At 37.3% G+C, this 72,089-nt stretch overlaps 1 protein-coding gene across 7 annotated transcripts; it reads right to left on the reverse strand.

The window, feature by feature from the left end:
- Window positions 1-1,992: 1,992 nt before the first annotated feature.
- On the reverse strand, window positions 1,993-41,440 carry ralgapb (Ral GTPase activating protein non-catalytic subunit beta). 7 transcript variants are annotated; one of them, XM_065272485.1, is made up of 31 exons: window positions 41,269-41,440; window positions 39,115-39,322; window positions 28,675-28,877; window positions 28,352-28,518; window positions 27,845-28,031; window positions 27,393-27,524; window positions 27,120-27,298; window positions 21,552-21,703; window positions 21,148-21,352; window positions 19,517-19,552; window positions 17,710-17,914; window positions 17,047-17,214; window positions 16,664-16,778; window positions 16,436-16,583; window positions 16,220-16,284; window positions 15,987-16,116; window positions 13,791-13,912; window positions 12,670-12,852; window positions 12,420-12,571; window positions 12,157-12,344; window positions 11,814-11,917; window positions 11,553-11,705; window positions 11,218-11,427; window positions 10,540-10,698; window positions 10,198-10,360; window positions 9,973-10,095; window positions 9,643-9,779; window positions 7,181-7,286; window positions 7,014-7,089; window positions 3,912-4,060; window positions 1,993-3,820 (listed from the first exon to the last, which is right to left on the reverse strand). In XM_065272485.1, the coding sequence occupies exons 2-31, from the start codon at window positions 39,289-39,291 to the stop codon at window positions 3,627-3,629; spliced, it is 4,488 nt and encodes a 1,495-aa protein (XP_065128557.1). In that variant the 5' UTR covers window positions 39,292-39,322; window positions 41,269-41,440; the 3' UTR covers window positions 1,993-3,626. The 7 variants fall into 7 exon arrangements, with proteins under 7 accessions (XP_065128557.1, XP_065128556.1, XP_065128555.1 ...); XM_065272484.1 differs by having other exon boundaries at window positions 11,553-11,708; XM_065272483.1 differs by having other exon boundaries at window positions 13,791-13,924.
- Between the last annotated feature and the right edge of the window lie 30,649 nt (window positions 41,441-72,089).

Raw genomic sequence — 72,089 nt, forward strand, 5'->3', positions numbered from 1 at the left:
TGGTCTTTGTACACTTTAAAAAGTGAAAGTTGGATCTACCTAAAACAAATACATCAACTGGTAACACTTAAAGAACGTAAGCTTAAATTTCTTTAGGTTATTTTTTTTTTTTTAAAGTTAATCCAACTTTCAGTTTTAATATTATAGTGAGGATCTACTTTAGGAGTTTCTGATTGCTAATGCACATACTGCTGATTCCTGGGATCCTTATCATTTAAAAGTCATCTGGTTTAAAAGTTATAACAAGAAATTAACAAACGGGTCATTCTACGGAAATGTCCATTTTTCTGTCTCTAGCCTTTACAGAAATATTACACTTTAAAAACACTTTAGGGTTACAATGTTTTTATATTTTAAAATGAAACAATATTTTATTTGAACAATTACACCTTCTTGAGCCATCAATGTGACAATATTTGATTTTTATTAATTAATTAGAAATCCAAGCACCACAGAAGTGCTCGTCCCCAAAGTCATGTACAGAGGGAAAATGCTTAATTTTGTTTTCTTCCATTTAAAATACAATAATGTGTCCATAACTATCAAATATATGATGTAAATTACATTAAAAGACAAAATGCTATTAAATATTATAAAATATATAATGAAAGTAGTCCCCTGGAGTTGTGTCACTGGTGATACTGTTGAACAAAAAAGCTCTTATTTTTAAATCAAAATCACAATGATGACATCACTTGAATTCCTTCTTTCAATTTCCTGGAGATCTTTGAAGAGACGCCCATATAAGTCCACTGTCTCTTTTCAGTTATCAGAAATCTTCTCATTTATCTCATGATTTCATATGAAGCTTTCAGTTTAAGTCACTGCTATGACCTCCTTTATTGTTTGGGAATTACAAAAAAGTATGGATTAAATAGATTAAAATACTTAATTTAGTGAATATACAATGATTGACAACATGTGGTTTGATACTTTGCAGCAGTAATTTTGTAAAATGCAGTTTTCATGAAAATGTTCACTGGTGTTACAGCAGTAAAGATCAGTAACACCAGTGAAGATCAGTAACACCAGTGAAGATCAGAAACACCAGTGACTGGTGATTTGTTGTGTTACTGGTGTTTCTCTGTTTTTTTTTCTTTCACATTAAATAAAATCTTTCACATGTGACATGGTGATACATTTTAATTCATTGAATTCTGCTACACTTAAGAATTAAGCTTTAAAGCTGAAAAATGATAAATAACACCTTTAATATTGCTAAAGAAGTAAGGTAACACCAGTGACAAAAAAGGTCTATGCAGTCTTGAAGTACATACACAACAAATAAAAAAATCATTAAGCTGTCATTTATGTGTACTCATAAAGTCAAAGAGTAATCTAATAATGTGGTCTAAGTTTAAATGTTAGAAAAAGAAATCAATTTGAAGACATCTTGCCATGCCAAAGGTGGACATTTCTGTAGAATGACCAAACATGGAATAAATCAAATTAGTATATTATTAAATGTAACTTGTGGTTACATTTTCATGAAATATTAATATCATTGCAATGTGTTGCCAAACTTCCACTGTAAATCAAAGGGCATGGATTTGTTTTTACAAAAAAAGTTTCAAATATTACCTTGCATTAAACCTCCAAAACAATCTATTAACATGGACGATCATGAATCTGCACTTAACCTACCTTGTAAGATGATTGTGTTGGTAAATACTACACTCTTAGACATTGTGTTGTGTTATGCTATTTAAGACATTGTGTGTTATTTAGCACATTGTGAATGTTTTGATTTTGTGTTCAAATAAATAAAAGAGTCAACATTAAATGTGTTGTCTTAAACTATTGCTTTTAACAGCGAGATGTTGGACAGAGACATTAATATTACAAATAATTTCACATTAAATGAACATAAAATTAAGTTAAAATGAAAACATAATTTAAGTAAATTTAAATTGTCTGGGTTTATAGTGCAGAACTGGAAAAAACAGACTGACAACAATGAAAACTCACAAAATCTACAAAGCAACTTTATGATAAGAATTTAATTAAAATCTTTATTTCATTAAATGTGTTACATTCAATATTCAATGTTTCTTTTGGACACATATATGAGGCATAAATACAAACAAGCTTTTGTTTCCTCTGTGCTGTCTCTATTCAATAGTAAAGAGATGAGTGAGCTGAACTTCACACCCCGCATATTTACATAGAAAGTCCAACTTTATACAAAGTCCATGCCGCCAATATTTACACACGGATAGAGGAAAGACACGCCCCCGACCAATCACATGAACATCCTCTAGGCTGCATGTAGATCTTTACACAGTTTTGTTCTTAAAAAGCAAAGAAATGTTGTTTTAATAGAGAATGATTCAAGTTTTCTCATGATGAATAACCAAATCAAAACTGGGAAAGTGTCTTTTATGACACAAGACGTGCTGTATGGAAAGGCATAATAATAACATGGAAAACTTAACAAATAATAAAAACAGTGGACCGGGAACAGTGACAGTCATATCTATAGGGTTAAAAAACCTGCAAATGAATATCTTTAAAGCATATAAATCTCCAACACACAACAGCTGAGCAGGTCAAGGTGTCAGTTCAGATGAATTCAGTGTCATTTGAGTCTAAAAACCCAAACAAATAAAAAAGAAAGAAATGAAAATACAGAAAAACTAAATGTGTGTAACAGTGTTTTTGACATCCAGCAGAAACTTGTATAAAAACAAAACTTTATATATATATATATATTAAACACAAAACTACAGATCCAATAAATGACAAGCCCTTATAATGTTATTCAAATGAAAGGTGAAAAACCAGAAGCACTTCTAAAAAACGCTGTATTTAGTTTGTCTGTTTATAGCAAAAGCCCTGTGAAGAGCTCACGATGATTGAGATGTGAGACATTAATGCTCATCTCAGTTTATTTCTCAGATAAAGAACGAATGTGAATCTCAGAGCATCACATGACGTGAAGATGTGTTTTAAGAAACACGTGCATAACCTCTGTGTGTGTTTGGAGAAAGGACGGAAGCTACTGGCATCGGATCATTTTTGTTGACGACGACATTGATTTTAGTGTTCATTTGTAATAGTGCTTTATATGGATGAGCTTACACTTCCAGTTACTGACGCATCCGATAAAACATGAGGAAAATAATCATTGTGAGGTACAGCAATGAATCCTCAACCACATGCCCAGGTCATATTTCACCCGTTCCCCCAAAACAAAACAAACTCATATTTTGCATATAGAAAATAAAATCTATTTTATGACGCTATTAAGATTTTTATACTGTGAGCCTGTGACAACAAGATATTGTCAAATATTTATGAAGCATTTGTTGCACATCCCTAATGTTATGCTGATGTTAATAAATAAAAGAAACATCACATTAAAAAAACTGCTATATTACAACAAAGAGGTAAAACATTACAGTAATGACCTTAAAACAGGCTTTATTATCTATACGCAAAATATCTTAATGTTTCATCTCAGAGAAATGAGGGCAGGACATGTTTATATGAGATTCACCCAGTGAAAAGAAAAAATTAAGATGCATCTTGTCAAGTTTAGTGAGAATTCAGCAAGTATTTGGCCTAGCGACATGAAAAATGCAACTCATCCATCGTCACAGGTGCTGATAAACTCATCGGTGTGTTTATGGATTGAGGCTCTTCTCACCGACCTCCATAAACAGCGAGGTGTAAAACTCCGGCTCCAGCTGTTTGTTACGATAACGGTTCACTATTTCAGCTATTTTCTGTTTCCGTCGCACATGAGGAGGACTGTAAGAGTCGCTTTCAAGGCGCTTCCTTCGACACGCGTTTATAACAGTCTGTCGCACCAGGAACCCTACAGAAGCACAGGAGAGAACCACAAACGTTCATGACTCTAGGATTTATTTTTATCCATGAATCGCACACAAGCACACATATGAACTTACCGAGTGATCTTCTGCTGACGACCATGTTGTCCACCAGAGGAATGACCATGTTAAATTTACCCACAGCGCCGTGTAGTTTGACTCGAAACAGGCCGGTCTTCAGCGGGTGGATGAAGATTATAGGAACATCTTTCTCTGAAGAGCTGGACCTTTGAGAAATCAGTGAGAGAGAGTGAGATAAACAGAGCCCATCTTTTAACCGGTTACCCGTAGGCAGGGCACCTATTTACTATTTATGTACATTTATATCTAATCATGACAAACTATATATCATTGGAAAGGTCTAGAATACATATTTAAACAGTGTTTTATAAAATAAGTAATTGATTCATTTACAAAAAGAGTGTGCCTCAAAACCTGCTAAATGTCACTGTCCCGCCAGTGTTCTGCACGTCAATTCTTATCTAATCATGACAAACAATATATCGTTTGAAAGCTTTAAAAATGTAGTTTTTACTTTTTATCCCCATTTTTGGAAAATAATGACATAGTGAGAGTCATTTTCTAAAATGTTGCGGGCCCACGGGTGGGCCCAATTGGATTTTACATATTTATAACATTAATACCTATTAATTATAAACCTAAACAATCTCAGTGTTTCCCACAGATCTGAAATGTACTTGTGGTGGTAGCTGGTGAAAAGGGCGATCATTATTATCCACCGACAAAAAATGGTCTACTATACATGTAACAAAGAACTAATAATGTGTGACACAACACAATACTTTGATTTATAAAACATTCATATTAATTTCACATTATAGTTCATTAATCTTTTTTTGCCATAAACAAAGCTGACACTGTTTGTCAAAGCACCACGAAAACACTTTATGTTTTTGCACTGATATATGAAGCAATTTGATGACCCCTTTTATCAAACTCAATTATATACAATACTATGTACAGTATATTAATAGACGGTGCAGGTCTATAGATTATAAATGTGACTGATGTTATAATGTTAATAACTTCTATATAGGCACTTTTACTGCTTCTGCTTTCTATTTCTCTTTTGCCAATTAAAAAAAGCTTAATCCACTAATTATTTCAGATTTAAAAGTCTACTTGCTGTCCCGATGACAGACTTTACATAACAGCTTTGTGTTTTTTATATCCTGAGTCAGCTAGAGCTTTGCTCATTCAGTATTAGCACTGCTTTTTGCTACAATCTCTGTGCTAACTGTTTAGATTTTAGTAAAGATATTGTCTATTAATAGTAAGATTAAAAAATGGGATAAAGAAAATGAAGCGGCGCGTGGTCGTGACAAGAGCCAGTTGCTATCGCCATAGAAACCGGAGGCACGCTAAAACAGCACTCGAGCTTTAGCACGGTAGCGCTCACGGCCGTTCTCCGATCGATTCGGGTTTTACACACAATATTAATCAGACTTGGGACCCGAAGTAATGAACTAGGACCGACCCGGACCCATCTGACCATTTAAAATATAAACCCGGAACCGCACGGGTCCCGCGTCCTCAGTGAAGAAAGACCTCTAATGGTAAAACTCTGCTCAAGTTCAGAAACATGAAAGGATACAATGTGACACTGAGGTTGCTTCGCGTCGCGCCCAATTCATTGAGAAACAGAGAGCACGTGAACGGACACTCAACCGGAGAGACACAACGTGCTTGCACGCAACATGAAGCCAACTTAGATGCTATAAACACATATGCACATAAGCATATGCGACCATTTTGGTCGCAGTGTGTTCCCTGGCTGCTCCGTATGTGCTGCTGCAGTTGATCCAGTTTGCCGCGCTGGATGATGAGTTTATGACGCGTGCATCATCTTCACGGTCACCCGACCCCCACCTCTCTCTCGCGCTCTCTCTCTCGCGCTCTCTCTCTCGCGCTCTCTCTCTCCAAAACACGGGTCATCCAGTCGAGTTCAGAAAATACGGAAATTCGTAAAGTGATTTTTTTTACCTGGGCGGGTCGCAATTTACCTGGGCGCAGCGCCCAAGTAGAGCCTATGTATGGGAAACACTGAATCTTGACAAAATAAATATTGTTGGAAAGCTCTAAGTGTGTAGTTTTCATTTTGTTAAGGCCATCTAATAGAAAGGATGTGACAGTCATTTTGTTACATGACAAGCAATGCATATTAATTATTATATATTCTTATTACACGGCTCTCTGGAATGCTTGATTCTGATTGGTCAGTTGAGACATTTGCAGGTTCGTTCTTTTCAAATAATAACCGATTCAAAGTAATAACGCATAGCCGGTACTACTTGTACGAGTAAAATCGCTCCGCGCCAATAAAGATCAATAAAGATTACTGTTTAGCGCCGTCTTGTGACAAACACTGGACAACCACGACAAGACACAGAGAGCTTACTGACACTGAACTTGACAAAATAGAGCATGACAGCTACGAAGCCAACACACAAAAAAATACAGAATGGGCATTAAAACTTCTCAAAGACTGGCTAAAAGAGAAAAAAATGGAGACAGACAAGTATGAAGCAGAGGATCTTAATAAGGTATTACGATCATTTTATGCATCTGTGCAAAGTTTCGCGGAAGGATAAAAATGTTAATTTAAAACAAATATGCCAATAAAATGTTTCAAAATCATATTCATGTCCAGTTTTTTTCTTATGTGACAAGTAGCCGTGTGATAAGCGGGATAATGTAGAGGCAGCCGGTAGTTATCGGGAAATAAGCCCCTTCAGTGTGATACAAGACCCTCCGCTTCGCGTCGGGTCCTGATCACACTGTCGGGGCTTATTTCCCAATAACTACCGGCTGCCTCTACATTATCCCTTAAATAACACTATATCCTATAATAAATCTGCAAAAATGTTGGCAAACTATATATCAGTGTAAATGTCTAAAAACATACCGGTCATATTTCAAAACTTTTATCAATAGTAATAATGTGGTAAGAGTAATTTATTACTTTGTGACCAGAGTATGCAACAAAACATTGACACCTAGTGGCCTTTGTTGGTAAACCACTTACCTCATTTTTTGTGATTTTAACTTGAAATTCGGATCACAGCTAGTTTAGACACTCTTTAATTTTGTAGCATTTCTTGCGTGAAACATTTTCATTTTTTTATTTTACGTACACAATGTATATTTGATGCATATTACCTGGACGCAGTGCTGTTGGCTGTGGTTTCCACACCTGTGCTCGTCTCTGCCAGTAATTCTGATACAGGGAAGTTTTCTGTAGGACCAAAAGCAGATGGATATTTAAGCATCTCTTGATGCTGTAGAATCAGTACAGTACACACACATAAACAGGATTCACATTTCACCTATGTCATCATATCGCTCAACCCACACCACCAACACTTTGGTGTCTGGTCCTAATGGAGGTATTGTCCTCCCCACCGGTAACTTCCTGCTCTTCGCTGTAGGGGACTGAAGGAAACAACACACATTATAGTACATACATACACATACACACAGACGGCTGTAATAGTAGTCAAGGTCAAACATGAAAGTGAAATTTACAGTTAGTTTGCAGTTTTTATGAGGACTCAATACACCACACATGATATACAGTATGTGACCCTGGACCACAAAACTAGTCGTAAGTCAAAATTAGCCATTTAAAAAAAAATCATAAATATATTATGTTAAGATCATGATCCATTAAGATGTCCTACCATAAATATTTCTATAACTTTGCTGTAAATGGATGCAGCAAAATTGTCCAGAAACTCGCCTGTATACTTTGCTTTGCTCTCCGTTCCTTATTCAAGTTTGATTTATGTAAAAGTTTGTAATTTTCCCCATTCAGTCAACAAGGTCATTATAGCGATAAGCCAGTAGAAAGCACTAAAACCAAGCTGTTCATTAATATGCGTGGTAAGGACTTTAAATGCAATTTTCTCAATATTTTTGCACTCTCAAATTCCAGATTTCAAATCATTGTATCTCGGCCAAATATTGTCCTACCCTACAAACTATACATCAACGAAAAGCTTATTTATTTAGATTTTTTTTATTGACCTTTACGGTTTTGTGGTCCAGGGTCACCTATCAGCCGACATTTCACCATTTAACAGCAACTACTGTGTATTGCATGGGTCGTCTCAAATCCGCAGGTAACAAATTGTCACTTTCTTTGCAGGGAGGTCATTAAAAACAAAATAAAAAAAAAACATGCATGTTGCGTGCCATTCCCTATAGCCTATATTAAATATTTGTGTATATTTTTTCATATTTTATTAGGTTCTTTAATATTGTTAAAATACGTAGGCCTGGGTAAAAGCGTACTGTATGTTGTTGCCAGTTTACAGGGCGATGAAATCTAATGGCTGTTTCCAAGAAAACAGGCTTTATTTCAGCCTAAAAATTACATTACAATGCCTAGTATGCCTATTTAATGGTGGCAGGTGCGGGGCGGGATGTAAAAATAGATACGGTGGTGTGGGGTGGGGCCAAATAATTTCATTAAAGCATGGACCAGCATCACTACTGTGTATATCACAGCACACACATTTGTATTATGTCGTTTCTTAGACAGCTTTATTAAAGCAATCATTTGATATATTGTGAATAAAAATTATTTTTGTGGGTCCTGATAATGCCAAATTCCTGATTTTACCAGTAAAAATGACCAACATCATTTATATGTAGACAGTGAGAGAGTAAAAGCTAATGTGTCTTATGTATTTTTTTCTTCAGAATAATATATTTATTAGAAATGCACCAATCGACACGCCAGAGACTTTTATGCAAGATTGGTCAGTCTCACAACAATTCGATTCTGAGCCGGTCCTTTTGTTGCCAGTGGCCCAAGCAATAACATCACAGGCACACGGACACTCGCAGTGGAAGCAGCACTCGACCCGTAATCCAACAACAGCATTCATTTAGTTGAGTACATAAAGACATAAAGACCGCGACTCGAACCGCCCCACAAATCGTGCCATAGTTACACTTAGACAATATGGTTTCAAAGGGAAGCAAGATGCACAGCGCCGTCAAAAGTTCATCTCCTATTAAAACCTCAAATGTCAAGAGATACCAGAGAGCCATCCAAACATAACATCTTGACTGAGAAGAGGTGAGAGCACGACACAGCTAATCACTAAAATAATAGCAGAAGACTTAACATAACTTAGTTTAAATCTTGCATGTTGTGCAAATAGCTGCACGTTGTATAATATTTTTATGTTGTATCAATTCAAGACTGATATGTGAGGTGTGGAGCGTTGTGCGGACTTTTCCTCTGTTTGCTTTCAATCATGGTACTTATGTCATACGTCGTTTGGTCTGCGCAGCGCAACATGATGTCAAACACGCCTCTGGTCTTTAATGTGGACCACAGGAGCTTATAACGCTAACCAGTCAGACCTCCAAATGATGACATAACCAACAAAATAAATAAATAAACAAAGCCACAAAGAATTTTTGGTTGAACTATCCATTTAAAGAAAAGTGGATTTTTGTTAGTTCTTAAAAAAGAAAATTGGAATAAGATAAATCAAGAAAAATCTCGGTCAAGAAAAATGCAATCTGTGCATCTCTAATATTTATTCTTGTAACACCTGAGCTATGTGTTCAAGTTCAATCCTATTTAAAGATTTATACCAAATGTAGCATTTTAATCAACAGTACATTTTATGTTGTGATATGTATTGTAGCGTGAGTGCAGTACCCAGATACTATCGCACTGTGACATAAGTGTGTACCGTTACACCCATAATACCCTTCTTCCGCATGAGAGACACACACAGAATGAGAGAGAGAGAGAGAGAGGCGTTACCCGTTGTGTCGGTCCCATGTTGTCCGAGTGGTTGGGATAGAGCTCGAGTGTGAGGCTGTGTTGTTTAAGTAAACTGGGTAACAGCTCCATCTGTGAATCTGAGTCTGCGGTGGGGAAACTGCTCTCTGATGACTCGGCTGCACACATTTGTCATATTAATGAAATCAATGGGAATTCATGAAATGGATTGAACACATTACGACAGAAATTGATCCACAGCACTCTGCAGTGTGTTATCAGATGCTTTTCACCTTGAATTAAATTTCTGTTCAGGCATTAACAGGAAAAAAACAAACACAAGCAGCACAAATACAAACTGAGGTGACGTACCAGACGAGTCGCTCAGTGACGGTACGACGAACGCGATTTCTGTCAGTCCATCGGCGTAATACAGCACATGCTTTTCTCCATTAAAAACGCTGCCGCCCGTGTCGTTCAGCGTCACACAGTCATCTGTGCAAACACATCATGATCAATAATAATAATTTTGGATCAAAGATACTTAAGCAGATTTCCATTGGTTTCTTTGTACCCATCCAGTATGTGTGTGTGTACCTGGTGTTTCTGCAGGTTCTGTTGGCGTGTTAATGGTCCAGCTGGTGTACACGCTCCCCGTCCATCCAGGATGCTGCCCGACCTCAACTGGCCAGCCAAGAGACAACAACAGCTCCAGAAAATGAGGCTGAACGCTAGCCGAGGAGTCAACGTTCCTCAGGATCTACATGCACATAAAGACAAACCCTTAAGATGAAGATCCTACACTATTATATAATAAATCTTCTTTTAGTCATAAGGTCAGCTTTATAAAACAGATATTTTATCTATACATTCACATTACAGAGATTTTACCACAGTTATGGTTTCTCAAACTAAAATCTTTTACAACTGCACAATCACCTCTTGGCTGCTCTTCTGTCCGGCTTTCATGTAAAAGATAAAAACGGTGTCGCACGGCCGGGATGGCAACAGGTCCAGGTAACCGATGTCGTCAAAAAATCCAGAAACGGACGAGTCGAGAGCGATGAGGTGAGGAGGCAGACGGCTGTTGCCAGGCTCCTGAGAAAAAACACCGCAGTTACAACCAAAGATTCTCGGAAAAAACCTGCTTTGTACTTTACAAAAGATTCTGACTTCATTTAATGCATTTATTGTATTTCAAGGTTCACTGTGACAGTTAAAGGTGCAGTGTGTAAATTTTAGTGGCATCTAGTGGTGAGGTTGCAAATTGCAACCAACGGCTCAGTCCACTGCTCACCTCTTGTTTTGAAATGGATAGACAAGCTACGGTAGTCGCCACTGGAAAAACATGTCATCGTCGGAGACAACGCAGTGAAAAGTTTGTCCGTTAAGGGCTTCTGTAGAAACAAGCCGGCACAAAATGGCAACTTCCACGTAAGGGGACCCTCGTGTATATTGATAAAAACGTCTCATTTTAAGGTAATAAAAACATAATGGTTCATTATAAAAAGGTCTTTATACACCCCTGATCATATAGTTTTAGATCCAAATTACACACTGCAGCTTTAATGAAGTATTATTTATGTTTGTTTTGATGTGTGGTCTCTGTTCAGACACCTTGAGCGCCTCCAATGACAGAAAGCCAAAGTGTGAAAGGAAGAGGCGAGCGGTCTGAAACTCCTGAGCAGGAGGAGGAGGTTTACAGTCCGTCAGAGGATCAGGATAGGGTTTGTTTCTCCACAGATCCTCCGTGTGATGCTCCAGCTTCGTCTCATAGTCCATCTGCTTACCCATCACAACTCGTAGCTTATCATGCTGCTGCCCCAGCTGAAACGCGCACACACACGTATACACATGCTGACATTATATGTGTGTGCTATTATCCTTCACATGTTAATGTGTAACTGTGACATTATTTTATAAACTCAATAACACACATAAAATGTTTTCACCTCATCATTCACAATTTCATGCAGGTCTGGGATACTCAGGTCGGCCTTCACGAACGGAATCTTATCCACTTCCTCCGGGAACGGTCTGTGCTTGACGTTAAATCGAATTCCTACATCATTTTTAGGAGTGGGACGACTTTCAGGAACAAACACCTGCTGTAGATGAAAGTGTAAAACGTCATAGTGAGGTGGTTTGAATGGCTTCTGCTTGACCCCTAATGTAAATCTCTGTTGTGATTGGTAACTGAGGATGTGTCTTACCTTCTGATTGGCTCTTGCTCCTCTGGGCTGATGGAAGAGCTGCATTGTCCACGCGTGACGACCGGACATGCCTCTGATTAACATAGTGACTGATGGACAGGGGTCTGTTGACACAAACACACGAGTAGGTTTGTCTCAATCTATACAATTTACTATCTCTATACGGGTTAATCATGTTAACATTACCATGATTGCTCTTCTGTTATTGTAAAATCAAATAAGATTTAAATATTCATCCTTTAACAACCGCTCATCTGGGTATAAGAAGGCATGTAATTGCATATCCAGATGGTTGTTATTGCATTTAAATGATAAATACAGGAAGACTTTGTGTTTTTCTCACTCTGCTCATTTCCGAGTGGCTGCTCCAGCATCGCCAGGATGACCGAGTTATCCAGGACGAAGTATCTGAAGTTACTGTGAGATGAAGAAGTGAGTCGGGAATATTTAATCAGCGTGTCTTCATTCAGCAGACTGCAGGGGGAGGCGGGGCCGCTAGGAGACGGGAATGCCCCCAGTACCTGCATTATACTGGAAAACAGAAAACATCATCAGAGCCGTGCATTTGTGCTCGAAGGGAAAATATGTCTCATTCGTCTCGCTCACCATGATAACGTGGCCTCTGCGGCGTCTTTCACCCTCATGGACGCGGGGTTGTGCTCTTTGTCTCCTTTATACTTCACTTCCTGTTCACCCGTTTTGGATTTACTGCCTGAGATGCCGAGCTCTACGATTTCCAACACTTCGATCAGACAGTCCTAAGACACGACGAAAGAGAATGCGTATTAGAGATTCAAGTACACCAGCAAGTATTGAAACTGCCCAATATGTGAACTGTAAATAATGCGGGCGATACCTTCTCGTTGAGCATGTCGGGGTGTTCGGTAAGCCACACACACAGGCAGTGGAAAGCAGCGACGATCATCGAGTGCAGATCTCTGGAGTGAAGCGGAGCCGGCCGACTGCACTGATACACGATGTAGCTGCACACAGAGCTGACGGCCCGTTTCCGATCAGACGACTCCACGCTCACCTTTACCTGACGAAGAGAAGTGCCTCATCTGTTATCATGTATCAGTTCAGCTTACAAAGTCTTAAAAACTTTTAGCATAGCTTAGCATAATCCATTGAATCTGATTAGACCATTAGCATCACGCCTATAAAATAACCAAAAACGGCCCAAAAATAGTCCCCTGCTATTGAAAAATACTAAGGGGACTGTTTCAGGCACTGAGTAATATCATTGCGCCACCTGCAGCCATGTTACAGCAGCAAAGTCCTTGATTATTACGCCAGAATGAGAGTATAGTTCCTAATCATATCTGCCTATCTGTCTACCGGGATGGTTTTGGGAATCTGGCAACCCCGGCTTTGCGTTAGAGCAGATGTTTGGTTTGGATTATAAAGAATAAAATGTTAGTTTACATGTACAATCAAATTGCGATGTTTAGGGCACATGTAAACGTTATTGTCGTAACCTGCAATCGGATTAAATTAAGTCGAATTGACAAAATTTTGTGCATGTAAACATAGCCAATGACAACAGAAGGAGGGGGGGGGGGGGGTCGCACACCAGACGAGAAGCACCACGCTGCGCAATGTATGTAAAAATCGAACACATTATTTTTTATGAATGTATACACACCAGCGGCACCTGACAGCGGCTGTCTGCTGCCTAAATCCCTGCCGTGCCATATAATGCCAAATCACATGGTTTGACATTAAATAGCATCAGATTTTATATTCCAAAATTGTTAATGATTAACATAGGCTACTAACACAAATTTGCATCTGTACGTAGACTCTGTCTGACTAAGCTCATGCTATTAAAAGTGCACGTCCGGTGTGCGATACCTGCGAGTTGTCCTACAAGTGACACAACGGTATCCGACCTCATTTATAGTGGTAAAAATGAAAAGGTGCATGTAGGTAAATATACAAACACACGGGGTCATGAGTGGGATTTTGTGTGGGTACCTTTGCGAGGCCGGCGAGAAGTTCAAGAGCAGCCAATGAGATGCTCATGTCGAGTCTCCATTGAGAGTTTAGTCTCTGAGTGAGCAGGTGAATACTGCGGATCAGCAGTCCGGCCGCCGTGTCTGTGTGAAGAGCTGGGATATGACACACAGCACGCCATAGGCAGCGGGTTAGTAATACACACAAACACACACAACGCAAGCCAAGCACACAAACACAGTGGTCATCGGCCGTGCAAAACATATTACACTAAAATACAAACAAGCATTTAAACAGAACAGCTTAAAGAGAAACTAGACAAGCAGCATTCAGCTACATTTAAGATCATGCTTTAAAACTAAATATTCAGATCAAATCTGGTTTTGAGTAAACAGTTCTGCAAGACCTAGCTGACAGTAAATGCCATATTTCATTTGACACAATGAGGCAGGGATGGAGAAATACAGTCTGTTTGAACGCAAGACAGCTTTACGATTTATCAAAAGTTAAGTTCCAGAAGAAAGAAAACTCAGAACGGGTTCCTCAGTTCAGTAATGACCTCAAACAAGTAGTGTACTGATTATTAATATTATAAATATTTGACTCTGGGACTGTATTTTACACCTCACAGCCTCACAGTTAATGTTCAGATGACATTATACATGGCATCTACACTGACATCAGTCTATATCAGACACATATGTTTACAGTCAGGCATTTATTTGACAAACTATTAAACACAAGCAGTTGAAAATGTGCATGCATTACAGCGCATTCTTCGGTATCTTTGAAGAACAGCAGACAAAATACACACATAAATCAACACCATAGTTCAATCACAATGTCATTATCCACTAACCATCACATCAAAAGCTATATAATCTCTTAAATTTGGCTTTAAAAGACTCATAGTGTAGTGCATGAGAAGACCATATCAATGGACCCTGTTGTTTTATAGATGGAAACAGCTGGGACACAGTGATAAATCTATTGTGATCCAAACTGAACTTATCTACACTCCTAAAGGAAAACATCATGAACCAACATGAGACTGATTTAAGGATTTAAGCTACACTGATTCTGCGTTGATGTGCACAAATAAGCAGATATCAATCAAAAATCTGCTTATTACAGAAACATGTTTTCATGCATTTCCATGAATATAAATAAACCTGCTATGCAGAAAACTGTATTAAGGGGGCATCTACACCAAAGCGTTTAAACGCAGCTTTGTGCATTGGTTGCTGTGATACTTCTGCTTTGTATATTTGTCGTTGAGCAGCAGTTGGTTGTTGTGATATTTCTCCCCGCCCCTTCTCCACTGTGATTGGACGCTGAGTGACATTGCCGAGCTGAGCATTTCACGAACATTTTATAACTGGGCGCTCAGCACTAATTGTGGAAAAACGTCAGCTGCTGGTGTTTTTTAAAAACGTGGCGCTTCCATTGGAAACAATCTAAAATATACATCGGCCGCTGGCATAACCGCTTTGGTGTACACGCCCCCTTACACAGGACTTTGAGATTTGACAGGTTTCTCTCAGGAAATGACTTTATTGCCTATAGTCCACAAGAGAGTGCGACGTACGAGACGTGGCGTACGAGACGTGGTGGTGTAGTACTGAATGCAGAAGAACAGAGAGCAAAACAACCAATCAGGAAATAGACATCTAAAATGGAGATTTAAAAGAAAATGTCGGAAGATTTTTATATTAGACGAGGTTATTGAGATTTTTTGCCTGCACTTCCACATTCGTCTTTGTGCCACTACATCTCGTACGCTACAACATACGCTAGAAATGCACTCTCTTGTGAACATGCGTTGGTCATTACTGGATGCTAGTTATTTTAGTTTGTAAAGTTTTAAATATTTATATCACATCAATTGACCTCAGAAAGTCTTTATTAACCCTCTGAAGCTGTGTGGATTACATCTATAAAGGATGGATGCACTCTTTCGGGCTTTAAATCAAAAGCACCTTTTACTACCATTATAAAGCTTGGAACAGCAAGGATGTTTTATTTTATATAAGTATACGATTGTGTCTGTCTGAATAAACAATCATATACATCGACGATGGCTTGAGCGCAAGTAAATCATAGGGTAATTTTAATTTTTGGGTGAGCTATCCCTTTATGGATTAAGAGTGAAACAGTGCTGTTCTATGTGTTGTGGTTGATTGTGTTGAGTTTTGTCAGTATTGGATGTAAATGTACCGTAGTCTCTGAGCAGGGCCTGTGCGGGTCGTTCACTGTCTGGGGTTGTGGCCTCTGAGCTGCCTGCGCTCGTGTTACTGTTATTGCGACTGTGGCTCTTGGCAAGAGAATGGCTTCCATCCACGCTGGCCTGATGAGAAACACATTCATACATAAACAGATTATTCTCTCACGTGAGTGTTTACATCAAACTGCTTTAAATTTGCTAAAATATAAAAGAGAAATGCTTGTACCACTTCAGCCTGAGAGTCAACAGACTCCAGAAGCGCAGAGTCCTGAACGATATTGAGCATCGCCGCTGTTAACAGAATGACATACAAAAACACAACTGAGTCGTTTACAGTACTTTCATTACAAAAGTAGACATAAGATGAACTGATTTCAGAGCCAGAACAATCCATTTCAACAGACAAACCCAGTTATCTGATATAGTAAACCAAGAGCCCTACCTAGAATCATCTGTGTATTGATCGAGTCTGTCTCGGTTTGTAGGGCGCCAATCAAAATATTGACCAATCGCAGCTTGAGGGAGAGAAAGGTGACTGGCTTGTCGTGCGTGGAATTATCATCATTACTGAATTTCCCCTCCAGAAGAACCTGCCAATGAAATAAGAAACCACGGCCAAATTTAACCCGGAAAAAAAAATATGATTTAAATAATAAAGACGAAGGCACACCTCTGATTTGATGTTGCCAAAATGGTGAGGAAGAGGAAGCATGGAGAGGAGGATGTGCATGGATGCTCTCCTCAGCTCGGTGGGATTCACGTATGACTTAAACTTGCTCAACTCTCTGTTCAGACAAACACAGAAGGAAAGCTCAGTGAACATGAATTAAACACAATGCGATACATGTTAAGATAAAAAACCCAGAATACATCACTTTTATTTTTAAAATGATGTTTTATAGAATAGTTCCCAGTCAAAGAAAATAGGATTTAATTGCTTTAAATAAAAATGAATTTTTTTCTAGTCTTGGGAGAAACAAAATGATCTATTTTATAAAACAGAAATACATAAGTTATATCAATACTAAAACACCATTGATAGGTTTTTCTCACCGATCAGGTAGTATGGTTTCCAGTGCAGATATGAAGTATGGAACAACAACATTGATGCCTTTGAGATCGGCGCAGAAGAGAGCCGAGGAGTTCAGGATAATGCTGGCCAGAACCGGTCTGCAGATAAAGTCTGATATCTGAAGACCCTGGATGAGAACCATGTAGAACCTGACAGAACAACAACAGAACTGAATTTCAGTCATTTAGTACCACATCGCTATCCCATGCCAAAAATATGGCCTTAATGATAACAACGTTTGCACATAAGACAATATACAATAAAAGCAACAAGACCTTGACGTACAGTACATATGAGACTTGAAATGTGTTTTATGCATCTGTGGTTCTCTGCAGTCATTGCTGCGATCAAGGAGAGATTATTCAATAGTTCATCGATGGCAGACGGTGTCATTTTCTCAGATGGATAAAACCATCTAAATAAGTAATGCATAAATATACTTGGACAGTTATTAATACAACTGTGAGGCTCGCCTAAGTAATGTCTGTGTGTGGGAATCACTGAGGTAGTTTTAAAAGTTGACATGGTCTTCAGCAAGTCAGTTTAACAAGGTTTAGTTGACACCTTACATTAAATCAACACTTTAACCTAAAAAAAAGAAACAACGCATAACTGGGAGACAGCACGAGGACACCAGCGTTTACCTGGAGAGGTAGACGGGAAGAATCTCCTCTCCTGTCTTCTTACTGCAGAAGATCCTGCAGAGCGTCCCGCATGCTTCAGCTCGACCAGACTCATAATTGTCAGGAAACTCATTGGCATCAAACATGGGGTTAATGGAAACCATGGATTCTGTGGACAACTGAGAACCTTTACGTCTCAGTTCAACTCCAGCTTGAGTCGCCATGGCTGAGACAGACAGACAGATAGAGAGACAGATGCAAACACAAAGACTAAATGATACTTCATACGTCTTCAGCAGGAAGCCATAACAGGGATTACCGACAAAGAGATTTACTAATCATTTTATTTGATAAATGCTGAAAATTTTGTGGGTTTTTTTTGTATTTGAAACATTAATGATAAAAGGATGAGAAAGAAAGGACATTACGCACTACGCCTTAAAGGTGCCATAAAATGCATTTAAATAATCTGTTAAATTCTGCATAGAAGGTTTTTGTGTATTAAGTAAAAAGATGATCCGAGGACAGTTTTACATCCCCATTTACGACCCTTAAAATGAAATGGTCTATTATTACCTCATTTGAAAGAGTCATGAATAATAATGTTGAGCTCTGCTCTGATTGGCTGTTTCTCATAGCAGCTTCTTCAGTAGCTCTGTGTGTTAATGGAGATTGTTAATGGACGTTTCTGAGTGGTAAGTTTGTGTTTTTTTCAGTATGGACATGCAAAATATAACTTTAACATCAATAGTAGAACTTCAGCCTAAACGCTAGCATATAGCATTAACTAGCATATAGCGCTAACTTAGCAGTCACAACTTTGTTTTTAGCATTGTAACAACATTGAAATCAATTTAATGTGTAATTTAATGTTGGGGTGTACATCACGACTGTAACGTCACAGTTGATGTTATGTTGAGATTCTGATTGGCTGAGAAATGTTCCGTGGGCATGCATTGATTTCTGATAACCGCACACCTAACTTGTCAAATGTCTTTAAAATAGGAACCAAAGCAATGTTTGTGGTAACCGTGGTATAAGAGGAATAATTGACGACGGGCCATTGAATTATAAGAAAATAATGCACACCCAAGGTGCAATGCGGCACGACGCAGAGCGGATATTTGCTATAACAGACACTGGATTGTTTGGATCTCACTAAACCAGATTGTAATGCACATTTCATTCTGTTAATCTCCTGGTCAGTCTCCCTGTTATCGTAGCATGTCAGCAAAACTTCATTTCACACAAATGTTGATTAAACTTCAATTTCTATTTGTTCAGCATCCTACAGTAACGACAATAAGGCACAATATGGCTGAAACAAACTGCACCAACAATCACGACATGCAGATATATCCATACAAAACAAAAGAAACAAATGAGAACTGAAGAAATTAATCAAATGCTAACGCAACAAAAAAAGCTGTCCGATGAATGTTGGGCATAAACTCAAAGTAATACTGGTTGGTGTGTTTCTTTGGAGAAGATCAGTTAGTAGAGGTCCTTCAGGAGATGGTATGGGTAAGAACTAGTAAGTTTAAATGATGACGGGTAAATTGAGGGATCAAGCGCGGCAGATATTCTCAATGATATTCTCAATGCAGAATATGTGTTGCGGTTGAGCCGATGAGATTTTGGGCAGCAGTCATTAATCAAACCCCTAACGGACCCCTGACTCAAGCAGCTTATGTGAAGATCTCTTGCCCCAAGAAAACAAGTACTGCAACAATGAAAGAGTGGAAGTCAAAACAAACCAAAAGAGATTAAAAGGAAACAAACGGAAAATGAAATAACTGCAACTGGAAAAGCTTGCGTTCCTACTTACAAGATTTATAAGAAAGAAGAATTTGGAAAAATGTTGCTGCAAGATAACAGAGATAAAATGGAAAGAAATCAAAGAACAGCAGTAGAGTTCATGAGACCGTTCAGAAGATCAAAATGTTTTCATTGCTTCTCGTCGTGATTTTATCTCAACATTAAATAAAAGAGCTTCAGTTTCTCCATCATGCAAAAAGAAATCAAGTCAAGAAACCAAAGAATTCATAGTGATGTATACACTACTAACAGTTCGATCTGGATTTCCTAGTTTACTTTAAAACTTCAATGAACCTACATCATTAAATAAACTAATTTGAGCCAAATCTATCGCTTAAATCAAATAAAGTAACTGCTAAACACTTTGGTTAGGCCAGACTGAAAAATAAAGAAGAGATACAGATTATTAGTTAATAATGACATTAGTGTATGTAGTTAAATTGTTTATCTGTTTAATGTCTATGAAATCTAAAGCTTCTCACATCATTACACAAACATTCACAATGTTTAACTTCAATGTGAACTAATTATATTTCTATAAGGTAACATACTTCTAAAAAAAAACAAAGATTAAATAAAAATATGAAATACTAAAAACACATTTTTTTGATAGTAGATTTGCTAAAAGTTTTTGATATAAAATGTGCAAGAAGTTTCATGTGTCTAGGAAAAAACCTCAAGTCTGAATTTGCATTTATGTATTATGATAATATATATAGTTTGTTAATCTAGTATTACTTTTGTCTCTGCATGTGGACAGTTAGTGTAAGTTATATTAAACATGCACTTCACTGATGCGCTATCCTCACGACTAACCCAACAACCGATGCTAGTCTAAAGTGCCTTTCCACTGTACACAACAAACGATGGCCAATAAACCGCAAGTCATTCATTCCCTATGGAGAATCGCAAAGGGGCTACATGAGGTGACGACCATCAGCGGATGCGTACTTTTTGGATGTGTTTTGAGCGTATCCATTAAAAAAGTTGAACTTGTGCGACCACACCACATGTGATATGCATAATATAAAAATTAGAATACTTTATTTCTTAAAAATTAGCCCTTGAATCCTTTAAAAACAATTTATTACTGATAAGTAACAAATGATACATTTTATATTTACACTTTTTTATCTTGTCTCGATATGCTCTCTCCAAAAAAACTGGCGGTCTTTGTCATATATGCATATGTGTTTATTGTTTCATTCCACTATAGTGAATATTCATAGATTTAAGGCTCTAGTGTTGGAATGAGCTTCTCTCCCATGTTGGCAAGGATTTGCGATTCAACAAATATTTTATGACGACTGCCACTAGGAGGTGACTGCCACTAACAGTCCGAAATGTCCGAATGTCGAGTACAGTGGAAAGGCAGCTTAATTTCTGAATATCTGCGTAATTGATGAGAACTTCAGCTTCATAAACATATCATTGAAAGAATAGTTTTACAACATAAGAGACTACACTAACATCACTAGACACAAAACCTGAATACCATACAATCTTGCATGTAGGAATGAGTGAAAGAAAAGGAAATTAAAACACCCTAAAGAAGTAAAAAGAAAAGGATATAAAATGATAAACAAAAACAAAACGAGTGACGATTGATTGAATAAGATGGATGAGAAGTGCCAATCTTACCGGTCATACTGCTGTCTCTGCTCAGACCAGAGTGAAGTTTACAGTGGACCAGCGCAGCATCAAACAGCCATTGGCCGAACAGATTCAGCACGCTATTGACTTTAGGTCGGGTAGGCGCGGGTAACGGTCGAGGCTCTGAGCTCGTCTGGTTTGGGCTGGAGAGAGGTGACGTAGACGGCTGTTGTGACACTTTGGTTTGGCCAGTCTGAAGAGTAAATGAGAGGCGTTTGGTTGTCAGTTTGAAACGATACATGTCTTAAAGGTCTTAGTTTACTAACTATTTGCATGCCAAATGCATAAAAAACTTTTTTCATGCACACAAATATCACAAATGTGAATTAAAGATATAAATATAGTCAGTTTTAACATCATATTTTATTGAATCAGTGTTGGCATGGTCATACCGATGAAGCTTTGCTGGTCGTCTTGACAACAGCAGTAGGGCGGTGCCTGCGGTTGTGAGGGGGTGTAGTGTTGGTTGTGGTCGGGGGCGGCGGCATACTGAGCCTGTTAACAGGGGTGGGCGGAGCACTGTCTGACCGTGGACGAGATATACCTGAGACAGATGAAATAAGAGACAAAATACAAAAAAATTAATAACCAACACTCCGTTTTTTATCAGTTTAATGGAGAAATGAAACATAACATCAGTTTAATTTTTGCATTGAGATTAAATTATATTTACGTTCACATAAATACATTTTGCAGATGCTTTGATACAAAGGAACTTAATGTGAATTCAATTGATATATTTTTTTATTCAGTTTGTGTAAACCATAAGCTTTGTGATGCTAATGCAATGATCTATCAATTGAAATCATAAACAGGAATATTTCGCAATAAAGCCCCTGTCAACATGCCCAACATTTAATGAACTGCAAAATGCCAGCATGTTCATTTCAGATGAGAAATAAATGTTCTGTCATAATTGTTGGGTTGGAAAATTCTAGGAATTCAAGTACCAAACCCCAGAAAAAGTGCATTTTAGTGATAGACCGATATATTAGCCGATAATTTTTATTAACGGCATTGATCGATTCATTTCTTCAATATGCTAATAAATCTTTCAGTTTCTTAAATTAGCTGTTCCTAATGAAAGAAACTCAGATAAGATGCTAAAATCATCATGCACTTTTTAAAGTGATGTTACATAAGTCTTCAAACAGTTCCAGATCTGGAGCTTAGCAGTAGCTCCAAAGATGTTATATAAACATTTAACCTTACCTAAACTAGTAGTTTGAATTCTCATATATTATGCACTAAAACTTAAAATATTTATACAAATATTATAATATATCCAGAAATATTATGCACAATAAATGTTATTTTAGTTTCATCCATTTTCTGTTTATATTAATTTGTGTTACATCTGCCACACTGCTTTCACAATCTGCATCGCCAAATTAAAACTCATATCGGTTGACCACTAGTGCATTTCAACATGATTAGGACCAAATATTCATTCGTCTGTGACACATACACCACAACAAAATCAAAGAAAAGCCAATTTAGCTTTATACTAGAGTCGGATGAACAGATACAGTTCTGTACATGTTTTATCTATATATGAATATAAAATTGAAAAAATAATAATTTTATGCATCAAATTTTATTTGATGTTTCATGGTGCGTTCTGATTGGGTCAGTATTCATACTAGTAAATTAATTTTTTTGTGAATTGTCCCTTCAGCTCACACACAATAATCACAGACAAAATTTACTTATTAGGGGATGCAAGATTGAAGAGTATTTATTAATAGTTTCTGTCCATTCATTTTGACTCGCAACAGATTTAATGTGTTTATAAATAAATTCTGCTAGTAAAGTGAAAGAAACCTGTTGACTAAAGCACAGTTTGTGTAAAGTTTCTAAAGATTGATGATTTTCATACAGCATCCCAACTGTGTGGCAGCAAAAGCACTCAGCCCTGCATTCAAATGAATGATTTGCCTAAAGCCTCTGCAGGCTCTGTATGGTTGGCAAAGGAAAGAAATCTCATCTCCAGACAGATTACAGCCCATGACATTCATTGATTGGAGCCTTTTGATGAGCAGAGATTATATTTCATCTTGTATAACACCACCACCTCAACATCCACACAAAATAGACATCAGAAACTCAGTGCTGTTTTCTATCCAGTTACTGTAAATCAGGGGCCAAAAAGTCTGCATCAATCCACATTAATCAACCTTTTGATTGGTCAAATACCATAAGATGGGAGGCGGTCTCGAAAATTGTTCCGAGATACAGCAACACCTGGAAAAAAATGAGATTATAACAAAACACAGTGACAAACATCAACCTCAGGAGATATGGCAAGTCACACGGGAATACAGCGAGTTTAATCACATCGTATAGAAGCACCGTCAGTCTACAGGAAGAAATAAACACTTTCATTGTGTGAGTATTTCTGATCAGCATGTAAGAGATCCAGCCTTCTGTACCCAAACACCTCAAATGATCAGAATCAGGGGAATTGATGGAGAGTTAGTCCCACTAGGGCTGCACGATTAATCGAAAAAGAATCACGATCTCGATTCATACATATAGGCGATCTTCATTTTAAATGACGGCGATTCACTTGCATATACAGTATTTCCCTGTATTCAGTTTCTGCGTTCAAGTGTTCACGTATTTACATTACAGCCCAAGAAGAATATCAGTCAAACTTGCTAACACACACTCATACAGGGTAAAACCAAACCCTATTCATTCACCAATCAGACCCGATCGTTTCTCTCCTCTCTCTCATCTCATTTGCGGCGTTCCGCTGTCACTCGCGTGACGTATAACAAGGCGGCAGACCTAAACACAGTCGTTTACTTGGTGGATCTGGAGCGGCAATTTTCACAAAAAAGAGAGGATAAACGAGTGTCACTGTGGAAAATCCTGGTGGCGACGGAGAAAGTGAAGATGCAACAACATTGGTTTCGAAAAAAGGCAAGGAAATTATTTACCTCAGGCTCCGGACGTTTCTAAATCGGAAGGCTGCAACCTCAGGAGATCGCATGAAGGCTGTATACGTCATCAAGCCTGGTTCATTTGAGTTAACGGAGCATTACATTCGCAAGTCATTAACATACTTCAACAATTTATTATTAACTAAAATATTAGTCATTTTTATAACGTTAATTGTTAATATTCTGAAATTAGACAGTCTTTATGATGCGCAGTTTAGAAATGCGACCTCCAGAGAGGCTGCAGCCTTCACATTGAGAAATGGCCTTTTTGCGTTTCCCATTAGAAAGGGTTTTTCGCACGAGGGGAACATTGTTACATGTCTGCGTTTCTCTCTGATGCCTCAATGTTGATCTTTTAGTCTTTTAAAGGTTTAACGTTAGTGTTTTTAAAGTTTTAAGGTTGGCCAGTTTGATAGTACAAAAAGCACAGGTGCAATTTAACAGCTAACAAATTTTAAATTATTCTAAATTTTAAGGGGTCTAAAATAAGAAAAAGAGACTTTTAAGAAACGTTATTGTAACTGAAAGTCCTGTAGCACATTTTTTAGTTAAGTGCATAATAAATGTTTTTGTTAAAATAAAGAGAATCGGGTGAGAGAATCGGGATCTCAATTCCCATGGAAAAAATCGGGATTCACATTTTAGCTTGAATCGTGCAGCCCTAAGTCCCACTAAGATGATATTTAACTGATCGGGTTTAGATATCAGGGTTAGTATACCTATGGAGGGAAGTCGGTCTCGACAATTGCTCCTAGAGACTGTGGCTCCTGAGGGATGGAGAAACATAAACATTATCTCTAAGGAAGCATCTGAACATACCAGGACACTGTTAGATCACCGCTTCTCATTGCCTGCATTTATGATTAATGAGCCGTTATAATTAATTACCCTGAGCATGGGCAGATGTAGTACCCTGTGATTTCCGCAATGTGGAAAACACGAAAGGAATCATGGAATCAATGCATAAAAATGGAATTTACTGTACAAAGCGGAATGTCAGGGAATTCAACAAATTTTGGATTCATTTATTTTTAAAACCCATTATAACTCATTTTCAAGTTCCAGTTTTAGACATGGTTTCATTATTTTTTTGGCAGAAATGTGCGTAAACATTATCCTTTTGGATGTATAGACAGGCACGTCCGTTTCTCGTCATGCATTGCAAACAATGACAAGCGTTGCCTCATCAGACCGCAAGCAGATTTCGCCAAATGTTCATTACACACCAAAAAATAATGAAAATCCGTGCAGTTGCACACTTAATTCATACAGAGAGGACTGTGCAGTTTTATTTGTATGTATTGCTAATGTTAAATTATAGATTGTTGACTGACAATTTCTTATATAAAATAAACTTATATATTTACGTTTAATACAGATGCCTGAAAAGTAAAAGAAGATGAGTTAAAAGATATTAATTGTGAAGGAGGTTATGTAGGTTACAGTGACAGCCAAAATACATCGGCCAATATGTCATTTTAAATAAAACTTTTAATAAATTGTTGTTAAAATGTATTAGTTTAATGTTTTCAGTTGATAAGTTATGCTTTTTGACAACTGAAATTTAATTTAACCATTCAAACCTGAATCCAGAAAAATTTAAACAAAAACACGGAATTTGGGAAAAAAATAAAATGGTTTCAAAGGGCCGTACGGATGTGATTTGTGTAACTAGGATGTTAAGTTTGATAGTTTCTCGGAGTAAAATTAATTCTGGAACAAATACTTATATATTATACATATATTTGAAAATGTATTATTAAATATAAAATATAATAATGATAGATTTTGGTATAATAAACATGTACATGGCAGAGCACAAACTTGTACGTGTACTAGTTGAAAACCATTTACATTTTCTTTGACTGCTGTCTGCTACTTGACTCTGGATACAACCCAGCAAGCAACAGCTGTCATTTCACCATCTAGGACTAGGTTAACACTGATGTAGTTTGCCTATGAGGAACCCATTTCTAGCCGAAGTAAACTTGAATTTGGTTACATGTCGTTATTGCCATTAACTTGAGATGAGATGTCTGATATTCAATCATGTAAGCAAAGTCAACAGTGATTACCATCTGTTTGCTTTCATTTATGAATGTATTTTATTTTTTTGGGCTATGGTAAAAAATCTATTAAAATTTTCACTGACAGCCCAGATTTTGCCTTGTTTAAGCCTAGACATCTGGGCTGCGTTTAGACGGCTATTAGATGTTATTTAAATGCAAATTGATTGCTGGGAATAAACCAGAGAGTGCTTTGTAATTCTACAGCACAGATGATCAGGTAGCATAAATCAGGGGTTTTTCAAACTTTATGATGGCAGGGACCCCAACATATAATGAATCTATAGCGAGGGACCACTGTCCTAAAATATATTTATCCATCTTTTTTATCAATAAACATTTAAACGATGCTAGAGAAATAGATATAAGGACCGCAAATTATTTACTAACTTAAATAATTAGCTACACAGTTCACCTTTTACTTCTTGAGATTTTTAGGGGGGGGGCCTTGGAACCTTCTGGGGGTCCCCGGGTCCCCAGACCCCAGTTTGAAAACCCCTGGTATAAATATCACAGAATTACAAGAGTACCATAAGAAGGCAGAATTGCAAAACACTGGAGTTTCTTAGAAACAGCAACACCTGAGAAACGGAAAGACAGTCAAACAATACAGCTAATGAGGAGTAAACAACAAACAATGGCACACACATCCACATTAAGAGCACTGCAATAAAATCATTTAATAAATGATCTCAAGCTCATTGTGATAAAACTGGAACTCATTAAAACAATACAGCACATGCCTCAAAAAGTATTGTGTATCATGGAACATAGTTTATGTTATTATGGCGCTATCCATTGAATAGTAAGACGAGCCGATAAGTAAAGCCAGCGTCATACCACACAATGGAAAAGCGAGTTTAGACGACTATGTTGTTTTCTGTTGGAATCATGTAAATATACACAAACAAATCATTCAGCCTAAAGGTGAAGTTGTCGGTCTTACCAAGGAACGCGTCCACGAGACAGCTGACTCCTCTCATTGCTCTGAAGAAGATCTGAGGCAGTTGTTTGAGGCAGGGGTGTTGCAAGACCTCATGTGGGACACTGTTACCTCCCAATAACTGCTCCTGAAACTTTGGAGTGGAGCTCACTATAACAGGATTACTCAGGTCCACAGGATTACTGACATGAGAGAGAAAGAGATAATTAAGCATCCATGAATATGTGTGCAGATTGTTTTAAAGATGAGATGTAAGGATGAGATTCTGTTGCAGACCTGAGCATGTGCAGAAAGCGATACCACGTCTGTGACACACAATCATTGTCCATCTCAGCTGGGATGAGACTAGCGTCCTCCTCCGGCACTTTAAACAGAGGAAACGATGGGCCATACATGAACCTCAGCAACCTGCAGAAGAATGACAGAAGGACTAAAAATACTGATAGCATTGACAACACAGCACCACATTTATTTACGAATTTTGACAAAAATGAGCATTTATCTTCTCTAACATCATGTGTGGGACAATTTTATAAAATACATTTACAAAAATCTTTATAGAAAGTGTACAGCAATGGATCAATAGTTGACTGTATGATATCCTGCAGTTGTGTTGTGCGCTTTAACCTTAACATGCAGATAACTTAACTCTGTGCAGATGCTGTCAATTTTAAATCAATGATAATCTGCAGATGCTGTACATTTTTATATCACTACTGATGAAGTACCTGGATGTCAGAGCGGCGATAACTTTACTCCACTGCTCCACTACAGGCGGGTGGTGTCTCCAATTGGCCAGCATCTCTCGTGCCGTCTTCCAATAGGGTGGTGTGGGAAAACAGCGTGTGCAGGCCAGAAACCAAACCTCGAATAACACGCTGATCAACTTCTCTGCCAGCTTCTCTGCTATTCCACCTGCAGAAGACAAAAATTGATGCCTGTCAGAACACCCAAGCAATACAGTCTTGTTCATATATAAGGTATATTTGAAGTTAAGTCATTTTGATCTAAGGTAACCAAACTAAATTTTCTGTGGGATCAAAGTTTCTACATATGCTGACTGAACACTTTGACTTCACGGGAGGTTCATTAGCATACTGCACCCATAATGTTTGTTTAGATGCAAACGTGCACCTGCTCTCATTTGGATGTTAGTCAGTCTGAGATGTTGTGAAATACTCTTCTATACTGGAGGGAAAACAGGGCGTTTGCCCATGGATGTTAAGAATACGGACCTCCCACAGTGGGCGGCGCCAGTAGCGTGTCATTGATGCGGAGCAGGAAAAGTAGGAGCACCTCCCAGGTCTCTCTGGCCATACCGGGCGAGTCCCGCGCCAACTTCTGCACGGCAGATAGCACTTGCTGACACAATTTAAAGTGCATCAGACTGAAGTGTTCTGGTCTGAAAGAAACAAAGCATTTCAGAAACATTCACACTCGCTCCACCTAGATCAGAAACAGGAAGTGCAAGTATGCCACACCTATCCTCTGTGAGAAAATACCACAGATACTGTTAGTGAACTATTGCACAGTTGAATCATGGGTAATTAATGCACACCTGGGAAGGAAAAGGTTGTGCAGGTGTTTGAGGATGGTCTGAACATAGAGATTGGGTTCTTTGATGATGGGCGGTGGTATGGAATCTCTTGGAGAAACCAGGGCCATTATCCAGTCTGTGTAGACATCCACACACAACTTCACTGTATCTCCATCCAGTGGGAGCGTCAGGCCGTAACACAGAACCTCCATGGTCCATTTGACCTGAGGATCAGAACGACAGCATCGACCCAATAAAAAAAGAGAACTTTGTCTTGAGATGAAACAAAAAAGCAGAATCATGGATACTTTGATGTTATCCATGATTATTGTAATGGCACTTATTTGCTTCTTATTCTTTTGTACCACCTTTTGAAGTCAGTCAAATTTAACCAGTATTTGAAACACGAGCAAACCACGATCTTCGTTTTAAATGTTTACCTCCAAAACATAAATAAAAGCTGTTACATAGTAGACATGGTATGCACGGTCAAAAAACTGTGTTGCTTCCATCATATCTAACTTCAAACTAACTGAACACATTCAATCGCATGCGTTATGACGTAGTGCGATCTGACTGGAAGCTCAAAATAACTAAATGTTATCAGATTTAAACATTACTAAATATGCATTTTAAAGCAAAAATATCTTATGAATTTTAATGAAATATTTTCTTATTAATTTTACTAAATTATTATTTTAAATGAAATTATTCCTATGTGGCTCTTACATTACCCGGCCCCTAATTGGTTAGGCAAGAGGACTAAGCAATTATAAACTTAAACACAAAGAGCCAAACTTTTTTCCCATAAATTATCAACTGGTTTCTTCTTTCTTCACTCTTCTGACGTCGCCTCTTCCAACAAGCACAGTTTGTTAATAGGCCTTTCCAGAGTGTTGGTCTTGGTCTTTATCCTCACTCTTCGCACTATTCCATTGGAGTCTGGCAACGTTTCAACTACCCTTCCCATGAGCCAGGAGTTTCGTGGGGAAGAGCTATCCACTAGTAACACAACATCTCCCGTCATGAAGTTTCTTTTTGGCTTTAGCCATTTCTGGCGCTCTTGAAGAAGTGGAAGGTATTCACGGGTCCATCTAGTCCAAAATAAATCCACAAGATATTGAACTTGCTTCCATCTCTTTCTTGTGTACATGTCATCTTTGCTGAAAATCCCTGGAGGCATTTTGGGTTGAGATTTCAACAGCAGTAAATGATTGGGTGTTAGAGGTTCTACGTCATTCACGTCATCTGACATTGTTGTAAGTGGCCTACCGTTGATGATGCTTTCAACCTCACACATTATTGTCAGAAGACAATCATCGTTCACTGCTTGCTCTTTCAAAAGGGAATTTAAGATTTTTCGCACAGTCCGAATTTGTCTTTCCCAAATCCCGCCTTGGTGCGAAGCAGCTGGGCTATTGAATATCCACTTTATTCCCTTTGGTTGCAAGGCCTTTTCAATCTTGTCATTATCCAGCTGTTGAATGGCTTCTCTCAACTCTCTTTCAGCGGCCACAAAATTTGTGCCATTGTCAGAACGCATGATGGTAACTTGACCTCTCCTGCACATAAAGCGACGAATTGCATTAATACAGGAGTCTGTGTCGAGGCTATCTGCAACTTCAATGTGCACCGCTCTGAGAGTGAGACAAGTGAACATCACACCGTACCTTTTGACTGTATTTCGGCCCCGCTTGACATCAAACGGCCCAAAGAAATCAACACCGGTATTTGTGAAAGGAGGCTTATCTGGCAAGAGCCTATCTTCAGGCAGGTTTGCCATCTTTTGCTCACCAACCTTTCCATTAATCCTGCGGCACACTGTACATTTGTTGATTATCTTTCGAATTGCAGAATTGGCTTGTGGGATCCAGTATCTGCATCTCAGTTGTGCTAAGACATAGCTGCGTCCACAGTGTCCTGTTCTTTGGTGTATGTCTCTCAAAATCAATGTTGCAACTTTGCTGTGCTTTGAAATAATTGCTGGACATTTAGCGTTTTCTGGCATGGCAGACTTGTTGAGTCTTCCACCAACCCTTAACGTGTCATCTTGAAGAATCGGATCCAATTTGAACAGTTGACTGCTATGACTGAGCTGTTTACCTTTCTCCAGCACTTTGATTTCTTCTCCAAACTGCTGTCTTTGACTGAATTTGATTATTTCTGATTCTGCGACAATCAGATCATCCAAAGTAAGTGATTTATTTTTTGTTGCTTTGAATTTCTTCATTTGTTGTTCCAATTTTGATCTTTCCTTTTCAGGGTCCTTTTCAGTTTCCCTGATCTTTCTTGATATTTCCTTTCTTTCCTCTTTCAGTTTCCACAGATTTTCCTTCACCTTTAAAATCCAGGCAAATGCTCTTTTTAGTTTATGCCAGTCTGAGTAATAGCTGATTAGTTTGTCAATTGGATTCATGTTTTCCTTGACATTAATCATGTTGACTGTAGCTCCTTTCTTGACTTCCGGATCATTTTGAAGGCTTTCCTTCCTTTGCACAGGTTGTTCCGGCCAGTCACGTTCCTTGTCCAGCAAGAAGGCCGGCCCATTGATCCATGTTCCTCCTTGCATCAAGCTTTTAGCTTTCAGGCCCCTACTGGCTTGATCTGCAGGATTTTCTGTTGTTCTGACATACTTCCACTGTGATGGCTTGGTTGCTTCTCGGATCAACGAGATTCTGTTTGCAACGAAAGTTTTGAGACGAGCAGAGTCACTGTCAATATATCTGAGCACAGTAGTACTGTCTGTCCAAAAAATAGATTGTTGCAATGGAACTTGAAGCTCTTGATGTAACATCTTATCCATTTTAACAGCGACAACTGCTGCGGTCAACTCGAGTCTGGGAATAGTGACCAGTTTGAGTGGAGCCACTCTTGCCTTCCCCATGAGGAATGCACATCGTTTCTCACCTTGGCTATTCTCTAACAGCAGATAGGACACAGTGCCGTATGCAGACTCAGAAGCATCTGAAAAATGATGTAACTGTGCTACTGCAGTGCAACCAAAATCTTTAGGCTTCAAACACCTGCTCACATGGAAGGTAGATAGATGACTGACATCTTCGATCCATCTTTTCCAAACTTCAGCGTGTTTTCCACCAATGTTCTCATCCCATCCGTATTGTTCTTTACAAAGATCTTTCAACAGGAGTTTAGCGGGCAAGATGACTGGAGCCAGAAAGCCAAGGGGGTCGTAGATGGAATTCACGACTGATAAAATTCCTCTTCTGGTCATTGGCTTGTCTTGCAGCTTCATACTGTAGGTGAAAGTATCGGTTTCAGTGTCCCACTGAACACCGAGGGTCCTCTCGACTGTCAAAGCGTCATGTCTTAGATCCAAGTCCTTCACTTCACTGGCTCTATGCACTTCAGGGATTGTCATTAACACCTTCCTGCTATTGCTCACCCACTTTGTTAGAGTGAAGCCTCCACTGGCACACAAGGTACGAAGATCTCTAGCCAGGGTCACCGCATCTTCTTCTTTAGCTACACTTTTCAAACAGTCATCTACGTAGAAGTTGCGCAGAACTGTCTGAACAGCTTCTGGAGATACATCAGCCTTGTGATCTTCAGCAGTTCTTTTTAGTGCATATGAGGCAACACTTGGTGAAGAAGTGGCTCCGAAGAGGTGCACAGTCATTCGAAATTCCTTCATAGGCTCGTTCAACTTGCCATTGGGCCACCAAAGAAAACGGAGTAGGTCTGCGTCACGTTCCGGCACCTTGACCTGGTAAAACATCGACTCGATGTCCGCCATTATAGCTACTGGCTCCTCACGGAATCTTAAAAGCACACCAATTAACGTGTTGGTCAGGTCAGGTCCTTGGAGCAGTTCACTATTTAGAGACCTATCTTGAAACGAAGCTGTGCAGTCGAAGACCACCCGCAACTTATTTTTCTTCGGGTGATACACCCCGTGATGTGGTATGTAAAACAGCCTGTTGTCATCACGTTTCAGCTGTTGGACTGGAACTTGGACAGCGTAGCCTTTGTCAATGATGGTCTCCATGAAGCTTTTGTATTCTTCAAAAAATTCAGGATTCTTCTTGAATTTTCTAAGCAAACAAGCTATGCGCTGTTCCGCCACACAACGGTTATTAGGCATTTGGAGCTTCTCATTCCTTAATGGCAGTCCAATGCTGTAATGTCCGTTCTCAAAAAGTGTGGTTTTCTGTACAGACTGCAAAAATTGTTTGTCTTCACAAGACATCTCCATTCGATCATCATAGTAACGCTCTGGAAAGTCAGTGTTATACTGTTGGACCAGTAGTTTCTCAATCTCCATCACAGAAATTCTGTTTACAGAAAAGGTAGGCGTTTCATTCATTGCATCATTCAGTTCCTTTCTTACAGGTCCGTTCACAACCCAGCCTATGGCAGTCTTCACAGCATAAGGGCCTCCATCCTTTGCATTAATAACATGCCATGGTTCCATTGCTCTTGAACAGTTAGCTCCAATAAGCAGGCCTACATCCGCTTTTATCTCTGGCAAGCGTACTTCATTTAAATAAGGCCACTTCTGGATATCTGACCTTTTAGGTATGTTTTCGATATGAACAGGTATGTTGCTATGAGTAAACACCTTTGGAAGCTCAATGAACTTGGTGTCCTCCAGCCCGCACACTTCCAAGTCTGATATGACGAAACTGTTCATGAGCTTTTGTCCTCCAGGTTTGTCTTCACCCATAGTGCTAAGCAGTATTCGTGTTGGTTTCCCTTTCACGTTTAATTTCTTTTGCAGGTCTTCTGTGCAGAACGTTGCTGTGCTTCCCGGGTCCAGAAAGGCGTACGTTTCAACACACTTGTCACTCCTTTTCGATTTGATCTTTACCGGTACTATTGACAGCACACATTCCGCTTCTCCGGCCCCCGTGAGGCTACAGGATTCTTGCAGAATAGAAACTTGAGCACAAGATACTTCACTTCCATGTCGAGCATCTTTCTTTTCAGGTAAGACAGAACCTTCTTCCTTTTCCTTTATTATGTGCAGAATGTCTGGATGCTTTAAAGCACACTCTTTACACTCAATTCTTCTTTTGCAGAATTTGCTAAGATGACCTGGAACTAAGCATCCAAAACACAAGCCCTTCAGTTTTAAGAAATCCACGCGCTCCTTATGTGGTTGTTGTTTGATTTTGCTGCATGAAGCAAGGGTATGTGATTGCTGGCAGTACAAACACGGCTTCTCAAAGGCACTCACAGGTTTACTGATATTTGCTGGCTTAACATGCATTTCTTGAGGCCCTTTGCCTTCGGTGAAAACATTTGTTGCGAAACTGCTTCCACGGACCTCTTTCCTTCCATGATATTTTTCTTTTTGTTCAATCTTTCCACTTGAGATTGGACGGCTGTCTGAGATATTACCAAAGAGGGGATCCATCGCTATTCTAGCTTGGCGGTCTATGTAATTTACCAAATCAACAAACCTTGCTCTCCCACCTCTTCGCTCTTTTATGTCATAAGCTTCAGCACGCCAACGTTCTTTCAATTTATATGGTAGCTTAGACACCACTGTCCTTAAATTGGTTGGGTTATCCATCTCCTCTAGGAATTCAATGTCTTCCATAGTATTGCGACATCCAATCAAAAACATTGCATAAGCGCTCAATGCTTTCCCATCATCAGATTTTACTTGAGGCCATTTGAGTGCTTTGTCAATGTACGCGCTGGCAATCCGTAATTCATCCCCATAGTGCTTATGAAGTAGTCGCTTCGCCTCGCAGTAGCCTTTGTTTGGCGTCATATGAGCACAGCTGCGAACAAGCTCTTGAGGTTCACCGGCCGTAAATTGTTCCAAAAAGTACAGTTTGTCTTGATCATTGCTGGTTTTCTGCTCTATTGCGTGCTCAAACGCCCTCATGAAAGACTTGTATTGTAGAGCATCACCCTTGAACACAGGAATGTCCTTGGTTGGAAGATGAGATAGCTGCTGTTGTTTTACTAGTAGCTCAGTGATCACATTCTGTTTTTGCATAACCGCTATTATGTCGTCACCTTTGTTAGATTGAGCATTAGACACATAATTGAAGACTGTTTGAGATTGTTGTTGTATTTGAGAGTGCTGTGTATGTGATTGAACATGAGTGCCCGTATTAGCTTGCTGTGGAAGCAAAATGCTAGCTCTTTCCATCACATGTCCATCTTGAGGCTTTTGCACTGCCGCGTAACTACTTAAACCATCTTCAGATCTTTCATATTCCTTAAGCACCCTTAATTTTGCTTTACTCTCAGCTAACGCAGTTTCCAGCACTAACTCTTCCTTTTCAGCTTTGATTTTAGCTGCCTCAAACTCAAGCTGTTGCATTTTCTTTAGTGCTGCGGCACGTTCGAGCAGGGCTGCATGTTCCGCTTCCTGTCTAGCTCTTGCTGACGATACTCGTGACACAGCTGAGGTGCGACTTATTTGTGATCTACGCAGGCTGGCATGTGTGACATCACTGACCCCAACCTGTGAAACACTGTCATTTGGTTTAACAGTTTCTTGCAGATAATCAACCAAATTTGGTTCTTTTTGCAGCACCTTTTCCACTGGCTGGCTGAGTTCATGCTCAGCTGCAATCCAATTTTTTGTCTTTTTCATAAATCCTCTTATTGCTGCCATTTTAGGTTCAAACCAGATCTCTTGATCATCCATTTTTTCATTTTCAGTCAAAAGATTAGCAACTTCGTTGTTGAGCCGTTTAAACTCATTTAGTGATGTTGCAAAATCATTTTCCATCATGTATTTCACCCTTTGTAAATTTTGAGCATCACTCATCATTGTTTCCAACTCCTTTCTTTTGCTTGTCAGAATTCCTAATGTTCTTCTTCTCAATGCAATGAACCTCTGCAATCTCTCTTCTAAAGCCTTCTCTGTCATCTTATGTGACCTTCCCTTTTCCATTGTATCCTCAAAACATCTTTGTTCATTTCCTTCAGCCATCTTACAAATAGCAGAGTTAACGCTTTAGTCGTATGCAAACGTTTCAAACACTTTCTTCAATTAACCGAGTGCAAAACAACTTCTAAAAGATCGCCATAACTCCACATTGACTGAACTGAGCTTGCTATGAGCATACGTTTTACAGGTAAAAGTTGTCATACCTTTTTTCTCTTCCAAAGTCACTCATTATTTTCTTGTGCGTCTCACGTATTTTTAAGAAAAAAAGTCCCCACTTCAGCGTGCAGCGTTACTTCTCCGTTGACTAGCCGTTAGCTAACGAAGCTGAGGAAAGCCGAACAAACAGCGGTGAAACTGCCGATTGGTATCGATCCGACGCGTGTAAGCTGGCATCAACTCGTTGACACTTGTTTGTGGCGAAAAAGTCCAATCCGCTGTCTCCTTATCCAACAACAAGCTAGCAACGTCCTCCTTTATCCAGGTAATCCAGCGTCGATCTCTGATTAGCAAGTTTTTTGACTATGTAATGGCACTTATTTGCTTCTTATTCTTTTGTACCACCTTTTGAAGTCAGTCAAATTTAACCAGTATTTGAAACACGAGCAAACCACGATCTTCGTTTTAAATGTTTACCTCCAAAACATAAATAAAAGCTGTTACATAGTAGACATGGTATGCACGGTCAAAAAACTGTGTTGCTTCCATCATATCTAACTTCAAACTAACTGAACACATTCAATCGCATGCGTTATGACGTAGTGCGATCTGACTGGAAGCTCAAAATAACTAAATGTTATCAGATTTAAACATTACTAAATATGCATTTTAAAGCAAAAATATCTTATGAATTTTAATGAAATATTTTCTTATTAATTTTACTAAATTATTATTTTAAATGAAATTATTCCTATGTGGCTCTTACATTACCATCATGTTATCATAAAGTCCAAAATGCATAAAAAAATAGATCAACATTTTAACACTTCTACAATTTTTCAGCATCATATTGGGATTAAAAGATTCCAAAGGGTTTTTGTTCCTATTTACATTTACTCATTCGCAAGTGCTATTTTCCTAAATGAATTTAAAGTTCAAATCCCTAACCCTACTTTAAGGAATTGTAAGTCAATACAAACATTACTAACAACATAAGCAAAAAATTGATGAGACAGAGCACTATATCATTGAATTATATATTAGGTTAGATTATGCCAGAAAAACACAGTCAATTGCTCAATGATGTGTTGTTTAACCTCTCGACGCGCACTAGTTCGTGGGCGAGATGACTTCGTTTTTTTTAATGCTGCAAACGATATCTATATAGTCTACTGTCTACAAACATTAATAATATTAACATATTATATTATATACATATATACTATACATCATTTAAAAGGTCTACGGGTTTAGCATCAGTGTATGGTCTCTGTATCGAGATACAGATGCTCTAGCATTACAAATATAGTATTTTGTGACAGAAGTCCAGATGACAACATGCAAAATATAAACGGGACTTCTTACCTTCATGTTGATATACAGTAATGATCGCAAATTGAATCCAGTCTGTTTTTAGATGTGTGAATAACTCATAAAAACAATCTAATAGAATACATCCAATGACCATTTTTGTCCACAAATGCATATAATTCGTGAAATATAGATATATTTTCTGTTGTTTACATCAGATTTCGCATGAAAATCTTGTAATAGAATATAATATACAATCTGAGGACTATTTACGTCATAACACTGTTTATGAGATTACACCCACGTTCAAACTTTGTTTTAAAAAGTAGGCGGGTGTATAATACATAATATCCGAACAGCACTGTCAAAAACTGTGACGTCATTTGACTTTCTCATTCCTCCAATGACTTTATGGAACATAATGATAGACAGAACGTGTAGCCAATAAGATAACGAATCCAACGATCTATGTGTGATGTTTTATTGTCTGGTGTGGAAACTGCATTTTATACGCTAACATAAGGATAAATAATTATAGGAACAAACGTGTATGCATGTAAACAAAAGACTTTTATTTTGGGGCTGACTGGCACTTAGAAAAGGCACTAGTCTTACAAAAACCCTTGCAAAAACCTAATTTTTGGGCCTATTGACCTCAAACGTGAAACATAAATTCTTTAGATTTGTGGCTCTGGCATCATTGCATTTCTAGGTTTCACACACATATTTATCATTAAAAGTTTTAGTATTAAAAAAGTATACAAATTTTACAAAAAATATTTATTACAATGTACTTCAGCCTCTCTAACTTTTAACTTAACTAAACCCTTTTAGTGAAAGTAGGTATTTTCATGGTTTGGGCCAGAGTGGGGGTGCTTTTCAAGAGGTTAAAGGTGCAGTGTGTAGATTGTCCATGATTGCACATTGCAACCAAAGACCAGGTCGACCACTTACCCCTCCCTTTCGAAGCGCATAGAAAAGCTACGGTAGCTGCCACAGCACTAACACGTCGTCGTCTGAGACAACATAGTGACCCTCTCTGTAGAGCAGTTTGTCTATTTAGGGCTACCGTAGAAACATGAATGCACAAAATGGTCACTTCCATGTAAGGGGACCCGCGTTAAATGTAGATAGAAATGGCTCATTGTAAGGTAATTAAAACAATGAAACTCATTATGTAAGGTCTTCATACAACACTAAAAATATGGCTTACACACTGCACCTTTAACCAGCGCTTTTCAGTGGGATCACCATCAGCTGGCATTAAACTGGATCAGAAGAACCGTGTTGGAGGGGGAGAGGTCAAGAAAAACAAATCAGAGGTGAAAAGGGAATTAACAGGATATCCTTCTGTTCTTATCACAGTATACAGAAGCCTACAGGAACTACAAGCACAATGAGATACAGAGGGGAAGTCACACACACACACACACACACACACATGATTTTTAACCCACCCAGATACACAAACAAACAAATTAGAGAAGTAAACATCAACTTTAACAGACACAGACATTTAAATGAACAAACATCACAGGTACTAAATGGATGAACATCCTCATTTACATTCCAGATCATGCACATATGAAAGAAACTGAAACTTTAAGGACAGTGCTGGTCAAGACACACAGACATACAACTGAGAGAAACTCCCAGTATCACAACGCTGCCATCGCAGGACCAATAAAGTACTCTGGAATACTACAGAAATACTATGGTATTCATGGTAATCTTTCAGCACCACAGTATATCAGAAGTAAAGTCTTTTGCACTGTGACATTAGTTATTAAACGCATTCCTCAAATTACTCCAAACATTTTATGTTGGGGTTTGGTTATAATTGTCAACAATCTCAGCGGTGACTGTCAACTCCTTGAATGGTCTCTACCAGAACGCCCTGAGGTTTCTCTTCAACTAAGCAGCATAACAGTTAATAGTTAACAGGTTGCATTTATTCAGAAATAATTCATGGTTAGCAGCCGGCCTGCTGACCCTGCTGCAGTCTCAGGTTTGAATTTAAGACTTTTCACAGAAATAGGCGGTCTTTACACAAACACACACACACACACACACACACACACACACACACACACATAAACACACTCCTCAGTCCTCACCTCCTTGTCAGTTTTCAGGAGGCATTCAGACTGTGCGCCTCCAAGGCTGTTTCCCAGGGGACGTACCACTGCATTTGCCACTTCACGCCCTACGCCCGTCGGGTAAGTGTGCAACACACTCAGGTGGCCCTGATCACTTTGGACCACAAGGTGTAATGACCTCCACTCCGAGTACATGACCGAGACTTCAACTGGATCTCAGCGTGGCCTGAGGAGAGACACAAACAAAACAAACAAGTTTGCAAAAGTATGAACAGTTCAAAACAACTTTTACTGAAGGTGAAGTCAAGGACTGCGTCAAGCAATGATAAACTATTCAGGATGATGTTTTGACAACACTGCGCTGTGTGAGAATCTGACACAAGCAACTGTGATTTGTTTAATCTACCACTGAATTAATCTGATGTAAAATACAAGCAAAGGTATTTCAAAAGATGTCAAATAAATATTTGGTGTCCCCAGAGTATGTATGTGAAGTTTTAGCTCAAAATACCCCACAGTTAATTTATTATAACATGTTAAAATTAACACTTTGTAGGTGTGAGCAAAAATGTGGCGTTTTTTGGGTGCGTCCTTTAAAATGCAAATGAGCTGATCTGCACTAAATGACAGGGCTGTAGTTGGATAGTGTACATAAAAGGTGTTTTTATAAGATGATCCCCATCTGACATCACAAGGGGAACCACATTTCAATGACCTATTTTTTTCACATGCTTGGTTTACCAAAACTAAATTACTGGGTTGATCTTTATCACATTTTCTAGGTTAATCGAAGCACTGGGGACCCAATTATAGCAGTTAAACATGAAAAAGCCAGATTTTCATGATATGTCCCCTTTAATTCAACAAATTATAAAAACATATGGCAATCCTGATATTATCTAGAACTTTCCAAGAGCCTTGTACTTTACTATACTATACATTTTACCATAGAAAAGGACTATATGAGCATCTGAAATACAATAAAATAAGACTGTATAAGACTCATTTTCATTACAACTACACACATTATCAACTCTATATAACCCGTTTAATGATGCATATTGAAATAAACACAAATAAATGTATTAGAGTCACATAAAAGCTTTTACATGGTAACTCCAACAAACTACCATAGTACTACCATAGTACTACCATAGTACAGAATTACTACCACGGTACTATTTAGTGCATTTGTATAAATGTAATCTCTAACTTTTAAATGTCATATAAGTGAGGTAAATGAATATACATAAAACACCCAGATGCCCATACATGTAACTCTATTTGTGTACAGTTAAATCCATTTCTGTTGTTGTTTTCTCTTTAACTTCCGTAGCCAGAGTGTTTATTAGCCTCCGTGCTAACTACATAGACAACATTCACTATACACAACACAACCGTCTACCGTCATATTTACACATTTATATCACTAACTTACTTCTCTATTAATACCAATCATCTGTATACACGTGTGTTCATATAAAAGACAATAAACGACTCAGGTTATAAGGCAACACTGCTGGAAGCTAGTCAAGCAGTCTTCGAGCTAAGCTAACAGATTCCTTCTTAACGAACAGTGTCATTAAATCACACAGAAAATATCAAATCATCCCTAGAGATCTAAACAGATGAGCGACAAAACCAATGCTTATTTACCTCATTTTTAATAAACCATCAAATCTGTCAGATGTAGATCTTAATGTTCGTCAGATCCAGCACACATCACTCAGGTCAATCTTTGACAACTGACCCCAGCATCACGCGCGCTTAAACACAAACACACGACACCTGCCACTCACGATTATCCTGCGATAAGCGTATACATCGAGGAGAAATTATCAAAAAGCACACGATTTCGATTTATGGACTGTATAAACCGGAGCAGGCCGCAATGCGGGACTGTGGCCGTGACTCAAAAACAACCGAGCTCCCTAACAAGACAGATCACTAGATTGAGACGACCACACCGTTCTTCTGAGGTAAAATATTTGACTTCAAGCAATCCACTGTGCAGAGAACATTTACTAAACAATGTCATGGCTTTAGTGTTCAAACTATTTAGATAACTACGTTTTTGGTTCAGTCTAGGCAGACAGCACACTAGATTTTGAGACACAGCCTGTGTGACAGCAGCGGGTACACAACGCACACATAAGAACAAGACAGCCTTACCTGATTCACTTCACATAGCAATCAATCAATCGATTCTTCTTGAAATCAAACGGTAAACGCGTGTGTGATCGAGCAGCATGTTTATCAGTAGATCAGATTCGATCAGATCAAATCGTCCATCGTCGGCACAGGCGACTAGGGTTTGGCTGGCTGATGTGAGTGATCACTACCGAGATTCAATTCGCGAATGAATCGGTTCGTGAGCCGTTTGTGAACTGGTGAATCAGCTGGTGAATCAGTTCTTTTTTTGTAAATCATTCGGTGTAAAACTGACGTTAGTGACATTTTTAACGTTTCACACAATCACAGTGACAGCATTATTTGTAATAAAACAGATAATTAGTATAAACTATTAACAAAACAATATTAAAGATTAAAAGTGTACATGTGTTTAAGTTAGCAAAATTTCCATTAGTTAAATTTATTTTTAATAAAATATTTAATTCACACTAAAATGTATTGTACATAACTACACTTCTGCACACAACACCTTTGCATAGGGCCAGGTAGATACAATCTGTAAATATGTACATGTGACAATATACTACCCTATACAATGTCTCTATTCCCATTTCAGCACATTTGTGTTTACTTTACTTTACTTATTGTCATGTTAATGGTTTTTATTGTGTAGTAGCTTGCATAAGCAAATGTCCTTGTCAATTTTAAAACTATTTTGATTCTGAAATCAAGCAGGAACTTCTGTCAAGTTGAAATCACTGATTAATTGAATCGGTTCATTGGAACCACCCGAATGATTCGACTCATTACCATGAATCGGACATCTTAACGCCCAAACCTCCAGTAGCGCAAACTGAACTTCAGAATGATAGGACAGGACAGACATGCAAATATATTTTGAGATACTTGTTGGTTATGAAGAACAAGATGACTTGCTTTAAAGGTGCCAAAAAAAGCATTGACATAATCTGTTAAAATTGTTCTTTGATATTTACATAGAAGCTATGTAACTTTATTAAGTCCAAAAATTATCCAGAAATGTTTTTACATGTCAATTTACAATACCCTAGGATTTGTCCTTGAAATGAAATGGTCAATTTTTACCCTATTTGGAAAGGTCATGAATAATAATGTTGAGCTCTGCTCTGATTGGCTAGTTCACATTAGTAAACATGTTGGGGTGTACATCTGGACTGTAACATGACAGTTGTGTCACGATATGTCATTACCATGTACAGAACACTTATTATTCATCTATGCACATAAATACAGTTTTTATTCTATGGCACCTTTAACTCAATTACTATTCTCTAACATGGATTTGTTGAAAACAGCGCCATCTTTTGACATAGAAAATCTGGTGCGCCCCATTTCAGTTCTATATTTCAGTTTTCTGTCAAACACGTTTTGGCAGATAAAACCAAACAATGCAATTTTATTTCAATTAATGTTATTATTCTTTTAAAAGAAAAACCATTCAGGTTCAAATAATAAAAATTGGGGTGTTGCAGAATTAATTTAGAGTAGGCCTAATTAATTTATTTAGATTAAACCTCATAACCCATAATAAATGTAAGATTGTGTAATTAAGAATTTTGCATGTAGTATTGCAGTATTTGGTCCAACACTTGTTAATAGTTTATAACAGATACCCTAACAATTTTTTAAAGTTGCAGTGTGTACATTTTAGGGGCATCTAGTGGTGAGGTTGCGAATTGCAGCTCAGTCCACTGCTCACCCCTTGCTTTTGAAACGCTTAGAGAAGCTACCGTAGCCACCACCGGAAAAACACGTCATTGTCGGAGAGAACGAAGTAGTAAAAGTTTGTCCATTAAGGGCTTCTGTAGAAACATGGCGGCACAAAATGGTGCCTTCCATGTAAGGGGACCCTGGGTGTATGTAGATAAAAACATCTCATTCTAAGGTAATAAAACATAACGGTTTATTATGAAAGGCCTTTATACACCCCTGATCATATAGTTTTGTATATTATTTAGCATTTCTGTCAAGACATCCTTTTAAAAATTACACACTGCACCTTTAAATAAATTTAAATTGCCTACAATGAAATGCTAGTTACAAAGTCTTTCACGTGTTATAAGTACGCTTTGTATTTTCTACCCGTATGCATCTGTCCTCAAAATCTGCCTTCACAACAACACAAAACCTTTTCAATGTGATTCTAAGAGCTGAAATCATTGCCAGCACAGCACTTAATACAGAAACCCAAAGAAGCAGTGAATATAAATAATTGAACAGAAGAATATTTACTGGATCCAGAGAGCACATTTGAAGCGCTCTAATCCTCTGGAATATTGTTAAAAATGTCTGTTGTATATTTGTATAGAAAGAATCAGATGTGTTATCAGATGTCACAGTTTCTTTGTCACAGTTTTATTTCCTGTTGAAACAGGAAGTTGGGTTTATTTATTTGATGTCACAGCAATGATAAAAGGTTTGCTTGATGTTGCCAGTCAGTGGAAGGTAGTAAACTTTATTTATAGTGGAAGATTCTCAAAAGCAAAACTTTTTATCCTTTTACAAGAGCAAGATTTTATTTTGGTATATTTCCTGGAGAAACTGTAAACTTTCTGAGCAGGTTAATGGACAAAACGTTCATTTTGATTGGGACTGTACAGTACATCATCTCTCCTGTATAATAGAGATTGTAAACATGCAAAAGTGCACTAGATGGCAGTATGTACACATTACAAACACAGACTGAAGACTACTGCTCATCTGATGTTGCTGATGTTTGGCATTTATAATGTAGGAAGCAAAAGCCTGAATCTCACATCTAGGGCATGTTTTGCATTTCGGAAAAATTAAATACATTTTTAATTCGAATGAAGCCATTTTTTCATGACAATTAAGCACTTTAAAATTCCCATTACTGTATATATTGGTGTTTGAGTTCCCAATGATGATTCTCATTTTAATTCTCATTACAATAATGTTTTACATTTAAAATAATTAGCATAAATGTCAATAAAATAATGTATAAGTCCAGTACAAAAAAACATTACAGTACTGAGATTTGAAAAGAAAGTGAAAACAACTTTTTCAATGCAGATAAACCTTAATGATCATAGCAGATGGGTGTTCTGGGTGGTAATAAACTGTAATGATCATCGAGTGAATTTCTGTTACTGACAGCGATACATACAAAGACAATGTTTGAGGAGAGTTAAATGTTAATGTATAGCTCTCATTCAGTCTGTATGTGAATGCTGAAGTGCTCATCAGTAAACAATCCTGCTGTGTTTCAATGAGAAGTGCTGGGCAGAAAAACTCTGATTGCAATTTTCCAGTGAGTTTATAAAAGCAGCCTCGTCTTTTATTTTCACTCCTGTTCTTGTGTTTCTGCATGAAGAACAAATCACGCTCTAGTGTGTTTTACCATCATAATGATTTTGTGTGTTTTATGCAGTACAGCTGCTGATTGCTATGAAACATGTTAGTAAAGCTTTTTGTATGCATTTAAGCAGATCCTTTAACTATGCAGTTGTTAAACACAATAGCACTGATTTGTATTGTCAGGTTGATGTTTTTTTTGGCACCAGAAGCCTGCAACAGCAATGAAAATACTGATGTGGTCTCTGTTTCAACACCTAGGTAGCTCCCTACATAAACAGCACTTACATTTCGACTACTGAAACAGACAGATGCATCATGTGACATTCGCTGTCTTTGCTGTTATTGGTCGCCTGTATGTAGAGTTTTTCTGGACATGCACACATCGCAGGAAGTCAACAGCTGTCATTGAAAATGAATGAGATCATGTCTCTTAGAAATGTATCAGTTAGCAATCTTATTTCCATGTTTTAACATAAATTTTGTGTATAAGGTTTGTTTATTTTTATGCTTTTCATTGGTGTCAACAGGCAGTGATACAGCAGTAGTAACCCAGCTGGCACACGACCCCAACCTTCAACGTTGAAATTTGGTTGAAATAATGTCAGTTGTTTGTTCAACGTTAATACAACATTATTACAATGTTGAACCCATAGTTAATTTTAAACGATTGCAAAAGGGTAATAAAATGCTTAAAAATTAACGTTGACATTTGGTTGAAATAATGTCAGTTGTTTGTGCAACGTTAATACAACATTAATACAATGTTGAACCCATAGTTAATTTTAAAAGATTGCAAAAGGGTAATAAAATGCTTAAAAATTAACGTTGAAATTTGGTTGAAATAATGGCAGTTGTTTGTTCAACGTTGATACACGTTAAAACAACATATAATGTTAAACAGTTGCAAAAGGATAATAAAATGCTTAAAAATTAATGTTGAAATTTGGTTGAAATAATGCCAGTTGTTTGTTCAACGTTGAAACAAAGTTGAAACCATAGTTAATTTTAAACGATTCCAAAAGGGTAATAAAATGCTTAAGAATTAACGTTGAAATTTGGTTGAAATAATGGCAGTTGTTGGTTCAACGTTGATACAACGTTGAAACAACATATAATGTTAAACAGTTGCAAAAGGGTAATAAAATGCTTAAAAATGAATGTTAAAAGTTGGTTGAAATAATGCATGTTGTTTGTCCAACGTTGATACAACGTTGAAACAACATATAATGTTAAACAGTTGCAAAAGAGTAATAATTTTTTTTTACTTACTTAAAAATTAATGTTGAAATTTGGTTGAAATAATGCCAGTTGTTTGTTCAACGTTGATAAAAGGTTAAAACAACAGTTAAAGTTAAACAGTTGCAAAATGGTAAGAAAATGCTTAAAAATTAAAGTTGAAATTTGGTTGAAATAATGCCAGTTGTTTGCTCAACGTGGATATAAGGTTGATATAACGTTGAAACAATGGTTATGCTAAACGCAATATCAATGTTGATTCAATATGCACAATCAATGCATTTTTTAATGTTAATTTGACGCAAAGACCTTAATTCACCCATGTTTAAAGTGAGATGTTGAAAAAACGCTGCAATATCAACGTTGATTCACTGTTGAAATGCCAACTCAACTCAAATAGAATTGACTACGAACAACATGTTGCAATTTGTACGTATTTTACGAGCTAGTTAATTTGTAGTAATACTTGTTACCAATCTGTACATTTTTGTACGATTTGCTTTAACCCGAGGCGGGGTTTCATTATTGTTTTTTTTTATATTCACTTCGTACGTAATTATTAACATTCGAATTCCCGTGAGATCAGGTTGCCACGAACGATCAAATTTTAAAGAGAGTTGTTCTTTATTAATTGCCTTTGTTGTTTTAGATGCACTTTCAGATTGTTGGTGAAGGAGGTCTTTTTTTGATGATGATGGAGATACCGTAGTTATAGCTCTGGTGTGGGTTAATAATAGCACACAACCGTGCCAAATGAAAACAATGCATTTACAGTGACTTAACCACTGAAAAACAGAAAGGCACAAAGACAGCATGCAATTGTTTTGTATCTGATCAAACTATAATCAAAAGGAAAGAGGCCTCAATCTAGTTTGTGGTGCTGTCTCAGGCTAGCGTTGCAAGCACTGTTAGTAATCTGTACAAACCTCTAAGCTTTGGCACGTAACTCGTCCCGCAGTGTGAAATATTGCAGGATGAGGAGATGAGCTGTTCACACTTATGATTTTCACCTGGTGTGTGATAAAACCCTTCCGAAGGACACCAGAAGATCACAGATAAACTACTTAGACTCTTTAAACTGTGTCCGCTAAGAAAACACCCAACCCATGCTCAACATTCGCTTTTTACGGTCAAACAACACCATACAATTCATCCTCTGGCTTGTAATAAAGATCATGCACATGTTATGTAAATGAAGATATTTGAAGGTATAAGGAAGATGTAAAGGGTGCAGCTGACCTTGAATTACAAAATGAAATGAAATCTTTGAAGGTGGACTGCGGCAGACCGCTTGGCACATTACGCATACAATGCATTTCATCATATCGCTCATGCCATAAAGCTATATTTAAACTTCCACTTTAAATATAAGCCAAACTCCAGGGCCCATGTAAATCTGTTATTATAGCAAATTTAATTCCACCATTAAGCTTTTTGAAAGCCTTTTTAATCATCCATTATTCATCAGTATTGTCACTTTGGCTCTTTATGTAGCACTTAAAAGGTCATCGTGCACAATGAGTTAAGAAACGACTGCGTTCACAGCTGCATGTCAACCATTAGCTCGGCGAACATTTGCATATTTTGTTTAGTCACTATTCCATATCAAAACAAGCATGAGGTTGTCAGCGTGATTAAACATGATTAAGACTTTATTATGGGTCTTTTGGAAACAATTTCCTCTGTGAATCACTAACTCTGCCGTTTTCGCTGATTGCTAATGTGCTTTTGAATAAGTAAGACAAGCACCGACTGCTTTTACAAATCAATTTCATTGTTGTGAGAGCGGAGGGCACGTCATCCTACAAACTTACTATTAATGCATGACATGTTAAAGCATATAGACCTGATGGGAACGTTTGTGGGTCTTTGTTTAGATTGTAGAACAGCACGTGACCGTCCACACACTGACACATAATGACATGTAAAGCTTCTCGATAAGAAGATATTCGTGTTACAGTTTCTGACTGACTGGTTTATGAATCTGACACCATTCAAAAATACAGGTTTACTACGATGCCATGAGAACCATTTTTTGGCTGAATGGTTTCATAAGGAACCTGTAACATCTGAAGAACCTTTCTGTTTCACAATCCAGACTAAGAAAGAGACGGTTATTGAAGGATGAAGTTGTTATGAACTTTAGAGAAGAACCTGAAGCTCATCTACTGTTAAATCCTTTCACATCTTCATTTACATACAAAAGACCTTAAGATATCAAATCAGACTTTATTTAAATGGAAAGAGAGAAATGGTCATGAAACAGTCAAATGTGACCATCATGCAGGTAGGTGCAAAAATCTTATGAGACCATTTTAATGTTGTCCATAATTCAATCACCCCACAGATCTCAAAGTAAGAAACGTTATGAAACCGTGGCTTTCACCTAGCATTATATTCTCAATCTCTCTCTGTATTAGTCAGTCACTCTCACCCGGGGAACCCCCGACCCCCAGTTCTCATTTCTTGCTAAACTGCATGTCTCTCTCTCTCTCTCTCTCTCTCTCTCTCTCCCTCTCTCTCTCTCTCCAGTGTCTGTAAATGTCATAGTGATTCTGGAAAATTCACTCTTCATTCACACCTCTGTACCGCAGTGACGGACGGTCCGAGTGCTTATACAGTCTCTTTCTCTCTCTGTTCTGTATAAATGAAACTAAACTTTACATAACGCTTTATCAGTTAATGGCCCAGGAACTACACACAGGTTTCTGGTGAACTATTCAAACTTACAGTAAAAACTCTTATTAGTAGTGGATTTTTACAGTTTTTGAGTTAAAAATGTGAAGTGTTGCTCTGTGACCGAATGTTTAGGGTGCACTGTTTAAATACAAATGTGCTACAAAAGGTCCCTTACAATGATTCCACACAAGAAGCATTTTTTGTTTCCCAAAGAAAAATGTCTGTATTATAGCAACACAAACAAACGGCTTTTGTGGTCAAAACGCAGACTTCCACAATAACTAAGTCATTTTAATAATAATAACTTATTTTACAGTAGTTTATTTCTGATAACAAGGTAAATGAATGACAAGTAAACGGCAAATATCATATCAGCAACTCCAAGCGACCATAGTTTAAAAATAGACATAAACATGAAGAAACCTATATATTAAATGACACTCCAAATCTTACTCCAAACCCAAGCGACAATGGTTTTAAAACCTGAAAAAATATCTATATATCGGTATTTTACACTTAAAGCCCTGTTTTCAGATTGTTTATGATGAAATAGAACGGTTGCTGGCCCGAGAATTTTTCGGGTGTTTCTTGTATCACCTCCCACCTCTATAATGGCTTTATAGGTGCACAGGAACAATCCTTCCTAAAATGCATCGTTTGCAGCGATTTTTATGTGAGCATATCAGTGAACACCCCTGACCACTCGGTGAGTTTCACGTCTTTGTAAACGAAAGTTTAATGCATTTTAGGAAGGATTGTTCCAGTGCACCATACACCCATTGTAGTGGTGAAAACAAACACCCGAAAATTCTCAGGGCAGCCGCATATGTCGAAATTTCAGTCAAAAACGCTCTATTTCATCATAAACAATCTGAAAACAGGGCTTTAAGTGTAAAATACCGAAGTTGTCCTTTAAGTGAATGGGAAGGACTGGCGTATCATATGCATGCAAAATTGGAATTTTGTGTACGTCTTGCACGAATTTTTACACTGCGTGCTATTTATACGCACTTCATGAGAAAGGGTTGCTAACACGTATCAACTATTTTACTCAGCTAACGTTACTGTGTAAAATTAATGTAGATAAAGGTCCTTAAATTCTTACCTGGTTGCCAAACTCTCAGCGCATTTGTGATCTATGCTTGTCAACTCCAGGCATTTGATTTGAGATCAGTTTAGCCACTAGCCAGACTGATACATAAATACAGACCAGAAGTTCACTTCGGTTTAAGTGCGTAACGGCGACAACGTGCGTGCATTCGATGAAACCGTCTATAGCATAAAGAATGTTTTCCACTGTAAAGAACCATTTGTGAAACAGTTTTTCAGCTGTTTAAGGCTCTTTATGGAATCATTAAACCAAAAATGGTTCTTCTATGCAGTGGTCTTCAACAGGGGGTCTGGGGCCCCTTGGGGATCCATGGTAGTATTATTGGGGGTCCTCCAAATATTGTTTGAATTATTTTTTCAAACAAAAACGCATAATAGACTAATAATAGGAATAATAAAAACTGATTGAAATTAAGGTTTCCATATAAAATGATATACAACTTGATTAAAATGAAGGTCCCCCATTAAAATGTATTTTGTAAATTTAAAATGTGATTTAGTATATTAGGGAAGTAACTGTGTATACAAAAAAAATCATCATTTTAATGTAACCGTCATAACAAAGTACTGTATGTAGATCCATAATTTGATTTAATACAAGTACTGGGGGTCCGTGCTCCTTTTCTTTATCCATTAAGGGGTCCTTGTCCTGAAAAGGTTGAATATCTACGGCAGTGGTTTCCAACCTGGGGTCCAGTCCCCCCTCCAGGGGATTCAATATTCTTTGAGCTCAAATAAAGATGCATAACATGTTCCACTAATAATTTTATTTAAAAATAAAATTGTAATTGGTTTTTAATAAATCATATGCTAACAATGCCAAGATAAGGTAGTTAAATATTCACTTAGGGCAGGGGTGGGGAACCCTGGTCCTGGAGGGCCACTGTCCTGCAGAGTTTTGTTCCAACCCTAATTAAACACACCTGAAAAATCAAATTAAAGTCTTCAGGATCACTTGGAAATTAAATTCAGGTGTGTTTGATTATGGTTGGAACTAAACTCTGCAGGACAGTGGCCCTCCAGGACCCAGGGTTCACCACTCCTGACTTAGGGTATAAAGTGTTTCTGCAGTGTGTGGAATGGTTGCCAGGGTGTCCAACCTGGTTGCTAGGGTGTTCTTTTGCTTATTTGAATATTTGCCAGGTAAACATTTTAACTCTGTTCTCTAAGACAGTGAACATCACTCGTATCCTTAGGAAGCCACATGACTGTAGGTGAGTTGAGTGAAGTTTAATATAGCACTCATGGTTTGTAAGTATGATCAACAGTAAGTGTGATGCTTGACTCTGCACTCACCTGTAAATCTGAGTTAACTTCTGCTTCACATAAACTAACAGCTGAAATCTCTCCACACGTCCTCTCAGTCTTCATAGCACATCATCAGCACTTATACCACACAACGGCTTCTGCAGCACACATCTCCTCCTTCATGACGATGAAAGTGAGCTCCAGATGAGACGGATGAGAAACACAATTGTTTCTGATGTCTTCTAGCCATCGTAGTGTTTAGGGAATAGGATTTAAATCATAAAATGCTACTTTCATATGATGGATCTGGCTTTTGCAGAAAACAGATGCCAACTTCTGTCATATTCTCAGGTTGAAGAATATTGAATGATGTTTAGCTGAGACACATATGAATGCTTTGGTTGTTTTATTATCATCACAGTCAGTAACATCTTCAGTGTCGACAACAAACTTCTTGTTTGCCTCATCTACCAGGTCTAAATACATTAATATATGCACAATGCCATGATCATGAGATATTTGACCATTTCAAGATTTGCCCTACTGGTTTGTTCTTTTATACCAAAAAAAAAAAAAAAAAACTTTAATATAAACTGATCATTGAGGCTTGGTTTCACAGACTTAAGGGGGTTGCACACCGGACTCGCAGCTCAGCGCCGCGCAATGCCGCATCTAGGACAACTCGGAGGTATCGTACACTGGAAGTGCACATTAAATAGCGCAAGCTTAGTCAGATAACGTCTACTTCAAAATGCAAAATATACGTTAGCAGTCAATGTTAATCGTTAATGATTTGGGACAAATATGATGTTATTTAATGTTAAACTATGTGAGTGGCGCGACAGGGATTTGAGCAACTTCCTGAGTCATAGCTGGGCGCCGCGGATAGGTGTGCGTATACTCATAGAAAACAATGCGTTCGATTTTGTAGAACGGCGCGGCATTGCGTTGCGCGGCGCTGTGCATCCGGTGTGCGACTTCCATTAGGCTTAGCTAAAGCTAGGACTATGCATCCTAATTGAACTATGTATTAGTTAAATTAGGATATTTAAGTCAATTTTATAAAACTGCCATAGAAAATGGTACTGGTGTGCATGGCTATTTTAGCATTACTGGTATTGTATACTTTTTCAGGTGCACTTTAAGTGTAGTTTTAGTACATGGAAGTATATTTTATATCTTCAGATCTAATTCTATTCTGTCTTAATCTTTTTGCCATTTTAAAGGTTTTGTACACACTTTGTCTTAGTGCTCTTATGAATGTTTTCAGAATGACTTTGGTAAAGGTTTACTCCAGAATTCTATATGTTATTTTATACAATTTAGTTGAATTTTTTGGCAAATTTCATTTAAAATCAATTTTCTACATGTTTGTACCATAGACTGTAAAAAAAAGATGGACGACGCCTGTTCGCTCTCTTCCTTTAGTGAAAAGTGAAGCCGCCAGTGTCCCGACATGGCGCTGACATCTTGGGTCTTGAGTCTGCGCAGTAGCGATTTCGGGACCAGTCATGCGCAGTGTTGAACAGAAAGTGAAGCCACGAAATCAAAACCCCGCCCTCGCTCTCGTAGAATGCGCACATCACACGATATCACAGCTGTCAATCATGACGTGACACCACAGTTTTTATATTATTAAATAACTAACTAAACACAAACCTATTTTAAAAACAAACATTTGAATGTACATCAGCATGATAAAAACTACATTAAATGACAGAAACCAGTTCAGAAAAAAGATAATTGAAGTGTAATTAATTTTTTTAGTTGGTCTCAAGTCCCGTTGAATAACATGGGGAGGTGGGGTTTATGACCTATACTGGGACCAGTCAATGGGGGGCGATTGAGACGTTTTGGCTTCACTTTTCAGGGCTTGTGCGGCACGATTGGTTTGTACCCATGTTATTTTTAGTTTTTTTATAATGTTGAAACAGACTTACTGAATGTTTAGTATCCTGTCAACAACAATCTGCCTGTGCTATATGTTGTGCCTTATTTGATAACTCTCAGTTTAGGATAATTGAAGTTATCCTAAGTCACCCAGTGTTGCCAGATATTAGTATGAAAAACAAACAAAAATAATAGGCCATAATACAAGTTAAAGGGATAGTTCGCCAATGACTGGGTCCACGACCTTTAAGTCCAAAAAAGTGCGTCCATCCTTTACAAAATAAATCCAAACGGCTCCAGGATGATAAACAAAGGTCTTCTGAGGGTAATCCGCGCGGTGTTGTTGTAGAAATATCCATATTTAAAACTTTATTAAAGGTAGGGTAACAGATTTGATCCTGAAACATTTTTAGTTATGCTGGTTAAAAGTCTCCTCACATTCTGATAGCAATCACTGTGTTAAGTTGTTTAAATGTATTTGTAAAAATTTATGTCATCTGTGAAAGGCGTAGGACCAAAAAATGTTCAACAAATCATAGATTTCGGTCCGAACGGACGTTTCCTTTTATGTCCCTCATACGTAAGCGTAATTTGAATTCCCACCGCGCAGCGAGTCCATGCAGATACCATACGTCATCAGCGCGTTCACGTGCGCTCTGTCTGTAAACAGCAAGAACAGCAAACTTTTCTGCTGAATTGACAACCTACACAGGAGCAACAAAACTAAATGCATCTTTTATAACAACAACAGCAAAAACTGCCTGGATCAGCAAGAGCAAAAACCCAAATTAACATCGGTAAATTTACTGCTTTACCGTGAGATGCAAACAGCTGCAGGAGGCAAAGGGTCTGAAAGGGTCGTTACACTGTTTATTTTGGAAAGGTAGGTACGCGATATGTTTGTATTGAGATGGATTCAGATATTCTACTTTGAGGAAACGTTGTGTTGCTTATGAAATTTGTGTTCGTTTTCCGGATTAGCATAACGATATAGTTACTACGTCTACACAATCGAACGTGTGCTTAAATCAATTCTGATGTAAACCAGTTGTTTATGTTGGTTATTTTGGAAGTGTTATTCACTTTGTACTGCAAAGTTTTCTCACTGGTGAATGAGACATGAGACGTGACCGTCTGATCTGTGCGTGTTCATGTGTTTGGAAAGAGGCGTGACTTTGGAGAGCGATTTGACTTGAGGGTGGGATCGGGATTTCATTGCTAGGCGGCTACCGTAAGCATTTTTCAAAATGTGTTACCCTACCTTTAACAAAAATAAATACCTTCCGGTAGCGCCGCCATCTTAGACTCCTCTGTATTCAGGAGAGAGTATAAGCGTAGTGTACGCACTTTTCTTATGCTGAGTTTACACCAAACGCATTTGGATGCATTCGCGCGTGTAGAGCGGAGTAGACACGCGGAAAAAGCAAGCATTTGCCGCGCGTCAGAGGCAAACTCCGCTTCTTGTGGGAGGGGCAAGTGCTATGCGGTTGTCTGTTTGCAAAATGACTGATGTTGATTGTGCATTTATCGAGAGAGTTACCAGTTTGTATTTGGTAACCTTACTATGGGGAAAATAAACAACACGGGTCGATAAACGACACGTGACTCAAAAGTGAAGTGTGTATTACAATTACCAGGTTGCCCAATGTCCTCACTGACACTCTTCCAAGCGAGGTCCTTTTTATTCCTGTCTCCTCTATAGAAATAAGAACTTGTGTCGTATAGCTCCGGGTGTCTGCTTATGGACAATATCAAGCGTTGGTTGAATGAGTGACTCCGGGCGGGGCTGCCACCACAGCAGCAAGCAGGCTCCTGATTGGTTAACGCGGCGCGAAATTCCGCCAAAGTTCAAATTTTTCAACTCGGGCGTCAGCCGCAAATTCGCGTGAACCGCATGATGCACAAAAAGCACCATTCGCGCTTACCGCGCGTACCGCGCACAACGCTCAATTCGCGCCTTTTGCTCGAGCTTCACGCCGCGGGACCTCCTGACGCGCGTCAACGCGTCTTCACATTGACTTAACATTGAAATCACTCGCGCTTCACGCCTCTACCGCGGTTGGTGTAAATGCAGCATTAGTGACGTATGACAAATTCGGAGGGCGGGGGCACAGAGCAGCGTAGGCTGCGTAAGCTCTCATCCTGAATGCAGACGCGATTAAGATGGCGGCGCTACCGGAAGGTAGGTATTTAAGTTTCTAAAGTTTTAAATATGGATATTTCTACAACAACACCGCGCGGATTACCCTCAGAAGACCTTTGTTTATCATCCTGGAGCCCTTTGGATTTATTTTGTGAAGGATGGACGCACTTTTTTGGGACTTGAAGGTCGTGGACCCCGTAACTTCACATTTAATCAACTGAAAGATCTAAAACATTTTCTAAAATATCCGAAAATGTGTTTGTCTGAAAAACGATGGACATATGCAACTCGGACAGCTTGGGTGTGAGTAAATCATGGGTTTATTATCATTTTTGGCTGAACTATCCCTTTAACAGTTAAAATCTTGTCTTTCAGAAATAAATCTGAGAAATCGCTAACACTAACCTACACCTACTCATCACTTTATACATTTCCCAAAGTGTTAGATTAATTGCTAAAACCCTACGTCTAAAGAGGATTTTAATAATGGGATCTGGCAACACTGCGAATTCTGCACCCACGCCCTCATAACTCTCCGCTATAGACGGTTTCAGCACAAACAACATAAACAAATGGCTTTTGTGGAACAAACGTATCTTATGGTAAACTTCCACAAAAAAAATCAATAACAACAGAGTCCTATTAGAGTATAATTTTAAGCAAAATAAACAACAAGTAGATTACTTTGGTTTAAATCATAGCTGAAGTCTATCAAAACTACACTGAGCTAACGTTACTGTGTAAAATGTGTACTATATCATTTATTCAATCTTAACTACAGATCAGCTGCCAAACCTCCCTTTACATAGTGTTGATCCATGATCGCCATCTCCCTTGTCTTTAGGAAACAAAAACATTTGTTATTTTCAGTGAGGTGGCCACCAGTCAGACCATTAAACAAACAGAGACCAGAAGTAAAGTTCTGTCCCGCGACAGCACGCATGTGTCAGATGAAAGATAATGTATGATATATGATATAGTGTATCACAGTAGCTTGAGTGACTTTACACTAAACTATACAGTAAACTGTCCAAACGTAAATATATACTCGGATGCCAATATGAGCTGTTTTAAATAACTAGTCATTCAAATTTTATTTTTTAAATGAAAAATTTACCTTGGTCTGGACCTCGGCCATGCTGGTGTGCATCTTGAGACAAAACAATGGCACTGACATTAGTTATTTTCTGTAAAGACAGCTCAAACATTCATTTTCAGTCTGGGACTTGCCTTAAGCCTTTAAAACATATTACACGGGGAGCAGCAATATTCAGTGCATGTGTGAGGTAATGAAGGGGTTAAATTTGCCTATACACTCGTGTGAGTCTAAAAGCACATTAAAAAACATGCGAATGAGCTCTATCAAAGCTTTCCGGTGCAATTACACCCCTTCAGAATCAGGTAACCTTCAGATGATTTCAGACGTTAGTCATCCTCACTTGTATCCGACCGGACTGAAAGAGATGAACATAACACAGAATGATGAAGACCTCGTGATGGTATCAAGAGATTTTCCTCCAACATAAGATGTTTTTCTTTTTGAAAGTCATTTAAGTACTTTAATAAATGAAGGAATACATCAAGGGTTTTGTTTACAACAAAACAAAACAAAACCCTTTAATGCAATTTAATGTTACTCTTTCTTTCTGTCAACATCATACTGTAGATGCAAATTACACAACTTCACTTGGTCACTCGTGTGCATGCATTATGTGCAACTTAAAACGACAACTTTGGCTGTTTTATCCCATTTCTAGACTTGAATGTTTTCCTTTTCTGTCATTTGTTCTTTTATGTAAAGGTAAGAGCAAATCGAGACTTAATAAAGAGATAAATTTTGATGCAAATGTATGCGTTGTTTTTGTACTTCAGAACAATGCAGCATAATGGAGAAAATGATTCTGTAGAAAATGACGCCACGTGTTTGGATGATTACTGTGGTGAAAAACTGAAAGAGGTTTAATTGTACAGTATACATATGGTAATTATAATGAGTGAGATAACAGATAACTGTGCAACACAGCAGAGTCCACTTTTTTTCTTTTACTCCAAGCTGCGGAAATTCAGCAGAATATGATATGAGAGCTGCTATTTATACAACAGTATGCATGCACATATTAAAGCCACAATCATTCCTATGAAGAAAAGCAATCAAACCTGTTAGAGGGTCTTAAAATAACCTCACCAGTCATGATGATTATCTTGTAAATGTAAACCTTGTATTTAGTTGCATTAAGTGTAAAACTGAAACTAACTGGTGGTTGTTCAAAAGCCATAATGACCTTTAAGAAATGATTGAAGTCTGCTGTTTGCTAACAGGCTAAACCCTCAACGCTGTCCTGCGTTACACAACGGATCAATGTTAGCATCATGCTAATAACGCATCGCTGGAAACCCCCGGCCTTACGTGCTGTCGGACATATCTGAAGAATATAAAGGTTAAAATAACTGTCAGGTTAAATTAGCATGTTTCACTTCACAAATGAGATAACAGAGGAGCTTCTGAACAGCCGTTTAACCTGGTTTTCACGCTTACATTGAGCTTTTCTTGTCGAGATGAAAAGTGTTAATTATGTATTTGTAACACGTGAGGTTAATCACCTCACGCTGCTTTTCTACACCCAGTTTTTAGATTTAATCACGAGAACTGCTGCTAGTGGCTAATGGGAATTTTCTCATATTTAAAATGTCAAAGCAAATAATATTCCTATGGTAAATCATGGTAAATGTTCTGTGCTGGCAAAAAAATGTGTCTTCATCTCAGTAAGTGTTTATGAAAATTAAATTATGTATTTCATGACTGATTTAACCTGGTTGGTTAACCTACAAGTGAATGTTTAGATCAACGATAATCATGTTTTACAGTATTTGATGTATTTATGTACTGTAGTCACAGTAAATGCTGTGGTAAAAAATTGACTGATTGTATTTTTGATATAAATAATCTTGTGCAATATTATTTTTACTTAATTATTTTATAAAACAAAATCAATTCCAGATAGCAAAATCACCTCTTATAATATAAAGTAAATTTTCCTGAATCGATCATTTATTATCCAAAAAGCAATTTTAAGACATTAAAAACAAATGCAAACATTTTGTAGTGAACATGTTGTTTTGGTCGGCTTCACATGTGAAAGGGAAACATTAGCAGAAAATGATATGCTAGAAAATGTGGAGTGTGAAAACCATGAGGCCTGAACAACAGTGAGGTGTGAAATAAATGATGATCACAGTTTCTGTTTCTGTCTGTTAGGTGTGACACACATCTACACCAACTTTCATTACACGCTTAGATGTCAGCAATTCTCTGTTGAAAATGATATTAAACAAATATTCTTTAATAGTTTTTTATGTGTATGCATGATTCAAATAAACAAGAGACTACACTGAACATTACTTTACTGACACAAACCACACAAACTCCATCATGTAAGGAATAATTGAAGACGGGATGTTGAATTATACGAAAATAATGCACAACCAAGGTGGTAATGTGGCACGACACGACGGAGTGCCTTTACACTGTGGGTGTGCATTATTTTCAAATAATTTTCTAATATATTCCTCTTATACCACGGTTACCACAAACATTGCTCTGGTGTTTATTTTCAAGACATTTAAAAGGTCAGGTGTGCGGTTTACAGAAAAATAACCAACACCCATGGAACATTTCTCAGCCAATCAGAATAAAGCATTCAACAGATCTGAGGTATTTTTTTGCACTGGGCTTTATTTATATCCTGCACTAATGTATAGTACATTTCCTTTTCTTTGTAAATATTTATTGTATTGTAAAGTAGCATACTTGTTACTCTTAACAAAAATTTGTAGACTTTACTAGAAAATTGCACCTTTAGTGGGTTTTATGTTAATACAAATCAAAGTCATCATTAGTTTTCTTTATCAAAAAGCATTAGTTCACATTATGATTTTTTTAAGAATATGTTTTATAAAATAACTATGAAGTTGAGCAAAAATAGCACATTTAAAATTTCTAGTTTAGTAAATTTAATTTGATTTGATTTGATTTAATTTGTCATATCAATTGCTCTGTCATTTAATTAATTGAGTTTAAAGATCTATTTTTATTCATTTATATTACTTTTGGTGAAATGGTACACAAAATTCATGATTGATTAGTTTGAATAAACTTGATTCTCCACATAAACTGCATTTTTGATGTGAATTGCAGTACTGTGGAGAAAACTACAACAAAATGTGCTGAACAGGGTTAGTAAACACTGATCACCCGAACATTGACTTCACAATAATATAAACGCTTAGACCTCTATGACATTTTATGAACAAATATTTAAGTAATATCAGTTTTTATTCTATGACAAAGCGTAAATAATCTAAATATTCAGTCGCAAAGGATTATGGGTATTCCTTACAACATGTACTGTATTGATCATTTTAAATGTGTTTTACTTGAATGTTTAGTTTAATGAATTTTGTACACTTAAAAGTTTAATGAACAATTTTTATAAGTATAGGTCCAAAACAAAAAATATTAAATGATGTTTACTTTATTTTGTAAGTAAAGACTATATCTGGGTTCAGCTTCAATACATCAAAACGAATTCCTCATGCATGTAAAACAATGGTACGTGCAAATGAAAAATGCATACGATAAAGTCACATGAGATGTTAAAATAATATTTTAATTTAAAATCAAATCCTACGTTCCTCAAACCTAAACCAAACTGTAACTTTAATCCGTTATAAAGATGTTTCTGTTTGTAATATGTATGATTTCGGCAAAAGCACATTGCAAAAACAACAACAACAACACAACAAATCAAAGTTAACAACATCACCAGATATTAACATGTGCATGATGATAATTAGTCATTATTAAGCGTTTGTTCATATGTTAGTAAACCATAATAAAAAGGACCCAAATTATAACCTGAAATGTGAAAGATTTAATACATCAACTGTGAGATGTAGTTTTTAAATCTTTCCAGCAGAACTGCAGTGTAGCTAAAGCATTAACTCTACTTTATAAAAGCTGCCGTGCTTTAAGTAAAACTACATTTCCTCCTGAATTAAATCCGTCAGATATAGTGCCCCGTGCTTTCAAATGAAATTAAAAATGCACTCTTTGATGTTTTCTAACTGCATCCTCTTTATTTTTTTAAACATGCCCATTTTTTCTCCATCTCTTTTCCATGCTTTTTTCTTTGGTTGGTTCCAAATTCTGAAGCATCTGTGGGTATGTGATACTTCTCTTCAGTACAATACGAGCGGGCAGGGAGGCAGTGTTTCCCATAATCCTCCAATTCATTCAACTCTCACATCATATCATGCAAATGGGGCCTGCTGTCTCACGACCCACAATCCCGTTCCAGCCGTACGCCTGAGCCTTGTGCGATACAACACATTTATTATGCATGCGATGCACTCGGCTTATGGTAATAAGGTATTAAATTAGTGCTGGACATTATTGCTTCGCCAGATCATTTCTGTTTCAGAGATTTTTCATAAAAGACGTCGAACGTGAAAGAAAACCGATCGAAAGGCAGATCAGAAAGCTTCATTTCTCTACGCCAGCATTTGACATTTCACATGACTGCAGGCAGCTATTTTTGGAGGTTTTTTATGCATCATGTTTGGACAAACAGTCACACAGAAGTTTCTACCCGTTAAACTGATGTAAAAATGAAACTTGACGGAAAAGAAAGTGTTTGACTTGGCAGTTTGTTTAAATGAATCTTGTGTTCTTTATGTGGCTCTAAATGAAATAAAGATTTTTACATTTAAACATATTGAATCAGTTCATTCTTAAATTCAGTTGTAATTTTTCATTTATCAAACTTAAATTAGAAAGCATGTTATTTCAAACAAAGTGCATCAGTAGTTAATGTCCATGTAAAGTAATATTAAATATGTGTTCTGAGAGAAAATGTGTTATCATCCACCCAGCAATGGCGGGGCTTCATCAGTGTGACATCACATTAACAGGAGAATCAAAACGGCATGTCTAAAGAGACTAGTTTGGTTTAATGGGGATTAAAAAATAAGGAAAGGGTGGATATTTTTAATTGTAGGGTGGTTGTGTTCACACACTGCCAACACACATTTATGTCCAAAACACTTGTAAAAGTGGATTTTGCATAATGTGGACCCTTTAAAATTTGGGAAATTAATAATGTAGGCTTAAGCTTTTTGTTATTTTCGACCATACAATATAAGCAGCAATTAAAATATTCAATGTAAAGAGTTTCTGGTTGAAACTTTTCATTGAAAGGTTTGTTTATTGACAAATTCACATCTAATTCACTTCATTCGTGATTAAAAGGAAACATGGTGCACAAGGCGCTACGGCAAGCTGTCCGACTTGACCGCTCCCTCTTCAAACCTCGTTGATCGGTCTGCGCAGTGCTGTCGTCTCTTTTAACTTTCTTTCTAACCTGAATGGTTACTCACAATTGTTAAGTGGCTCCAGTGCATCATCAAACCAGCATTTTATCCCCGCCCAATTAATCCTGGACACAGAAATGTGGACAGACTTTAAACATTAAGGAAACTCTGTTGACTATTTGTGAATCTCAGTGAACTTTATTAGTCCACTTACTTTGTAATACCGAAATAAATATAAATACTGTACATATTTTCTGATTTCTTGCATTCTCCACAAAGTAAAATTCGGGAAGTATGAAGATCTTAAAGGATTGATAAATTTTAAGCTGTCTGAAGATGCTGTAAGTGATATTATTTAAAAATATATATATACCTCAGTATATCGGCTATTTTGTGTCTCTCTTCTTTGTCCTATAAATCATTTAACATCATGAATACATTATGCAACACTGTATTGATCATTGTTTGTTATGATGGGCGCTGACACCGATGTATAAAGTGCTTATGAGATTATACAACTCTGTGTTATGTATCCCTCCACATGAACTGAATGCAGCAGCTCTTAAAAATCTTTAAAGTCATCATATTTTTATGACAATCACACAATAACAACAAGAGGAAATCCGTTCTAACATCCAGTGGGAGTCCTGCAGCAGCAAGTAAACATTCATTAGAAAAGCAGAAGTTCCTGTGGAACACAAAGGTTTCATTTATAATATACTGACACATATTTACTTTTATAGCCCGACTGTGACCTTGAATGGAAAAAATTACAGTACATGCCTGAGTTTATAAGGTACAAATGAGATTTTTAGGACAGTAAGAACAAAACTTGTGAGAAACAAAACTAATTTAGCATGTTTTTAAGTAAAATGGTTTAAGCTCCGCCTTCACCATCAAGCCATTATCAAGCAGTACATGAAAACATTTAGAGTTTAAAGCATTTAGGGTGGATGACAGGCAGCAGACCTGATGTCCTTCACTAAACCATAACTTAGCTATATGTTGCATTTGAATTACTGCGTATTAAAGGGGACGTATAATGAAAATCTGACTTTTTTCATAAGTGCTATAATTGGGTCACCAGTGCTTCTATCAACCTAGAAAATGTGGTAAAGATCAACCCAGTAACTTAGTTTTGGTAAACCATTCTCTGCAAGCATGTGGAAAAATAGCTCTTTGAAATTTGGCTCTCCTTGTGATGTCAGAAGGGGATCTTATTATAATAAAGCAATGTTTTATGCATTTGTCCCTGTCAAATAAGTAATACTGCCTCTTAATCTGCATCATCCAACCACGGCATTGCCATTTAGTGCAGAAATCAGCTCATTTGCATATAGTAGGACACATTTTTGCTCACACCTACAAACTGTCAATTTTAACATGGTATAAAAAATTATCTAAATGGTATTTTGAGCTAAAACTTCACATACGCACTCTGGGGACACCAAATATTTATTTGACATCTTTAAAAAGTCTTGTGAAATGTTTAATTTTACAAAGTTACATATTCCTCTGTGGGAGTTCAATACATAAATGGGTAAATTGTTTACTGAAATGCTTTTATTATTACACACAGTACAGTGTCACCTGAGATTAAATAATATTTGCATATTTTAGTATAAACTGTTTTATTACTTACTACTACTACTAATAATAACATGCAATATTGACAGGAAAATTACATTAAAACCAACACAATCTCATTGAGAATTCATACGCATTTTACGAGGCAAATTTGTATTCGTATAACCACATTTGTGCATTTTGTATGCCTTGCTTTCGCCTTTGTGCTGTTGGGGTTAAGGGTGGGGTTTCATTATTGTTTTGTTTTTTTATGATACTCGTGCATATTTGTAAGGTTTACTTATGAATTAGCCAACTGGAAACCAGATTCCAGTGGCATTATTATTATTATTATATTTGTAAAGCAAACACTTATTTGTATATATTTCTTAAATCCTAACTTTCTGTGTATATAAAGTAAATGTATTCCAGTAAAATTAATCACTGTAAATAAATCTGAATGTCACATGATAATCAGGATTATTTTTATGGAATCCGCTCAAAGTCACTCAGATTAAATTTTTGCATTAATAATATTTTCATGACTTATAATTTTCACCTTGCCAAAAATATTTTTTTCCACCACTAATACTAATTGGTCCAATTAATCATTCAAAAGGTAATTAGCATAGTCAAATGAGACATGAAGCGTGTTGTGTTTCGGGGGAATTTGCAATGGTTTTTTTCTCTCTTTTTGATAAAAATAAAGAATTAGTCAAGGGTACGAGTGGATGGAATCCCGAGCATTCGCACTATAATACTAAAGACCGTGTGCCTTTGTGTCACGACGCGTGGGAACGACAGACGCATTCATGCAGAGCACTGGCACATCAATGAGATCGAGGAGAAACATCCTGACTGTTGAACTGTGAACAGAAAAATAGAAACCAGAATTTTGACCTTTAGTGTTCACAAAGTGTTCATGGGTTTGTGATGTATACAGAAACACTTGACAGGTTAATGTCTTTTTAAAAGAATCATCAGAAATGAAAGTCTCAATCACTGCAGAAACAGAAATCTGATAAGTTTCTATGTGAGTCGTATAATGACATCTGTGTAACTTATTAATACAGGAAAGGTAGATGCTTTCACATGAAGTACATTTTAAGTTTACCAAACATTTTTTCCTGGTATGGAAAGAGGTTTGAGGAAGAGTTTTGTAAAGCTGATACATGAATGAAACAAAAGTGAGAGCTCTGTAAAATCTCATGAGTGATGAAAGAGAAACATCTGAGCAATAATATATGAAAACAGACATGATGCAACCACAATAATGTTAGCAGAGGTCTAGAGAGGGAAGAGGAAGTCAGTCTCTCTCTCTCTCTCTCTCTCTCTCTCTCTCTCTCTCTCTCTCTCTCTCTCTCTCTCTCTCTCTCTCTCTCTCTCTCTCTCTCTCTCTCTCTCTCTCTCTCTCTCTCTCTCTCTCTCTCTCTCTCTCTCTCTCTCTCTCTCTCTCTCTCTCTCTCTCTCATGTGCAGGTGGTTTGTGAGTGAAATGTCACTGAATCAAGAGGCAACCGTTGAAAACACTTCAAAGTCTTCTGGTTAACTGTGTTATTTAAAGCAGCTAAAAACAGCTATGTTGAAACAGATCAAGATGGACAAGTGTGTCTCATTTCAAGCACACAAGGAAATTTATGAAAGCTAAGTTGTTCCAGTGAAGCCGAACACATTCACTCTTAATTACTGAGAAAGTGAAAAGGTTACAGACCGGCAGGATTCGGTGTAAATGTGTGCACTGGAAAATGATGATGAGCACACAAAATGAACATTTACATCAAACATCAAAGTGATGCAACATGCATTGTTAGTTTTTTTAAATAATAATTATAAAGTTTGAAATCAAAAAGTCTGCACTCAAAAAATGAATTGTTGGGTTCAATTAAAAAAATATTAAGTCAAGAGGTTCCATGCAATTCGTTTAAGTAATCTCAACAAACAGATCAAAATTGCTTATAATCACCCTAAACAGAGAGTGTTTATAAGGCAAATCATTGCATCTTTAGATGCTTTTTTGTAAATATGTGTTCAAGCACAAGAACAAGAAAACATGAACACTGGCTTAGTCCACACGGACACAAGTATTTTTTATAACTGGAGTTTATCTTTAGAAAAATCCCATCCACACAAATGCTCGGTTTAAAACAAATCTCCATCCTCATGAAAAAAGGAAAAAAACAAGCGCTGCCAAGAGCATGCCACACCAGCAGGCAGCGATATAACCCAAATCCTAAAGCCACCTTGGCCAATCAGAAGCCTAACAAAAGTGACATTGCAAGGCAAAAACTCCGGTTTTACTGTCTACATGATAGTACTGCAATCGGTGTTTCTTAAAATCCTCACCCTGGCAGGGGGTTTTCGTATGGACGAACGGCTGAAACGCATAAAAAAGTCACGGTTATAAAATACCCGTTTCCGTGTGGACTATGCCTCAGTTAGCATTATGAAGCAAGAAGAAAAAGTCTGGGAGTAAACCTGTTTCTCCTCTTCTTGTGCTTAAATATTTAAATTGGCAATGCCTGTAAGCATGTGAAATGGTCTTTTAGTGATCGGTCTGCGCTGATCCCACTCCCCTCTTTTAAACTTGGAAGCTGAACCAGCGGTGCATACAGTACATGAAATATAATCACTTCATAAAGCTCACTTGTGATTGAGTTAAAGTTTTTTCACTCAAATCTAAGTAAAAACAAAAAACACAAAGATTTTAAAAAGTGTGGGGGACATGTCCCCCGTGTCCCCCACATATTTTACACCTATGCCCTTTTGTGTAGGGTAAAATCTGTTTGATGCCCCCCAAAGAAAATGAATGACATAACACAAAACTCCAACAATGATACAGTGTAGCTGTTGGTTGTTGTTTGGCCCCTATAGCACCACCTCACCTTCCAATTTGTGATGTAACCTGTAACAAAACACAAATGAACACAGTCTGCAAAACAGAAGTGCACTTACGCACACATACATAAATCTAAACATACACTTTTTATCTGTAGCTGAACTGATTTTAAGTTGATCCCGCGTAAAGAATTGTAGATTCAATTCTTGGTATATTGTTGAGTGTGAGTTCAGTGATGCACAGAGATGACATCTCTGAATCTCCTCACAGTCTGTGTGAGCCATCAGCAATGCAGGCAATTTAACAAGAACTCCTGTGTATTGATCAAACCGCCGTGAAATAAATAAACTGCCAGACTCGTGCCACTCACAGCTGACAGCTTATGAGAAGCTCGACCTGTTCTTCATGTTACATCTCGCAGCAATAAATGAGACAAGAAATAAAGAAATAAAACCACGCTCGGTTGATTTCAATCTAAAATAAAGCAAGTCTGCAAAACAAATGGATGTACTGACACTGATATGAGACTCGTCCTTACCAAACACAAGTGAGTTAATTGTTGGTACATTGTCTAATCAAGTTAATCTAGTTTACTACCACATGGACAATTTATTGCTCAGATCTTGCTCTTTCATTGCTCATGAGACTTTGGAGAGTTCTCTTGAGTATCTGTGTTGTCCCACATAATTCACTTAAAATCCCTAATAAGAAAAAATCAAATGATTCAACCGTTGAAAACAGGAAGTTTATACATCTACAAAGCTCAGATAATTTGATGAGAAATTTTATATTTTTATGTAGCTGATATAATGTGTTGCTTGAATGCACTGTAAGTCACTCAAATGCATCAAAAGTTTTGATAAAAAGTTTTCTAATCCTGAGTTTAGCAAATCAAATGTTTTAGCGAGAACTCTAAAAAAGATAAATGTGAAATAAAAGTCTCAGTGGAAAGACCTGATACGACTTCTTCAACAGCCACAATTTACTCTGTTTAAAGGCACAATATGTAGGATTTCACCACTAGAGGTCACATTTTCAAAACAATAACACAGGCACAGCTTAATGACATCGTGGAACGATGGTAGATGTTGTTTTTACCATCCAGAGACGTATGGGATTGGCTTATCATGTTTGCAGATGAGAGTATGTATGAGAATTAATGTTTTATTACCTGTAGCCTACGTTTGATCAGATTATTGATCGTAATAAATTAGCGGCAAGGCACAACAGCTGCGTGCTGTATAGCCACCACTTCCACCAAATCCTACAAGCGTTTGTCTGATGATGGCACTGATATTATTTCATTGATAGGCCACAATGACAAAGAATGAGACATTATTTAAAAAACAGAAATTTTGGGGATAATCCGAGTACACAACTGCACAAAATGTATTATTATAATTTTTTTTGTATATATTATTACAAAAAAGAAAGCTAATGTAGATGTGAAATTATATGATAAAACAGCCCTAATTTTTTTCTTTTCTTTATTTAATGTCAATGTCTATTAGAAAGAGCTGAGATACTAAAGAGATCTCATGTGTGATCTTTTCTTCAAATCAAAGCCTACATGTATATAGAGACACAATCTGAAATAACTCAAACACAACGGCTCGGCTCAACCTAAATCCATTTAATTAACATCAATATGAATTGTTTGCATATGGGTCTAAAGGGTTTAATATGTGATGTAAATATGTTTGAATCATGCATTCTGGAAATTAAATTTCTCTTTTAACATTGGAGAAAAACCTTGAGGGAAAAGTCCTTGAAAGAAAAAAAACATAAAAAAGACTATAATATAAAAATGTATGTAAATTAAAATTTTTACACATTTTAAATTAAATTAAATAAAGTTAAAGGAAATGGTTGGTACCAACATTAAATGCATCTGTAACCTATATGAAAGTGTTTAAATCCCATCCACATTTGAGCACATGGGATGCATTGGAATGACAAGCAGTCGTGTATGTTTGAAAGAGCATGAGATTGAGGAAATGATGAGACTTTGTGCTTTTCTCGTTATCAACTAATCAAATGACTGACAAATGGACCAATCAAAGCACTTTATCAGACAATCTGTCTGTCATACAGTAACCCCTTCATCCTACAGTACCATCATTGTGTACACCATCTCTCTCTCTCTCTCTCTCTCTCTCTCTCTCTCTCTCTCTCTCTCTCTCTCTCTCTCTCTCTCTCTCTCTCTCTCTCTCTCTCTCCTTCGTTTGTTTTTAATTAACTCAGTGAGGAAAATGTACCTGACTAAATCTACACAAATATTCAGAGATGGTATATAAAACAGGAGTAAATCCTGAAGGCTGTCTGTGTTGTCTTTGATAATCTATGTTTTAAAGTCTATGCATTACATACAATACAAAGTATAGCCACACCTTACAATGCAAATATATCTGATTAGATAAACATAATATTAATATTTACCTCATTTACTTTATTAACACAGATTCATGATGTTATATCACACAATTCATCAGCAGTGATTTCCTTTATAATCCTTCAGCAAAACTTGCTCCTATACTACAATTATTTTTTATTAAGTACGACCTTGGCCAAGCAGGTTATTGGCTGATTTCATACTGCAAAAAATGACTTTAGTATTTTTCTATGTTTTTATTATTGATTCTTGAAAATTAGTCTACTTTTTAGACCCAAAAATATCTAATTGAAGTGATTTTTTGCAAAAAAAAAAAAAACAAAAAAAAAAAATACAAGCAAAATAATCTGCCAATGGGGAAATAACTTTTTTCTTAAGTTCAACCTAACATTTTTTATTATTTAAGAACAAAAAAAATAAATTAATTTAATTTAATCTAATACTTAAATGAAGAAATTTGTCAAAAAAAAAATTGTTTACCCCATTGGCAAATTTTTTTAACCACAAATTTTTATATTTGAATTATTATTATTTTTTTGTCTAAAAGCTAGACTTATTTTTTTAAGGGTCATAAAAAATGCATTTTGATTTAAGAATTGTTTGATATATGTACTAAAAACAAGACAAAAATAGAAATATTTTTTTTTGCACTGAACTAAACTGTTATTTAGGCATTGCTTAACCCAATTCTAGCAACTTTCCAACAACAGGAGAGTGACTAAAGGAAGAGCAATACTTAATAAAAGCACTTAATAAAAGTTTTAATCTTGAGATCATTTCAGCGTTGAAATAATCAATGTCATGATGAGACGTATGTGAGCCATACAATGTGTCATGCACTGAGGTTATCAAGTTCATCCAGTCGAGCTTCAGTCTTATTGCTCATTTCATAGTGAGACAATTAAAGTGTGCGTTCAGATCAAGCTTGCAAATAAAAATCTGCAACAAAACCCTCATAAATGCACACAAATGGCTCTCTGTGCAGTTTTGAGAGCTCAGGAGAGCAATCGCAATTTATGAAAGGATTCTCTGCCCTCCACACGTCATTTAATTAGACTGAAAGCTTGTTTCACTTTCTCTAATGAAACACAATAAGATCTGTTCTGCAGCCTGTTGGTGTTTTTTTTACTGTGGGTTAAGGAAACAAATCTAAATGTAATGAAACGAACACACACAAACACACACACACACAGCCCTCTCTGCGTTTTACTTTTGCTTTTTTTCTTTCCTTTCCAACCGAAGCTGCGGTTTCACCTTAAATAAGTCCCATCATCTCCATGACAACCGATGCGCCGGCAACATAGAAATATATTAATGTAAAACCATGGCAACGTTTTCCAATTGAATTAAGCAGCACCTGTGCACATTACAGGAGGAGATAAGAGAGTCGGGCTTACACACAGCTGCGTCCACAACATTACTTCCCACCAAATGAACATTTTTCTGTTGTTGATATGCACACATGTCCTGTGCTTGTGACCAAGGGCCTTTAAAAATGAAACATTAATATCTGCTTTAGCTTGTGGTAATAGTCAGTGGCAGGTGGTTTACCAGAGTTAAGTGTTGCTTGTGTCATAAATAATCAGATGGGAATGACAGAATCTGATCAGGAGAACAATTACATTAAAAAAAAAATGAGTTTCTTTGTTTTGTTTATTCTTAATGCCATTCCAGCATATATGGCGAGAACTAGTTAATCCATACACAAGTTAATGCACACAAGTTGATCCAAACACAAGTTGTGAGACATTTGTATTCAAAGGGATAGTTCGCCCAAAAAAAACTGTGTCATCATTTACTCACCCTCAAGTTGTTTCAAACTTGTATAAATTACTTTGGTCAGGAAGATATTTTTAAGAATGTTTGTAGCCAAACAGATCAGGGGCACCATTCACTTCCATAGCATTAATGTTTTCCTACTATGGAAGTCAATGGTGCCCCAGATCTGACTTGTTACAAACTTTTTCAAAATGTTTTCCTTTGCAGCCAAGTCTCACGAAATTTCGTTATCACATAATATTTTGATTCTTTTTTCGTGATATTATCATGAATTTACACGTTTTTTTGTGATCGTATAATGAATTCCTGTTTTCGTGTGATTATCATGTATTGGTAAATCAGGAAAAAACGTGGAAATTCGTGATAATATCACGAAAAAAGAATAAAAAAAATTACATGACTATATTACAAAACCTCGTAAGACTGGGTAGTCCTTTGTGTACTTGTCCAAAGTAATTTTTACAGATTTAAGGGTAAGTAAATGATGACACAATTTTCATTTATGGGTGAACTATCCCTTTAAGTGAAGTTGAATGGGACATATTTACAGGATCACCAATAGCCTATATTTTATATTATGAATCCTATTGGTAGTCAAATACTGGGGGAGGGACATTCTCATTCATGAAAGCCTTTGATTGGATGTGAATTTGAGAGATTGTAAAGTAAACTAGAAACAAGTAATCTAGAGCGAGGAACACAATGCGGTAAATAGCAAATTTTGCAGAAATGTCGTCATCCAATTCCCGTCGTTTGGATCGCTTCTCGCAAGTATTCGCGCCTTTGCATTGACTTTGTATGTAATCTACTCGCGCAAATCATTGAATTTGCATTTGGTGTGTACGCCCCATAAGTGCTAGTTTAATCTAACCATCTTTAAACCAAAATATTGACATTGAGAGAAAGTAAATAATTTTAAAAGTGTGCCACACAGTTTTAGGTTTAATGCTGCATACACACCAAACCTGAAGCATGGCGTTCCTTGCTCTATAGATTACTTGTGGGATTTAATTTCGTGTTATGCTGAATATTTGTTGAATATTTTTAACTTGTGCGAAGACGCATTTGAGGCGAATAGTGCATGTTTTTGTGGCAAAAATTGACTTTTTATGTAATCTACTTGCGCAAATAGTTGAATTCAGGTTTGGTATGTACGCCTCATAACAATTAAAGGTGTTTGCAAACATTACTATTCATCCACTGCTCGTATTGATCTGAACAAACCCCAAATACTAACAGATATACTGGATCATATATATCAGCTACCCGTTCTCCTCCATTCAGACTATACAAGGTTACGTTTCTCATTTGATCTTAAAGAGATGAAAAAGTATTTCAAGTTACTGTAGATCTCATACTCAATGCTGTGTAAATGCTGTGTGTTATGGTCCACATGCTGAAATATAACAGCTGTATCTTATGAATATTTATGATAAATATAGCTATTTCTGATAAATATTTAATTGTAGCTGTTCGTTTATAAAGAAACGCTCTTAACACGCCAGCTACCATCTCTCTCATAAAAACATTACCTGATGTTAGCATTAGCTAACTCTGTTATATTAACAAACAGATAAGTTATAACCTAAAATTAAATTGAATAAAAATAAGTTCATGGACATGTTGTGCATCACAGAAAGAATAAAAGTTACTTAATCAACATCGCTGAGGAATCTTCATATTCATCTGTTTAGTCAGATTGATTCTGGTGCTGACCCCAAATCTGACGAGAAGACAGTGCATTAGATTGACAGACAGATAAAGGATTTTAAAGGAAAAGAGAGATGGAAATAGAGAAACAGAGAGAGAGAGAGAGAAAGAAAGAAAATGGACCAATGTGGTAACATAATCATGTGAGATAAAAGGAAAATCCTGTAACACACAGCTTACATCAAGAGCTGCGAGAGAAATGGGAAAAATGTACTTCTGATAAAAACGGCATGTTACTGTTAAAACATTAATGCTTCAATGAAAGCCTCCAACACTTTCTGAACACCATCCTCTCTGAATCCATAAACAGGGCTGCCTGCATAATGCTGAAAAACATTTTCTCTCTCTCTCTCTCTCTCCACTTAGAGGCACATAAAAAGCTTGATGGCTTTGTGTATCATGTTTTTCAAGCTTCACTTTTCACATTTGTGGCTCTGGCATCTGAGTTTATTTTGTTCTCGATTTCCCTCATATTTTTTCCTCTTCCTCTTCTCACTTCCTTTGAGTCAGTTATGAGGAGGAAATACCATCCGGCCGTACTTTACT

This window comes from Paramisgurnus dabryanus, chromosome 7 (genome assembly GCF_030506205.2).
Source record: "Paramisgurnus dabryanus chromosome 7, PD_genome_1.1, whole genome shotgun sequence".
NCBI lineage: Eukaryota > Metazoa > Chordata > Actinopteri > Cypriniformes > Cobitidae > Paramisgurnus > Paramisgurnus dabryanus.

Coding starts and splice junctions, on each gene's coding strand:
- ralgapb (XM_065272481.1), bottom strand. CDS start 39,291: ATGTACTCGGAGTGGAGGTCATTACACCTTGTGGTCCAAAGTGATCAG. Junction 21,704..27,119: donor TCTCGTGGACGCGTTCCTTG/GTAAGACCGACA, acceptor CATCTGTCTCAG/GTATATCTCGTCCACGGTCA. Junction 12,572..12,669: donor CCGACATGCTCAACGAGAAG/GTATCGCCCGCA, acceptor GTCGTGTCTTAG/GACTGTCTGATCGAAGTGTT.